Here is a 72,089-nt window from a genome sequence, read left to right on the forward strand (position 1 = left end):
ATTTTCTCAATTCAAACGGTTTTATGTAAGTTTTGAAACTTTATAAATGCTTAAGCCAAATTTTAAATTGACTTAATACTAATTAATTAAGGATATTTCAAACAATCCTTTAATTAGCCGCCTCCTAATTAAGAAAATCAGACTATCAATTATGGACGGAGGGTGTAATATTAACACTCTTAAATATACAGCTTATCAGTTCATTGTAGCTAAACTATAACCAAGCATTTAAATAAAATTATTTTGGCAACACGATAAATAAAGGCTAAAATAAAATTAATTTATTTATCCGGTATAAATTGTACTTATTGGTGATTATTATCAATAGAAAATTTCAATATTCATAAAAAGAAAAACCAAATATTTGATGAGAATGATGGTGGTTGTTCACTTGTTCTCATTTATTAGACATGGTCACTTCATAAGGTATTGAGGTCATTGGATTCAATGAGTCCTTGCATTGCATTAAATATCTAAATCCAAGTATTTAAATTTAATTTAAAATTAAAGATAAAATAATATATCCTTCTGATATTTATGTAATAAATAAAATAAAGTATCTCAATATGCTTTTATATGTAGGCATGCAAGCCATAAGCATATGATTCCCTACTAAATATTGTTTGCATTCAAAAATTTAAAAAGAACAATTAGATAAATTGGAATCAAATGCGAGTATTCTAATAAAAAATGCAGAGTTCAAAGAAAACAACACAATCAAATATTTATTTGCATACACACACACACACACACATATATATATATATATATATATATATATATATATGAAATATAAGAATTTATGTTTCCACAAAAATATACTCAGCCTTGACTTGCAAGCACAATCACACATTTCTAGCAATAATTGCAAAATGTGAATGCAACTTGCTCTGAATAATTTTTCTTTATTTTAGAGAGCTCAATTTGGAACAAAGAATAACATCTCTTTGGTATATATTTAGGGATAAAATGGCCTCATATTAATGTCTAAACAAATTGCCATGGCATAAAGTTTATTATATTCTTTTATCTTCTTTAAAAATATTCACATATGCCTTTGCATTGAAGAGTCATATTAAAGTCTATACAATGCTACAAAATAATTGTTAGAAACTAATTTCAAAAATCAGAAATTTTAAGAAAAATAAAAAGAAAGCATCGACAACAACAAGACATCAACAATGATTGAATCAAATGTAGATTTAGTGTGTTTGAGATGTTTGTAACGATATGGAAAGAAAAAAAATAGAAAAGAAATGATTGTGACTATTTATTTAAATTGAAGTGGAAAAAAGTTTAAATATATCTCGCTTCATGTTTAAAATTCTTGATGGTAAAAAGATAAATCGGAATAATATAAAATAATAAAGTATATGAAGGGCATATTAAATCCTTGTCCACTTTAATATAAGCGCTGAACGTAAACTGCTACATCGTGTGTTTGATTTCTCCCACAAGCATTTTTCCCTTTTGAAATTATAAAAAAAAAGACTATATTTGAAACTAACAATCGAAACATAGACTAAAACCGACGATTTTAAAATTTGGCCATAACACTATTAGAAGTAGCTAATTGTGTAGGGGCTAATTTCCGGAAGACTTGGCCTTTTATTTTCCACTAATTTTATCACTAGTCTAGTCTAGTCCTGTCTTAAATAAAACAATAAAACAAAAAACAAAGACTCATAATTCATATTTTATTTATTTCATATTTATGAAAAACAAAAATGTTGGTCGAGTATTCAAAACACGTGGTGATAGTGGGCCCCGTTGATGATTATGATGACATGTCATCGCTTTAACACTTGTTATCTTAGCCTCACCACAAAACAATCAATTGGAAATGTGCCATTTGGCAAGGATACGATTGCCATGAATTTACACACACAATATTTTTAACTTTTTATAAGATTATTATCAAAATTCTTATATATATATATATATATTTATTTGGTATGTTATTAATTAACTCATGTTATAAATTTAATCTTATAATATTATACCCCTTCGTCCTAATAAAGTGGTCACCTTTAAGAAATTTTTTCGTCTCAAAACTCTTGTTCACTTTCAAAAAGTAATTAACATTTACACTCAATTTTTCTATACCCCCATTTAAAATCTACTAATGAGTAAATTGAAAGTAAATTGCAAATGGATCCTATATTAAATAGGGGTATAACAAGAAAAGTAAAGAAAATTTTATAAAATCCATAAACAATAACTGTGTGAAAAATGCAAAGTAGACAACTCTATTGGGACGGAGGGAGTATAACTTTTTCTAACAGTTTTTTTAATTTTGATATTAGTATGATTTTAATTTCATTAATTATCAATTAAATTAAGTTTAGAAATAATTATTAATTTATATTATTAGTATAGTATTTAAATCTCATTAAAATCTTTCAATAATTAACATTAGCGATAGTTATAGTCATAGTTTTATTATTAAATGTAAAATTAAATTTTTAAAATAATAGTAATTTAACTGAAAATACATTTATAATTTTCTTCAGCCTCAATCTTTAAAAGATTTAATTATTTTAGTTAATTTAGTCAAAATATAGTTATAAGTTAATACTAAATTTATTCTTTTTTGAACAAAATGAAAAACTTCATAGGTTGAGAAGTCAAATCTTTTGATAGATATAAAAAGCATAAATAAATGGTTAACAATAAATATAAAAAGTACCCGAGTCCAAAGTGGACATACAATGACTTATACTATTAGATATAGGATTAACTATAATCAAACAAAAAATTATTTTGGAGTTATTTTAAATTAATTGATTTACTTTTTTTTATAAAGCCCGTTTTTTAAAAAAGAAATCAATTATTTATTATCTATTTCTTTCAACTATATTTTCAAAAGAAAAATCATCCATTTATATGTCTTAATTGAACCCACTTTTCAAAAGAAGCTCTTTACCTCTCTTTTTCTTCAAATAACAGCTATCAAAATACAAAAAATTAAATAAATATGATATGCATGTCACTACATTTATTACTTACATAAATTTGCCCCTAAATGAATACAAAATCTGATTCTGAATTTATTTATCCTGTTTGCTTTGCTATCATACAACAATTATAAGAATGCATAAGCCTCAAGTCACCAAGAATGATGCTCTTCAATACTATACTATGTAGCACGGAAACGCAGAAGTGGAAAACAGCAAAACAATAATTTTTATAAGAAAACATTATAAATATAGAGTTTTAAAGTTTCAGAAACGCTTACGAAAATAAAAATGAAAAGCCGAAACGTAGATGTCAAGTTTCCGTGCTAACATAGCTTCAATGTACTAGTTTGATGCAAGTCTTTTTTTTTTTTTTGGGGGATGTTTGATGCAAGTCTTTATGCAATACAATTTGAAACAATCTAAATAATCTACTCGATCAGTAAACTTACTCTTGCCATTTCTCGTCATCATCGTCACCGAACCAGCCTTCATACAGACAGTTAGCCATGTCAATTGCAATAGGAACTTGATACAGTTCCGTAGTTTAATTACTCCAAATCCAAACTCTTTTTCATGGCCTCATAAACCATGTAAGTAATGCTGGCAGATGGAACTACTTTGAGCATATTAGGAAATATCCCTTTGTAGAATCCCCTAATCCCTTCATGTGCAAATGTTCTCCTAAACGCATCAGACATTCCCTTGTAGGCTGTGCCCGTGTCCGGTCGCTGAGCTTGCATTCTGTGTACCACAAACAGAATTAGCCCATCTAACATGGGCCCACAAATAGTTAAACTTAGAAAATTCTATCATGTATTACCTTGTTCTGACAACTTGCAACGGGTATACACAAGTTGCTCCGAGAGTTCCGGAGAGAGTCCCACATCCTAATTGCACAAGTGGACCGGGTTCTGCAAAGACAATTAGCAGTTTCAACATACAACTGAGATTAACGCGCATTGAAAAGGAAAGCTGCCGATGAATAAGAAATTAGAAAGGGCAATACCGCTATCAAGAAGAATGTACTTTTTGGACATATCTTTAAAAGTTTCATATGCAGCAAGATCGATGCCTGCATAAGGAACGATTCCGAGAAGTGATGGAATAAGGCCCCGGTAAAATGCCCGGGGTCCTTCCCGAACCCATATGTCCCTTGACATAGCACCAACATTAGGAATTTTTCCACTTTCACAGGAATAGGTTTGTAGTCGAGTTTTAACAAGATCCATTGGGTAAATGGTAGTTTGTGCAATAGCACCAGCGACACCTCCAGCAAAAAGACGCCCCGCAGTACCAATATTAGCCTTATCTCCTCCTCCTCCTTTAGCTTTAACTATGACATCTTTCAGCATTTCATAAGTATAAAATCTGATAGCACTTTCTGGTGCCACTTTCAAGACATTTAATCCATTGCCTCTGAAGAATCCTAACGCACCTCCTTCTTTCCATATAGCCTTTACTGCTGGCACTACACGAGCACGTGTTGTTTGAACTTGCAAAACGACTTTTAACCGATCAAGTGGTGCAGTTGCAGTACGAGACGTTGCTCCTGCAACTCCTCCTGCAATTAGATATCTGTATGCATGGATGTGCCTACTGATGCCAGCAGGGACAACAGCCTGCTCTCCGATATCAACCAGGCATACCCTTTCATAAAAATGATAAATATTCTCCATAGTAGCCTCATGTGGGTATAGCAAAAGAAAGTCTCTCCATTCCTCAAATGTAATTACACCATTGTTATCCTTATCAACTTCCTCAACGAAGCGTGCAAGCTCCACATCATCAATTTCAATCCCTACAAAACAAAGACTGGAGTGGCTTATAGGATGTACTTGCATAACAATATCCCTAATTTTTCAAATTCTTCGAACCAAAACAAATATAGAGGAAAAAAAGATACCAACATAATTCAGTAAGAGGCTTATTCCATAACATAAAACTACAGAAAATGTAAGCACTAAGAAGATTGAGAAAGTGAAAATCCACCCAGAGAAGTGATGAAAGAGCTAAAGTAATGCAGCATGTGGTTTGTGCATCCAGCCAGACAACAAAAATGATTAGGTATTACAAATTAATCGAAGTCCTTTACAAATGTCAGTTTGATTTATGTGCTGACTAGAGAACAAACAAATTTCCCACAACTTTTTTCATATTTTTCTCAGAGGAGCATGACATACCGTGTCCAAAACCACGTAAAGATAACCAGGGTTTAATTGCTAAGTGGTAAGTGCAGTTAAGAAGTTGAAACTACTATATTCATGTCTAATCTCCGGTACATCTGGTTTTCCAGGTTCACAACATTCATATGCCTCTGCCAGTGACTGAGTGGGCGTAAAACGTTGAACTTTTGAAACTAAATGGCAACGGTGAGCAATTAATCTCAAAAATCCATTTCTCTAATTCACCTCAAAAATGCATTTGACAATATTATGAGAAAACATAAGTCACTAACAATGATAGACAGCTGCTTGATCCTATAAACTACAGAAAAGATAGCACAGCAAATCATAGTGCAATTACACGTAAAATGAACAGAATAAAGCAATTTTACCTGCCCTAAGAAGTGCGTCATATAGCTCCTCAGGCAAAATGCAGCCATTATGTTCAACATCAATAGCTTGAAAAATGCGGTACAATTCAAGCTCCTTATCATCCATATAACGCTTAAACTCGGCGTAATCAACCCGCCCATCTTGATTGGCGTCGCAAACATTCAACAAATCCTTGGCATACTTATAATCCGAAGGTATTTGAAGCGAAGAAAGACCTTTCTGAATCTGGTTATAATTAATAAACCCGGAATTTACATTATCAAAATAAATGAAAAGACTTCTAATCCTCTGCTCTCTCTCCTCTTTAGTCTCTCCAAGAGCCAATAAAACATGGTCCATTGTCACTTGCTTTGCTTGCTCAACTGGGTTAGGGTTACAAGGACTCAATCTTGGCTCCTTCCCATTACTAGATTTTTTATCATCACTCATTTTCATCAAGAGCTAAACAAACCTCCCAATTAAAGAAAACTTGCCAAATTTAACTATCTAATTTTTGGCTATGATCCAATTTTTTTTTTTTACCTACTTAAGAAATCTGATTAGAACCCACATTCCAAATTCTGAATTAAAAAGTACCCAAGTCTGCAAAATCAAATCTTTTGACTGATTTGATTTAGAATTCAACAAGGAAAAAGACTGAAGAAAATGTCAAAAAATACAAAGGATGATTTACCAAACGTTAAACTGAAAAAAAGTCAATCGCCCACCGTGCACGGCGTTAAGGAAAAGGGAAATAATCGCCGGAGCAGAGAAGCAGCAGGATGATCGCCGGTTACATCGGGGTGCGAGAAGGTGCCCATCCCACAAAATTAAAAAGAAAAGGAAAAATACTTTTTTCTTTTATTTATTTTCGTTTCTTTTATTTTATGATTATTAATGAAAATAATTGTGATTCTAATCGAATGGACACTGTGAAGCACACAAAAAGGAGACAATTTTTTTTTTTTTTTTACATTTTTAAAAAATAAATTTATCGAATTAAAATGAAAATGAAATTAAATGTTTTTGGTAAGCATCTGTTCTTACATTCATTCATGTTCTCTTTTAAAAAGGCCTTGTGCAGAATCTTTTAAATGGAGTTACTAAGTTTTGAGCAAAAAGTCGGTTTATATAGTTAATAAATTTATTTAATTTCTGTAATCAAACCGCTCAAATTAATAAATTAATCAAATTATCGAATTTATCAATTAATTTGATGACACGATAAAATATAAAAAAATAGTACTCCGATTAACAATATTCAGCTTATTCGATTAACAATAATCAAATCAGAATTATTTATTGCTCACCCTTATTCATGACCGGTTCAAATGTTATAGGTCTTCACCTGGCATAGGGCTATAAATAAACCGAGTCGATGAGTTTTGAGACATTTATGTTTAGCTTGTTATAAGAATGAGATGTTCATGTTAGGTTCATATTCTTACGAGTTTTGGGCGGAGTATTCAAGTTTGTGTTTGTTCGTTTAGATGTTTAGTGAACCAAGTTCATTAACCGACTTCGAGTTACGTAAACAAGCTTGGTTCAAACTCGCTTATTTTCATGTTAAGAGCTCGGCTCATAAACTGTTCAGTTTGCCTATGAAAATTCTCGCCCGTTCATAATTTAAAATTAAAACTCTTACCAGAGGAATTCATAAGAAATTAGCTTAAAGAAAGTACTAACTTAGTTTCCTAAGTAGCTTAGCTTGACAAGTTAATTTTGAATTATACCATACTCAGACTTAAAGTTGGAACATAATTTACTGAACATACATCATAATTTACATAATTATTATACAATCATTTTAAGCTTATTTAATATTATAGTAGTTCCAGCCAGAGTCGCGCCTTCTCCAATGCAGCCATCGCGTCGCGCCACACCCACTCACGCTGCTGTTCGAGTTTTGCAGCTTGTGCTATTTCATAAGACATAATCTGCATATGCACCTTTGACTCGAACACATCCTCAAACGCTTCATTAACACGAGCTTCTAGCAATTTTGTTTCCGTCTCACAAACAGCAAACTCTTCCTCAACTTCAATATCTACGCCTTTTAATCCTGAAACTTCATCACCGAGTAATTTGAGGTACTTATCTGAAACTCCGTGCGCCTCTTTTGCGTCAGAATACCGGCAAAAGATTTCCTCAAACTCTACTTTTTCACTCTCATATCGATTATTTAGTTCTTGAGAGGATGGGCCTCTGCGCATAGACTCCTCGACTGAAATGAGTATCGATACGTTGCGAATGTATTCATTTACATTCTTGACAAATGGACCACATTCAATAGAGAACTTCTGAATGTCGATTAAAATTGGTTCCGCCACCTTTACCATATGTGCAGGATCAAGTGGATTCATAGAATCGAAGATACTGAATAGCGCACGTCCGACTGTCTTCAATTTCGACTTCCACGAAACGCTTTGGGTTTGCATTAGACCTGAACAATCTTCAATCTTTGCACAGACAATACCTGAATCTTGAGAACTGGCAAGGGGGTTGAAGGAACAGAATTTACCTGATAAACACATGAGTTAGCAGCAATAATATAAGGAAGAAAATAAACAAACAACGAAACATAAATTACTTAACTAATTACAGAGCTGTAATGCTAGAATAAGTAATTTAACAGCTGAATTGATATTACAAAACATCAACAGATTTCACCTTCATTAGTGTGCTTCTCCCCAACAGAAACTCGCCTCCATAATCCTTCTGGTGAAGGACTGATTGATTGATTCATTACTTGGAATTTATTAACATCCGAGGATTCCTCCTTTTGCATCACTAGGTCCACTTTGGGGATTTCGAATCGATCCGAAGGTTTACGAAATGATATATTTGCAAATTTTTCAGCTACATTTATCTCAAAACTCATTTCTATCTTGTTCATGTCACTATTTGCAATATATGTTCTTGATTGAAGAGAAGAATGCTCTTTGCTTTCAGACCCATTTCTTCTCATCATAGTATTTACTTCAGGATCTGCCCACCCGAAAAACTCACATTTTCCAAAATCCTGCTTCAAAGTCGAGTTTTTTTTAGAATCGTGACAAACACAAAAACCTAAAGATTAATTTTTTGAATCAAGGCAAGTAAAAAAAATACAGAAAGACTTGTTATTCCAATATATCAAAACACCATAGGAAGCTAAAATCTGATCTCAGAAACTAAAAGAATTCATCCATTTCAGGCCAATTGCAAATAATCATAGCAGAAGTTTGTATTTAGCCTTGCTTATGCAATTCCTCAATAGAAGTATCACATGTTCTCAATCTTGTAGAGACAAACAAACAGCCTAGCTCAATGCGAGTGCAAGCCAACGACAAAAGAACTCAAGATCACGAATCTATACGAAACTTAAAGTTCCAGAAGATCTAAATCTGCAGCAAATTACTTATATCTATAGTCATCAAACTTATACAACCAATAATAGCAGCTACAGAAAGAAACAACATGACTTACTAGTCATTGAGTTCATTTTCTAACCCTTTTTTACGGGATGCCCGAAAACATCCCCTCAAGTTCTTCGAACTACTCGAACTAACAACTCACCGCTAGAGCCTCCCACTTAATTACAGACTGTAACCACTAACCCCAGAGTTATGCCATGCGAATATAGCATAAAGAAATAATCGCATGCAAAATCAATTCCATTCATCACAATTACCCTTTATCATCTAAGACACAAAATGATCACAAAAAAACATAACTATAATAACAGAAAGTAGAAAGAAGAAACCTTTTTAAGCCGGCAAGCATAATACCACCTCTCAGCGTATACGCCAGTAAATATTTTACTCACACTACAAATCCCAGCACCACACCTACACTTGGGAGCTTTAGCAACAATGCTACTGAACTCATCAAACCACTGAAAAAAATGATTCTTACCCTAAAACCACACACACAAAAACAACATTCTAAGACAGCAATCATGAAAATAACACTTAGCATAAATTTAACAAGCATAGTTAGCAAAACCAACCGGAACAGGACAAGCATAATAGTCTCGATCAGGATTCTTCTCTGTCTGAGATGTTTTCAGGCGACACAAACGAAAGCACCAAGGGCATCGAACTGGTGTTGCAGGGATAGAATTCGTTGAGTTTTTAGGACTTGATGCGGCTGATTTCTTGGGGGATTTGTTGGGGCATTCGTTGGCCCAGTGGCCTTTTCTTTTGCACTTGAAACATTCATCGTTGAGCATTTTTTGTGGGGTTGAGTTTGAAAATTCCTTGAGATTTTCTGTCATATTTTGTGGTGAGTGAAGCAAAGATTTGAACTTTATTTCTTCTTCTGATTGGAAATTTATTTCAGTTCATTCATGATAATTTTCCATCTGCTCTACTGTTGAAAAATTGAAGACTCGCTGTTGTTTGAAAAGAAATGTCTGCAAAAGGGTATGCAAGTGAACAGAAATCTGAAAAAGGAATTTGTCCTTGATAATTTAATTTGAATGTAATTGACTAATTTCAACAAAATCTTTCTCTTAGATATCGTCAAAGATTACTTCTTTATTCAGTTCAGTCTAAATTCTAATACTATATTTTTTCAATATTTTAACTTTTTGCTTCCACAGGTTACTAACACTTTGTTATTTAAGTAATAAAAAATGAATAAATAATTATTAGTATTTTAATATAGTAAATTTTCATTGGCTTATTATTATTATTATTTTCGTGAACTGGTGTATTCATAAACCTAGGGGTTTGGGTCAGTCTGTTAACCGGCCCGGTTAAATCCGGTCCAGAGCCGGTATTGTTTCCTATTTGTACATGTTAAATTGTTGTTACTTAGCATCTCCATTGCATATTGTATTTTTTATGGAGTGAAGGTTCAAAAAAACCCCTGAACTTGACACGAAGTATCAAATAAGCCCAACCTCGCAAAAGTGGATCAAATCAACCCAGAACTATGCAAAAACGTATCAAATACCCCCTTCCCCACTCTCACCCTAGAGAGTGAATACACTCTCCGGTTTTTGATGGTTTTTGGTGGTTTTAAATGGTTAAAAGACTAAAATAGTCCTTAATATTTATTTTATTTACAAAATTCACATTTAATTATTTTTTAAAACCTATTATTTTCTTTATGATTTCAAAAGTTTAAAAATTACACTAATTTTTAATAAAAATATAGGAACCGTTTGTAATTTTAACCCTCTATTTTTTCCGGCAACCTCCTCGTCTCCGGAGGCGGCAGACCATCGCCTCCGGAGACGGCAGTAAACAAGCAGACCCATCTGGGTCTGCCTTCTCCTTCACTGGAGAAAGCAGACTCAGATGGGTCTGCTGTTTACGAAGCAGACCCAGATGGGTCTGCTTTGAAACTGCAGACCCAGATGGGTCTGCCTTCTCCTTCACCGGAGAAGGCAGACCTGGGTCTGCCTTCTCCGGTGAAAGGCAGACCCATCTGGGTCTGCCTCGTAAACAGCAGACCCAGATGGGTCTGCCTTTTCCGGTGAAAGGCAGACCCATCTGGGTCTGCGTCGTAAACAGCAGACCCAGGTGGGTCTGCCTTTTCCGGTGAAAGGCAGACCCATCTGGGTCTGCCTTTCCTTGGAAAAGGAGAAGGCTTCCGCCTCGATGTAACAGACATCGGGTCTGTTTTGGAAACGTGGTGGGGGAATAGCCGGAATTTTTGGTCGGCGGTGGTGGAGTTGCCGGAGGTTGATTGTGAAAGAAGAAGATTAGGATTAAATAATTAGGATTAGTTGCTAATTAGAAAAATTAAATTAATAATGAGAATAATTAACTCTAATTAGAGAAAAGGATAGAAATAGCCCTCAATTTTGTGTTGATTAGATTTTAAATTAAAAAAGATTAACTAATGTCTTAATTAGGGTTAATTTTTAAAATTAGGCTATTCCACTCTCTTTTTTGGTCAAAATGGTGAAACCGATCCGGTTTTGCATAGTTGTGGGGTGAATTGATCCGGTTTTGCGAGGTTGGACTTATTTGATACTTCGTGCCAAATTCAGGGGGTAAATTGAACCTTCACTCATTTTTTATGTTATTTTTAGCACAAAATAAAATAAACTGCTATATATAGCACATATTATTAAAATTCTCTCCATTGCAAAATGCTAAACTAAATGATAAACTTATAATTTTATAAGTGATTATCATTATTGATGGCAAATCTGTAAATAATTTAGATATAATAAAATTTGACATATGCTAAACTTTCTAACAAATTTGGCACAAAGTTTAGCATGTGCTAAATTTAGCACATGAAATAGAAGTGCAATGGAGATGTGTTTTTTATACTAAATACTAAATTATAGCATTATGAGGATTTTTGGCACTAGAGTGGAGATGCTCTTAGTTATAAGTGTTATTTTTATGATTACTGTCTTAAAATGTTGTTGTTTTTGTGTGTGATTTTAGGGTAAGAATCATTTTTTCCAGCGGTTTGATGAGTTCAGTAGCATTTTTGTTAAAGCTCCGAAGTGTAGCTGTGGTGCTGGGATTTGTAGTGTACTTTCTGTTCAATCTGGATGATTATAATTCTCTTTTCTTGTGATCATTTTGTGTGTTAGATGATACAGGGTAATTTGTGTTAATTAAATTGATTTTGCATGTAACTATTTCATAATGCATTGTGGTTTCCATCAGAGAAATACGGGTTGATTACTGGTCGAATTCCGTAATTTTGCACGGATTAACTCTCTGGGGTTAGTGGTTACAATCTGTAATTAAGTGGGAGGCTCTAGAAGTCTGTTGTTGGGCTAGACTTTTGGAATTTTGTTCGAGAACTTGGAAGAACTCGAGGGAATGTTTTCGGGCATCCCATAAAAAAGGGTTAGAAAGTGAACTCAATGACTGCAGTAAGTCATGTTGTTTCTTTCTGTGGCTGCTATGCTTGGTTGTACAAGTTTGATGAGCATAGATATAAGTAATTTCCTGCAGAGTTAGATCTTCTGGAACTTTAAGTTTCGTATTGATTCGTGATCTTGAGTTTCTGTTGTTGTTGGCTTGCACACGCATTCAGCTGGGTTGTTTGTTTGTCTCTGCAAGATTGAAAACATGTGAAACTTCTATCGAGGAATTGCATATGCATGGCAAAATGCAAACTTATGCTATGATCTTTTGCAGTTGGCCTAAAATAGAGGATTTCTTTTAGTTTCTGAGATTATCCCATGGTGTTCTGATAAATTAGAATAAACAACTCTTTTTGTATTTCTTTTACTTGCCTCGATTCTAATAAAGAAATTGACTTTGAAGCAGGATTTTGGAAAATGTGAGTTTTTCGGGTGGGCAAGTAAATACTATGAAGAGAAGAAATGGGTGTGAAAGAACAGAGTACTCTTCTGATGTTGCATATAGTGACATGAACAAGATAGAAATGGGTTTTGAGATTAAGGTATCAATTCGTAAACCTTTGGATCGAGTGGAAATCCCCAAAATGGACCTAGTCATGCAAGAGGAGGAACCATCGGATGTTAATAAATTCCAAGTAATGAATCAATCATGTTGAACAAAGTACTTAATAATTAAACAAATAACAAGAAGAGAAAGAGATGCCTGTGAAAGATAACTTTATTTGATACTGAATATTGCCTTAAATAGACACATATTTCACCAGACTTGCAGAATACAAAGGAGAAAAAATAGCTAACAAACCACTACATCTATGACTTATTCATAGCTAACTAATAGGAAATAAAATAGGCCAAGAAGTTACAGACCCCTTATCTAAAAACAATAAGAAAATTTAACACGTGCTGGTGTTGATTTATTCAATACTCCCCCTCAACATCAGCTTCTGGTCTTTTCACCATGCCAAGTTGATAGCAGAAACCTTCAAGCTTATTGCTGCCCAAGCCTTTTGTAAACAAATCTGCAACTTGCCTTTCTGTTCCAACATGCTCCAACTTAATTTCTTCTTGCAAGACCTTCTCCCTAATAAAAATGATAATGTACCTCCACATGTTTAGTTCTTGCGTGAAAAACTGGATTTTCTGCTAATCGTATGGCTGACAGGTTGTCGCAATACAAATGAATGTCATACTCTATTGATTGATGCAAGTCCTTCAATAATAACACAAGCCAAGTGCTTTCTTGAGCTGCCATCGCTGCTGCTCGGTATTCTGCTTCGATTGTAGACAAAGACACTGTCGGTTGTCGTTTGCTACACCAAGAAATTGCTCCAGACCCAAGCATGAAAACATATCCAGTAGTTGAACGCCGAGTATCATGGTCACCTGCATAATCGGCATCACAGTAGCCAACTAACTTGCAATCTCCACCTTTCTTGTACATAATACCATAGCCAAGTGTACTCTTTACATATCTCAAGATTCGTCGAGCTGCTTCCAAATGGGTTTTCTTTGGATTTTGCATGTAGCGACTTATCAAACCAACGACAACAGAAATATCCGGCCTCGTCAAAGTTAAATAGATAAGACTACCTACCAACTGCCGGTACATTGTAGCATCTTCCAAATCTTTCCCTTCATGAGCACATAATTTTACATTTGGCTCCATTGGTGTCGTGATTGGATCGCATTTCAGCATTCCAAACTTCTTCAATAAATCTTTGGAATATTTCTGTTGCTTGAGATATATTCCTTCATGTGTATGATCAATCTCCAGACCAAGGAAATGCTTGAGCTGTCCAAGTTCTTTCATTTGAAACCGAATTGAAAAATTCTCTTTGGTTTGCAGAATTTCTTCTTCATAATCTCCTGTGACAACTAAATCATCTACATATAGTAGAACAATCGCTAGCTTCACTCCTTCAGCTTTGACAAACAAGCTCGAATCTGCAGATGTCACCAAATAACCAATATAAGTTAAAAATTCAGCAATTTTACCATACCATGCTCGTGGTGCTTGTTTCAGCCCACAGAGTGCCTTCCGAAGTTTACACACATGCTCAGGATAATCTTTACTCTGAAACCCCATTGGCTGATTCATATAGATATCTCGGTCTAACTCCCCATGCAAAAATGCATTCTTCACATCGAGCTGCCACAAGTTCCAACTTTTACTAGCTGCGAGTGCTAGTAGGACTCGTACAGTAGTAAGTTTTGCAACTGGACTAAATGTTTCATCATAGTCTAGTCCATATTGTTGAGAGAACCCTCGAGCCACCAAACGAGCTTTGTGTCTCTCTATTGACCCATCAGTGCGATGCTTTATCTTGTACACCCATTTGCAGGAGATAGGCTTCACATCTCTTGGCTTTGGTACAAGCTCCCAGGTTTGATTTTTCTCTAACGCTGAAATTTCCTCCTCCATAGCTTTATTCCATTCATGATTTTGACACGCTTCCTCAAATGTCTCCGGTTCCGTTGCATCTGCTTCTACTATAGCAGCATTTGCATATCTAGCATTTGGCTTTCTGATCCTCGTCGATCTTCTAGGCGCAATCTGCGTTTCTGCTTCAGCAATGTCTTCTTCTTCGCTTAGTTGTTGACGGACACCGGTTTGCCAAGGACTTTGGTCTGCTCTTTCATTGATTTCACCATCTTGATCTACATCTTTAGTTCATTTGATCTCAATTGAATTTGAGAATTTTGCAGCAAATCAGTAAAGACATCTGAATCTGAAGATGTCTCTTTATTTGAAGGCCACCATGAAGAAGCTTCATCAAACACTACATTCCGAGATGTGTAGCATTTTCCAGTTGCTGGATCGCAACAACGCCATCCCTTCCTTTGACTGTCATATCCTACAAAAACACATCTGACAGCCTTTTTTCCCCATCTTGCTACGTAAGTGATCAGGTATAAATACATAGCATATACATCCAAAGACTCGAAAATGACCAACGGCAGGCTTTATGTTCCATATTTTTTCAAAAGGTGACAGAAAACATAACCTTTGTTGAGGAAGTCGGTTGATCACAAATGTTGCGGTTGTCATTGCTTCTGCCCAAAATCTGCCTGGAACATTCTTTGCATGAAGCATGCTTCGGCAAATTTCAGCCAGGTGCCTGTTCTTCCTTTCGGCTATGCCATTTTGCTGCGGAGTGTTGGCACATGTAAATTGATGGTGTATTCTGCACTTCAAAAGAAACTCTGAGAACTCACCTGAGGTGTACTCCCCCCCATTGTCTGTACGTAAACAGCAAATACTTCTACCAACTTTTGCTTCAGCCACTTTCTTGAACTCTTTAAATTTTGAAAGAGTTTCAGATTTTTCTTTCATAAAGTAAACCCACACATACCTCGAGAAAGTGTCGATGAAAGTTACCATGTACCTCATCCCACCAATGGAAACTTGTTTAACTGGTCCAAACACATCAGAGTGAATTAGCTGTAGTGGTTCATCGGCTTTAAACTTTGACTCTTCATACGGCAACTGGTGTGCTTTTCCGTATTGACATCCTGCACATACAATGTCTGACCTCACTTCAAGTTGTGGGAGTCCCTTTAGCATTGACTTTCGCATCATCACATCTAGCTTGGAATAGCTAACGTGACTTAGTCGCATATGCCATAGATCTGCCGTCTCGTTCCTCCTCGCCTTTTTCAACGTATGCTGTTTCCGCAGACATCACATAGACTAATTTCGACCTTTGCCCCTTCATGATTGGCTGTTCTATGATCTCAACATGATCCTGGTATACTTTTACATCTTGTGGACCAAACAAAACATAATAACCAGAAGATGTTAATTGTGATACGGAGAGAATATTTTTCTTCATACCTAGGACATGATAAACATTTTGGAGCAGCAGCTTTGTATCATTACAATGAGGAGGGACTACTGTATTACCAATTTGAGCGATTGGCAATTTTGAGTTGTTCGCCGTCACCACTACCCGGCTTCCCTTGTATTCTGACATGTTCTGTAGCTTCTCTTTATCACCGGTCATGTGGTTTGAGCAACCTGAGTCAACAATCCAATCATTCTCATAATCAATTTGTTTAATTGTTGTTGTACATGCTGTCTCTTCTTCGTCTGCAGCAAACAACGCTTCATCAGCCCACTCGTCTTCACCTTTCGAAGTTGCAACATTGCTTTCCACACTCTTCTTCTTAGACCAGCAGTCTTTCGCCATATGACCCTTCTTTTGGCAGTTGTAGCACTTCCCTTCAAATTTTCTTCCATAGCCAAATTTCTTAGGGCCTCCTTCATGGACACTCGATTTACCTTCATGACTCTTTGCCTTGTCATCATACCTTTTGGAACCACCACCTGTGACATGTTGCTTAGAATTCCACCTGCCTTTGTTGGCATAGAGTGCCTCTTCTTCACTCTTCAATGAGACTCCTCCCATTTGCATAGCTAAAGCTTCCTGTCCAGCTAGCAAATTTTGGAATTCTACAAGCGACGGCTGATTTTGCCATCCTTGAATGGCAGCAACAAAACTCCTAAATTCAGGCTTCAAACCATGAATGATAATCCTCTTTATCCTGGTAACGACAATAGGGGCTTCTGGATCCAACTCAGAAATCTCTCGACATAACGACTTCACTTTATGGAAGTACTGTGCAATCGTCATGTCTCGTTGTGCCATCGACATAAGCTCACTCTCTAAGAGTTGGAGTTTCGTATCGTTCTTCTTAGAGAACAGCTTGGCAAACACATCCCAAGCTTCTTTAGGAGTTTTTGTATCTCGAATATGCTCGAGTACATCCTCTTCAACTGTCGTCTTTAAAACAAACATTGCTTTGCCCGTTTTGATCTTCCACTTTCGTAATATCCCATTCGCATCTTCAACCTCTGGTTTTTTTACTTCATTTCCAGTTACAACCTCCCATAGATCTTGGCCTTGCATGTAGGACATCATACAAGTAGACCATGTATTGTAATTCTGGTTATTAAGCTTCTTGATTCCACCAACTACTTGAAGGTCACCCATCGTAAGCTCACAACCTTGCTCTGATACCAGATTGTTGAACAAAGTACTTAATAATTAAACAAATAACAAGAAGAGAAAGAGATGCCTGTGAAAGATAACTTTATTTGATACTGAATATTGCCTTAAATAGACACATATTTCACCAGACTTGCAAAATACAAAGGAGAAAAAATAGCTAACAAACCACTACATCTATGACTTATTCATAGCTAACTAATAGGAAATAAAATAGGCTAAGAAGTTACAGACCCCTTATCTAAAAACAATAAGAAAATTTAACACGTGCTGGTGTTGATTTATTCAATAAATCACACACGGAGGCAAATATCTTTTGGGGAGAAGTACACAAGGTGAAATCTGTTGATGTTTTGTATTTCAGTTCAGCTCTTAAATTACTGATTCTAACATTACAACTCTGTATTTAGTTAAGTAATTTCCGTTTCATTGTTTGTTTACTTTCTTCGTTATGTAATTGCTGCCAACTCATGTCGTTTATCAGGTAAATTCTGTTCCTTCAACCCCATTACCAGTTCTTAAGATGAGCTTTCAGATATTATCTGTGAAAAGCTTGAAGATTGTTCAGGTATAATGCAAACCCAAAGCGTTTTGTGGAAGTCGAAATTGAAGTCTGTCGGACAAGTGCTATTCAATATCTCTGATTCTATGGATTCACTTGATCCTGCACAAATGGTAAAGGTGGCGAAACCAATTTTAATCGACATTCAGAAGTTCTCTACTGAATGTGGTCTATTTCTTGAGAATGTAAATGAATACATTCACGACATATCAATACTCATTTCAGTTGAGGACACAGAGGCCCATCCTCTCAAGAACTAAATAATCGATACGAGAGTTAAAAGGTCGATTTGAGATAATCCATAGTCGGTATTCTGACACAAAAGATGCATACGAAGCTTCAAATAAGTACCTTAAATTACTTGGTGAAGAAGTTTTCATTAGTTTCGCACCTTGGTGTAGGTATCACATATGGAAGAATCATTTACCAACAATCATTGTTATCAATTAAGTTAAGCATAGTGGTTGAAGGAGCAGTCATGCATACTCGAAAAATACATTTTTATCACAAAAAATATGTTTCTAAGCTTATTTAATTTTTGATATTAGTATTTAAAAAAGCATAACTAAAATAAAAACAAATTTTATTTAAATTCGCAAACTTTTAAGTTTTGTTAGTTTTCAATTTGTAATTTTTTTATTTTAAATTAGAATTATAAAAAAATTGAAGTGATTCCGAGCACTAGTTACTATAATTATACTGATTTAGTAATTGTACCACTCTTACTGGTTGTGTCATTGTTATGAATACAAATATAGAGTTTAACTATGAATATTAGTTTGTATGGGATTCATATAGAGATAAGGATTACTCTTAATTAGTTACTCATAACAATGTTGTTATCATATTGTTAGCAGAGTTATTGAGTCATTGTACAACTCTTCAGACTCACGCAGTGGCGGAATCAGAAATTGTTTTCAGCCTGGACTAAACAACATGTAAAAAATAAACATAAAAACACAATCTGAATTAAAAAAATAGCTAATATTACGATAGCTTTTTATATTAATTTCTATCACTTAGAACCATCTGTATTTAATTAATATTACAATCGCTCAATATTTCGTCTTCTGTTTTATTATGTAAATCGGGGTTAATAAATTTTATTGATAAAAATGGCATTCAACTAATGCAGTAAATGTTCTTTTAAGACTAAATCAATTTAAATAATTTAAAAATACAAATTTAATCAATATCAAAAGTGTTTTAATTTAAAAAAAATGTTAAAAAATTATTAGAATTAATTCATTTATGAAAGATTTTAATTTTATTTTTTAAAATAAAACCCTACAAGATATTAAAGTTGAGAACTGGAAAACTTGGGTCAAATAATTGCAGAAAAAAATTATACTTTCATATTGAATTTTACTGGTAAATGATACTCATTAAAAAGATTAACAAAAATGAAAATTAGTATGAAAGTGGACATAGAAGACTTTTGACTTCGTTTTTCATTTGTTTGACCTGCTAGGCCTTATTGTTTGGACTTAAAAAGGTCACAAGCTTTTTTTTCAAAAGTAGCTATCTTTTTAAGTTCACTTGAGGCCCGTTTGGCCCTTAAAATTTAACCTAAAAATTAGCTTTCTTCTTCGTTGGAATTTACAGAACAGCGCAGCCAGGGCTATAACAACTGGAATAAGCTAATACCGCTCCAGTTCGCCGTCCACCTCCACCGGTCCACCTTTGATTTTCCGGCGGCAGCCCTGGCTCTAGCCTACCCGAGTCTCAGCGTGGTTCCGCCGCTAGACTCACGTATATATATATAATGATCAGTTTATAATATATGAGAATACCATTGCAATATCAGACCATACTTTTCAATGAATGAGCTCCCAAGTGAAGTTGTGCTTGAAATCCTTTACAAGCTTCCCCCAAAATCTGATCCATAGCTGCAGATGCGTTTGCAAGTTGTGGTCGTCTCTCATCTCCCAGCCACGTTTTCCGGCTCAATATCTGCTTCGAACGAAGCCCACTCCTCCACCAAACCCTACCTTTTACTTTTTCATGTATGACGATGGCGCACCAATTTTCAAAACTTATCCTCTCAGACACTCCATTTACGATGATCGCCGGAAGTCGTGGTCCCAAGACACTCCGGCCTTGTCCTTGAGTTTTCTTCCGCAGCCCGAAGCCACCATTCGGCTTCGCACCAGCAGCAATGGCCTAGCATTGTGCACCATAATTCACGACTGCGAGCGTATTTACTATGTTTGCAACCCCATTACCAAGCAATGCCTCACTCTTCCTCCTCCACCCACCTGCACTCATTTTGCATTAGTAGGACTTGTTTGTTCTAATCATCACTTCAAGGTGGTGAGGCTGGTCAGCCCAGCTAGTTCCGATACTAGTGCACCTACCTTCAGAATATACACAAGCTCCTTCAGCGCCGAGACCTTTGATTCTCGCACTAACCTATGGAAGGTGTCACCATTAATAACCATCCCCCGCTCTGTTTTGTTACGCAAACCCACTAATGCCATTGAACACAAAGGCCTTATGTGCCGGGAAAGCTACGAAAAAAACAGTATCAGCGCTAGTATTATGGCATTTGATCTGAATCTGGAGAGCTGCAGTTTGATACAAGTGCTGGGAAACATGTCTGGCATTTGCGTTACTGGAGTGAGCGGTTCACACCTGTATCATGTGCATCTAGAGAATAACTGGCCTGCGAATACTACTCGGAGAACTTGGATATTTGTATGGTGGGGTCCATATATATTAAAAGTTTAAATGACAGAATGTATAAATTTAGCTAAATAATATTAATATATAAAAAAAATTATAATTATCATTCGTTCTGTCAGACAATGGTTAATTTTATAAATCACTAAATCTAATTGTCGATGAATTTAATTTAATGATATTTTAACATTATTGACTGAATAAATTCATTAAAAAAAATATAATTTACTGAATATACCTAGATTAGATTATAAATTATTAAATATATAATTTAATAAATATAAATTGTTAAAATTTAATAAATATCTCTTAATAAAACATATATATAATTTACTATTTTTTTAATTAAATTGATTAGTTATAACTGTAATTTACTTTTTAATATAAAATATAAAGATGATATTGTTGGCTATTTTTTTACTATTTCAATTTGTAAATTTTAATTGTTATACTTGGGTGCTGCCATTTTAGATTAATCAGTGTTGCTTTAGTTGCAATTCTCTTATTTCCCATGTTGCATATATGGAGAATATTTTGTTTGAAAAAGGGATGGGGTCCATGGACCCCAGCCTTCAAAGAGTGGATCTGCCACCGGTAAAAACCAAGAAAGTCAAGAATATTAAATAGTATAAAAACTAAGAAAATTAAGAACATTTAAATGGTAAAAACCAAGAAAATCTATATAATAGAGTAGTATAACTTCTTCAAGAATTTTCTTCTGCGAGAAGCTTTGCATGTACATGTTCAATTATTGTACCGCTAGTAGAGGCAATGACACTCGTGGACTTTTAAATGATCACAAATTACAAAAAGACCTAATTTATTAAGACAAAGTAAAGAAAAGGGAAACACTTCTAAAAGAGAAGCAAAGCACTGTTCATTGAACAGTGCTTTGCTTCTCTTTTAGAATTGTAATATAGATTACTTATGCAAAACAGTAGCTTATATTTGACATTAACAAATATTTGTACTTTGCTGAAACAAGTAATTGTCGAATTTTGCCTTGCTGAAGTTTTTTTTATCTCAAATTTATAAGGCATGAACAATGTTTCGAAAGAACTTTAGTAGTTTAGGCTTTTAAGTGGACGTTTGTTGTTAGTTACATACCAATCTTAGAGATGTTTGATTAAAGAAGTCACTCAATTCAGATTCAATCTCGATCTCAACTTCTCGATGATTTGTCCTGCAATTTGCTCATTATCCCATGAACCTAGCGCCAATTTTTCCATTACCCATGAATTGCTTTCAAAGAAAAGCACTGCTCTCAAATCCCTCAAATTTGAAGGTACCGCCTCATAGAAATTTCTGTCGCTGTAATAGTATAAAATGTAATAAGCACCGGGCCAGTGCTTCACTACATAACCGAGAGTAGGAGCTACTGCAATTAGAGATTTCTTGGGGGATAGATGATGTGTAAAATTAGAAAGATATAAAATGACATGTAAATAAGATAATGAAGTGACTCAGCTTTCGGTGGCCACATTGTATTATTAATGCCGAAAATCATTTAAAGACCATCGGAGGTTCACTTAATAGAAGTTTGGTGACCATTTTGTAATTTTTTGAAATTGAGTGACCATTTTGAAATTTAGGGAAAGTTTAATAACTCCCAGAATCTTTAACCCTGTAAATAACCATTTTGGATATTTATTCATTTATATCTATGTATAGGGGGCGACCTGCGGACCGATTCCCCCCTCCATAGCCGCCCCACGACCCTCATCTCTCTCGTCGGCGAGATGTAACTCAACTATTTCATAGCTAGACAAAGTAGTAGTCAAAATTAGAGAACTAACATCACATTAGCATGAAATTTAACTATATAGAAATCATGAACTTCAATTAAAACATCAAATAATTGACAAATTTGTTATATTAACAAATTTTATCTCAGATTGGAGACGTAAAAAGAATTGTCATTGCAAAAATATAATATACTCAAAGCACCGGTCTAGTGTTGCACCTCATAAGCGAGAGTGCAAACCACTTAATCTATATACGCCATAACTCGTGCAATTTGGGAAAGTGGAACATAGTGTCGCTCGCACCATGTTCTAAGCATAAAACCCTCCAGTTTCACGCTGCTGCGGATTTTCACAAATAATCTTTTTTGGAATATAATAATTTTTCTGACGGAATCCATTACTCGCAAAAGCAAATTTTCGCGAGACTCTATATCAAGAAAGGCCACTATGAGTTATTCTCTCAAGCGGATTAGGATGTTTGTTTCTGCCTCAACAACTTCAATACGGTTAACAAAACTGGCCGAGACAAATATTATAAGCGCAACTCCAACTATAATGAGCAGGACCAACCTTAGATAAAACGAAGCCCTATGCGAAATTTTTTGTATTTTTTTTATAAAAATATCTATTTTTGTCAAACTATTTGTAAAAATAAGCTCATTTTATTTTGTTCACAAAAATATGATCTTTTCACTTTATTTTTGCAAAAGTACACTCTTGGTAGATTATTGGTAATTTTTTAGTAGATCGTTGCTAGATTTTTAGTAAATACTCAATAGAGTTTTAGCAGATTTTCATAACATTTTTTGTAAAAATCGTATTTTTATAAAAAATAAAACAAAAAATGTATATAGTGTAATGTACTATTTTAGATCGATAAATATATAGATTGAACCCTAAACAGTTATATATATATAACTTATCGCTAAAAATAAGGCCCTTAAAATCTATTTCTCTAATTATTAAAAAATCTAATTAAATAATTCTATTATTATTATAACAATTGATCAACTTTTTCTAATTTATAATATTATGTTATTTATTTATATTTATGTACAAGGGGCGACCTGCGGACCAATTCCCCCCTCCATAGCCGCCCCACAGCCCTCATCTCTCTTGTCGGCGAGATGTAGCTCAACTATTTCATAGATAGAAAAGTACTGATCAAAATTAGAGAACTAACATCACAGTAGCATGTAATTTAACTGTACATAAATCATGAACTTCAATTAAAACATCAAATAATTGACAAATTTGTTATATTAACAAATTTTATCTCAGATTGGAGACGTAGAAAGAATTGTCACTGCAAAAATATAAAATACTCAAAGCATTGGTCCAGTGTTGCACCTCATAAGCGAGAGTGAAAACCACTTGATATACATACGCCATAACTCGTGCAATTTGGGAAAGCGGAACACAGTGTCGCTCGCACCATGTTCTAAGCATAAAACCCTCTAGTTTCAAGCTGCTGCGGATTTTCACAAATAATCCTTTTTGGAATATAAAACCCTCCAATTCTAAGGATAACATTTCTTTGTAAAAATTGTATTTTTATAAAAAAATAAAACAAAAAATGTATATAGTGTAATTTACTATTTTATATCGATAAATATATAGATTGGGACCTAAACGGTTAAAAATATATAAATTAATTAATTAATTATATATATATATATATATATATATATATATATATATATATATTATTACTAGTTATTACTAAAGAGTCTAATTAATTTTTTAAATATAACTTATCACTAAAAATGAGGCCCTTAAAATCCATTTCTCTAATTATTAAAAAGTCTAATTAAATAATTTTATTATTAGTATAACAATTGATCAACTTTTTCTAATTTATAAAATAATGTTATCTCCAGTTAAGAAATAATTTAATTTTCAATTTTTTTGACATACACAATTTAAAATTTAAAATTTAATGTGAAATTGTAGATATGTAAAGAAGAAATAGTGATCGTTATTAAAATTCAAAATCCAAATCCCATACACATACGCTCACTAATTCCTTCTCGAATTTCTTAAATCAAATTTGACCATCAAATGGCCAAATTATAATTTATTATTCTTGCTTTATCTATAATTTGATGTTATTAAATTAAATTTAAAACAAAAATAAAGAATTATAAAAAATAGTAGAACTTTATAAAATTATAAACATATAAAATTAAGTAAAAGTAAATACATAATAAATAAATAGGCTTAAGGTCTGAGAAACTACCGACTTTTCAATTTTTTTTCAATTGCACCCTCACCTTGTAATTTCTTCAACAGCATCCTATTTCGTATTTTTGGCTTTCAATAGCACCCCGACCTTGTAAAACAGTCAATTTTACCATATTTTGTATTTTTGACTTTTAATAGCACCATCAATCAACAAATTAAACTCATTTATCGAGGACTTATTTGAATTTTTTTTAAGTTAAAAGTCTTGTTTAAAAGTGTTCAAGTAGAAAAAAGTATGATTTCACCTTAAAATTTAGTTTTTTTGAAAATTTTCATTCTTATGGTAATCAAATCATATAATTTTTTTAATTTAGAGTGCTATTGGAAGCCAAAAACAAAATAGGGTGCTATTGAAAAAATTACAAGCTGAGGGTGCTATTGAATTTTTTTTGAAAGGTCGGTAGTTTTTCAGACCTTAAGCCAAATAAATATGACTAATACATTATTGACTAAAATCTCAAATTTGAAAATAAGTTATGTAGTCTTAGTTTAAAACTTTAAATCATGACTACCACTAATTTAGGTCACCAACTCACCACAATATACTTACATAACAATGTTATTATACTAATGAACACTCACCATAAGTGACATAATAATGTTATTATATAATTCTACATACAACATAGTTACATAAGGAACCCTCATACTTAGGATAATATCATCTTACTACACATAAGATTTACAGTTCAAACTTAATTTACTTACAAGATAACTAATTGATTCTATACATCATACTGATTTTTTGAGTAAATCAATGTTCTTCCAGCCAGATCCGTGCAGTCTCCAATGCTACCCCTGCTGCATCACGCACGTACTCTCTCTGCCGTTTAAGTTCTGAAGCTGTTTCCATTTCACTATAGGCAGCGTCCATGCTTCTCTTCGACACAGCTACATCCTCGGAAACTTCATTAGCACGAGCCTTGAGCAATGCTGTCTCTGCTTCACATGCAACCAACTGTTTTTCAAGTTGAACGAGTATGCCTTTGACACGTGAGACTTCTTCTTGAAGTGATTGGAGGTGATTCTCTGAAGTGCTGTATGCAGCTTCTGCCTCGGTGTGGAGATGAGAAACATCGTCAAACCTAACTTTCTCACTCTCATGACGCTTGATCAGCGCTTCATATGATGGACCTTCATTTATAGACCCTTCAATTGCAGTCAAAACTGAAATATTGTGAATGTAATCCTTCACGGCCTCAGCAAACGGACCGCAATCAATGGAAAGCCTCTGAAAGGCAATTAGAGTGGATTCTGCCACCTTTAGCATTTGTATAGAATCAGGAGGATTTATGGATTCCAAAATATCAAAAAGCGATTGCCCAAATGTCTTTAAAATTGACTTCGGCGAAACATTGCTGTCCGGAATTATCCCAGAATGATTTTCCTGCCTTGAAGGCTCAGGAAATACAGCATCCGAAAGTCGAGCATCCTGCAAAGAAGCTCTCAATGTTGGCATGTCACTTTCGGCACTCAAAACTCTATGTGGTAAGAGAAAACGGCCTTCATTGTTGTAGATATTTACATTTTCTGAACACCTAACAGGGTCAAAGTTGGGGAAAATACCTGCAAAAATATGCACAGATTGTACTGAGGATATGAGGACGAAGTCAAATAAACATATGGATGGAGCCATGCTTAAATAAAATGGGTGCAGTAGTAGGACGATGGTTTGGATACTGAGATGGAGAGAAAGCAAGCCGACCCAGCCAACTATATATATGAGCACCTAAATTCTGTTCGATAACAGCTACAAACGCACATAAGAAACAATCAATACTTAGTATATCAACCTGGTGATCTAGTAACAGATTTAATGCTAAATGAACACTGGAAGACCTACATCGACAACTCCTTGCTTCTACGGTACATGCAAAACCCAAAAATAAAATAAGAGAAAGAAGCAGAGAGACTAAACCTTCAGTTACAGTATTCCCCAAAACAGATGTTTGCTTCCATGACACTTTCTGGAAAAGATTCTGTGAATGGTCCATTGGCTGGAAAACCTGATCCTCATTCCGTGTCATGGAATCATTGGACTCTGCTTCTTGCATGACGAGGTCTGCATTGCAGATTATAACTTGGTCTGAATGTAAAGTTGTATTTGGGAGATTTAGAGAATTTTCAGAGTTCGGCACTAGCGGTGACTCTTCATTCTCAGAACTCATATCATTCTTGTCCAAGTCATTCATTGCAGCACTGAATCTGGACTGAAGAGAAGAGTACTCCTTGCTTTCACCCTCAGGTGTCTTAATCATAGTGTTGACTTCCGAATCTGCCCACTGGAAAAACTCACAAGCCCCATGGTTCTGCATCAAATTCTCAATTTCAATGAGGAACAAACCCTACGAATCACCAACTGAAATAACTCCAAAATGTTGTTGTTACATAAATCTAATTCAAATGCTAATATGCAGAGACAAACAAATTTACACAAGATAGTGCAACTAAAGCTTAGAACATAAAATATCATCACTCAATTATCATTTGAACAGTACACACCTTTTTAATCCGGCAAGCAAAGTACCATCTGTGTTTATTAGGGCCGGTAGAAACTCCATTGACACTACAAATCCCAACACCACAGGGACACATAGGAGCTCTGCTAGTAATTTTACTTAACTCATCACACCATTTGAAAAACCTACAGTCCTGGAAAAAATAAAAAGATCACATCACCTCACATGCATTAATATTAAAAAAAAATGAAAAGCTGTGTAATGGTAAGTGAACTAACAGAAGAATAACAAGAATAGAAATCCCTGTCAGGATTTTTCTGAGTCATTGAAGTTTTAACACGACAGTTGCCACGGCCACACGGGCATCTGACCGGAGTAGAAGACGACGGAGAAGAAGGAGTTGATTTCTTGGGGTTTTTGCTGGGGCAATCTTTAGCCCAGTGGCCTTGTCTTTTGCAGCTAAAGCACTCATCTTTCGAGCTTCTCTGCGGCGACGGTGATGCGCCGTTACTGGGTGCATAAACTGGTGGCGGCGGTGGTGAAGTCGTCGGAAGAAATGGGTTGTTGTTTGCGATTGCTATATCGCATTCCATGATGGTTAAGATATTGTGGGTAAATAATTGATGAAGTAAAGGTTTCAAATTTTTAGAGAGATAAAATGAAGTGATCAAAAGCAGAGTGAGAAAATTGCGGAAGATGAGACTGAAGAGTGAGAAAGAGCTCTGAAATTATTCAGTACGTTTGTTCTATGTAATTATCATGCACCCTTTGCTAATCAGGCTGTTAATCTGTGAGAGAGAATAGGTGCATCGGTGGTGGCGATTCTAATCCTAGATCATATACTACTTTTATCAATTAGCCGTTGGTTTTTTTTTTGGGATCCAGTTATAGAAAATTGCTATTTGTATGGAATAAAGACATATTTTGCTAATTTTATAATCTCTCGTGTTTTTAAAATTAAACAATTAAAATTTTTATTATTTTAAAATTAAATAAATAAATTTTTTTAGTTTACTTTATCTCCTCAAATTTTTTGTAAATTATTTCAAACATTAAAATTATCTTTGAATTTTTTTCCTATATGATTATAAGAGACATGTCAGCTATTAACGAGTGTTTCTAATAATACTGAACGAAAGGGGTTATTTGTCTATTTGAAAATAAAGAGGGTTTAATTATATCTGAAAAAAACAAAAGAGTACTTTCATAAAAACTATGAAGATTTTTTTATACCGTTTACCGTTTAAATACACTTAACTTAAATAAAAAAAACATTACAGAGAAAAGTTGCTCGTTTAACTATTAGATAATTTATGACATAACAATAAATTATAGCTCAAATAATATAATAATAATTCAATATGCATAATTTTATCAACTATAACAAATAAACATTAATATTTTTTCAGCAAATAATTAAATTCAATAAATACAAAATATTTAACAATCACGGCTAGAGGTGTAAACGAGTTGGACTACTCATGAGTTACTCAAGATCCACTCGAAAAATACTCGAGATCAGCTCAAAAAATTCGTGTCGGGCTTCATCTTGAGCCGAACTCGAGTATCAATTACTAAGGTTCATGAGGCTCGCGAGCCTAAACGAGTTTGTTATAAAAATATATTACTATATTAGACTTTTATAACTTTAATTTAGTTATTTATCATAGAAATTGATTAAATTGCATATTATATAATGAAAAAAATTATAATACATTAAATTTGATTATTTTTCGAATATTGTTTTTTATTAAAATCAAGTCGAGCTCAAGCTCGATCTTGGCTTAGTGCGGGCTCCGCCCGTTTAAATTTTATGTCTTTAAATTTAAGTGTAGATTAATTAAATACTATTATATTTTATAATAGGCCAAATCTATGTAGAGGCCCCTGTATTTTATACTTTTTTGTCGTTGGTCCTTATACTTCATTTTTGTATTTTCTGATCTCTCTACTTACCTATTTTTTATTTTCATGTCCTTTTTGAGTTTTTTTCTGTCCTTTTGTGTGACTGGAGGAAAAAAAGATTGTAAGTAGAGGGACTAGAGGAAAAAATATTATAAGTATAGGGACTGAAAAAAACTCAAAAAGGACCTCAAAATTGAAATAGATAAGTAGAAGGATCAGATAATACAAAAATGAAGTATAAGGACCTACGGAAAAAAGTATAAAGTACAGGGGACTTTAGATAGGTTAAGCCTTTATAATGAAAAAATAACATGCATCAAATATTATAGATTTTAATTATTTTTAATATTTTTATTGAATTTGAGTCGAGCTCGGACTCAAGTAGCTCAGTTATTGTTCGAGCTCAAGCTCGAATTTTAAATTTGGGCCCATTCGAGCTCGAGCTCGTGTTTGCATAATATAGTTGAGCCCCAGCTGAAATTTGGCCTAACTCAGGCTCGACGGGGGCCCGTTTACACAATGGCATCAGCTCATCCACCTGTTGGGTTTCTGAAAGAGCGTTAACACCAACCCTAAACCTGCCCTTACTCCAATTTGTTTAGTATTATCCCCTCCCTTTAAAAACCCTACCCAACCACACTATAGACTACAGAGGCAGCAACAGCAAGCAGTGAAGCTGAACATGGCGGCTGCCTCTCTCTTAAATATCTCATTGCCCAGATGAAGAAAACAATCTGTAACCAGTAAAAATGGCAATCTCATCGTTTCAATCCCTTGTTTTTCCTTCAAAAACCCGTGTTTTCATCCCAATCGGCGGTTCCAATGCCAGAAAAATAATTAAACTTCCTCTAATTCTCGCTTCTGCCAAAAAACCTAACGCCGATCTCTCCCTCCAATCCAAGGTAAGCTAAATCAGAACATTTTTAGCGCACAATTATTTTATTCTTTATGTGGGCATTTCATATGGTTAATTAAATTGCATTATATACCAGACATTAGTCAAATCCCTACTGTTGTAGTAGGAATTGTTACATGTCTGGTAAATCAAAGAAGGAGAAGGGAATATAACAGATGGGTTTTCCATCTTTGTATTTTCCATCTCTTTCAAGGTGTTCATCGTTGCCCAATAATATATTTTCATTATTATTTGAGCTACATCTGGACTCTACATTTAAATATTTTTATCATATGCTTTATTATTTGAATGTTTCTGATATAATATAACCAGACATAGTCAGATGTCTACTTGTGCTTTATTTCGGTAGAGATCGTTACATGTCTGGAAGATTATTATGGTGTTCATCGTTGCCCGATAATACTAACTTCATTATTATTTGAGCTACATCTGGACTCTACATTACTTTAATAGATACAAATTATTTGTGTTTTCTTTAATTAAAATTCCTTTGATTTAATTTTTAATTCATGTGCTTGTACGTTTGCGATTCTTTATAGAGTTTTGGAATAGAGTGTCTAACTTTGTTTTTACAGGTTGAGACATTATTGGACAGCGTAAAATGGGATGATAAAGGTTTGGCTGTGGCTATAGCTCAAAATATAGACACAGGAGCCATTTTAATGCAAGGCTTTGTGAACAGAGATGCACTGTCCACAACCATTTCCTCTCGAAAGGCAACATTTTACAGTCGTTCGCGATCAAGTTTGTGGACAAAGGGAGAAACCTCGAACAATTTCATCAACATTCATGACATCTTCCTTGATTGTGACAGGGATTCGGTATGTTCTCAACAGTCTGTTGTCAAAGTCATGAACAATGCAGTAGTTCTTCTTTGAATTTAATTTGTTAACGTCTTCTCCAGATAATTTACCTAGGGAAGCCTGATGGACCTACTTGTCATACAGGGTCCGAAACATGCTATTATACATCAGTTGATGATTTTCTAGAACAGAAACAGGTTTGTGATTCTAGTTTTCCTTGAATTTAATCGTTGTTGCTAATCATCAAATGCTGATCTAGAGACTTATGAGCTAAGTTGATTATTACCAGGATGAGGGAAATAGGTTGGCATTAACCAGTTTGTATTCATTAGAGTCCACAATTTCTCAGCGCAAAGCAGAATTAACTGTGCCGCAAGAAGGAAAGCCCTCTTGGACCAAGCGACTACTAACTGATCCCAACTTACTGTGCTCGAAAATAAGGTAATTGTTGGAGATTTTCTAAAAGCAAGTTTGGAGATTCTTTTTCTTCTAAATGTAGTTTTTACCATTCCTAAACTTGATAGGGAGGAGGCTGATGAGTTATGCCGAACACTAGAGGAAAATGAGCATAGTACACGTACTGCCTCAGAGATGGGAGATGTGCTTTACCATTCCATGGTCCTGATGGCACTTAAAGATGTAAAGATAGAGGATGTATTAGATGTTCTTCGTTGTAGATTTTCACAGTCGGGTATTGAGGAAAAGAAAAGTCGGTGACACCAAAACTAAAGTTAAATGATGTACAGCTTCATACTGTAATCCAATTTTAATTTAACGGGAATATATCGCCGATAAATTGATCAGTGCCGGTGTGTATTGTAACTTCCTTTTGTTCACATGAATTTGTTGATTACCATTTTCTGTTATTGATCAATAATACAATATAAAGGTTTACATAATTTGGCAAGATATCAACAGTTTACACTTTTGTTTAGGACATGAGTATCCATAATTGAGAAGTATGTTCTTTTTTATTTAGGGCTAGCAGCATAATATTTTGATTGTCGACTTTTGATGGTTGGTTAACACTACCGAGTCATGGGATTGTTAATGACTAGGTGCTGCGGCTGGTGGAGAAGGTGGAAACACAGATGGCGGAGATGGCGGAACGACGACCGGAATTCCAGCACATTTGCTCATGCAGGTTAAGTTCTCAGTATTGCATGCCATAAGGCACATTGCCATTTCTTGCAGTGGTTGTGATACGCATGTGGCTGAACATGCGATTATCGTTTGCCCGCAATCAGTAAGGCAGTGTCCGAGCGGGGGATTACCCTGAGCCCGTGCTGCAGTTGCACACACCACCACCACCACCGCTAGCAGCATTACAACGGTGGAAAATTTCGAGTTGGCCTGTGGATTCATTATGGCACTTCAACTTGAAGAATAAAACTTCACTCTGTAGAGGTATCTCCTGGTCCTGATGCTAGGCCTTTAAATAAAAACTAATAAGGCGTTTGATTACTCTATGTTCAAGGAATTTGCTCATGCAAGAAGGATGTTGGTTACTTAACTTGAGCAATACGGAAAATAAAAATTAAGCATTGAATACATGTTCGACAATAGTGTCTCAACTGTATTATATTCCCTTGCATGTTATGCTACTTATTTTTCTGGGAGAAGGTAAATTAAGCCGCTGAATTTACCTTCATCGTAGACATCCATCAATCCACTGTGCATTCAGTAGCGGTGGGAAAAAAATACCTGATAAAATGAATCCGAAAATATATTTAACCGGTTCAAGAGTTCGAGTTCAGGTTTGATTGGTTATGCATAGCCCTAGTGCATTAGATTGTGCAAATTGATTTTTGGTTTCATTGGGAAGTTAATTTGCTAAATCAATCTATTTTAAGAAAATACTAAAGCAAACCAAATGAGGCACTTGATCAAGCGACAACAACTCAATTATTTAGTTTTCGAGCTCCTTCTACCCCTAAAATGTATGGTTAACCCTCCCCCGTAATGAGAGCGATACCGAAAAGCTGGGTGGATGGTGAAAGAGAGATGGTTTGTGTACGTTGAGAGCAAAAAGTATTAGAAATTGACTGGTAGATCAAAGAGCAAAGGTAAGGTAGTTGAATCATGAATGAATTAATTTGAGTAGTCATTGTTTGCTTATGCAGCTCGAAATTGCGTGGTAGATAAAGGTAGCCGACATGTATGTTATATAACCACCCATAGTTTCATTAAACTTGGTAGGTTGAAATTTAATTTATTTATATATGAGAATTTTTTTTAAGGACTGATATTACTTTCAATTTATACAACTTTTGGTACATCGTACATGGATTTATATCTTGAAATTAATATATTCTTTTCCGTACAAGTGAATTTTAAGAATGATATTTATTCTATGTTAAACTTTAATTCATTTGAAAATAACTATACATATATATTTAATTTTTCAATTGTTTATGAAATATTGTAGAGGTAGCCACGGTTCATAACTCGAAGGTTCCGGTTCGTAACCGCTGGGTCACGGTTCAAGAAACAATGGATTCGGTCCGGAACCGTCTCAGCGACGGTTCCATGCCGGTTCGGAACCGAATTCTAGGCGGTTAAAAAAAAATTGAAAGTAAAATTAAAAATTTAATTTTAAAAAAATTTAATTTAAAAATAAAATAATAAGTGAAGATAATATTGCAAAAAAGTAGTGAAATAAACAAATTTTTAATATTATGTTAACAAAAAAAAATATCAGCTAACACAAATATATATGTGATAAAATTAATTAATTTTTTGTCGATGGGTTCGACCCTTAACTGCCAGTTTCGATCCGGGACCGGCGGTTCACGGTTTAAAGAATTTGAAACCGGTCTTTCCACGGTTCCGGGCCTATTTTGATCCGGTTTTGGGTTTGGCCGGTTCTGGGCCGAGTTAGATCGGGTCGGTTTCAGGCCGGTTCACGGGCTGAACCGGCCATGGCCAGCTCTAAAATATAGTGTTGTAACATTGATACCAATTGTTGAAATTATGGTATCAACTGTTGTGACCGGTTTATGGCCGGACTGGTGATACCGAACCTTCGACCAAACATTCTACCCTTCTCGAATCAAAACCAACCACACTACATTGCGCTCGAACAGTTGAGCAGCCATTAATAGATATTAAATTATGAACTTTATCAATAAATAATAATATAGGAAAAGTAATAAATAACATAAAAGATTTATAGAATAATTGTAAAACAAATCCTGACGTTTCACTCTTTTAACGATTTAAGCTTAACGTTTAAAACGTTGCAAAATAAATCCTAACCTTTCCAATTTTTGCATTTTGTAGTCGCATCTCGAATTTCGTCCATTTTGTCATCTTTGGCTACAAATTGCAAAAATATGATAAATTTGAATTTTTTTTGCAAAATTTTAAAACGTTGAAATTTAATATGCCAATAGTATGGGTGCCACACATGCAAATAATGGTCGGAAAATGGTTTGGGGTATAAAATGCAAAAATCAGATAGGTTAGAATTTGTTTCGAAACATTTTAAATGTTAGGCTTAAATCGCAAAAAAAGTGAAACGTGGGGTTTATTTTGCCAATACCCCAAGTTTTATTTGGTTTATATTAAAGTGTATATCCATGGGTGAAACAATCGAATCATCCACTAATCATCACATGGAGAATTATCAAATAGAGAACATATCTAAGTAAATATACCCCTAAAAGAAAAAAAAAACTCATAAAGTGTTTAACTCTTTATAAGAAGTAACCCAAAATGATTAGGATTAACTTATATTTTTTAAATTATATATACCTATTTTTCTTCTTATTCACATCAATGTCTACATTGTGTGTTCAGTTCTTCTGGTTCAATATTAAAAAATGAACAAGTCAGATATTTATATTAAATAAATAATTCATATGCATTATGAGTATTAATCGTAATTGGATTATACTTTTTAATTGGCCAATGAGAACAAAGTTAACTTTTCCTCAAATATTCAATAGAGTCTTAATACAAATAGAATTTTATATATTAGTTCAAAGCTTGAATTATCCAATAAACTGTAATAACTGTTGTGTTTCACTTTTTCCATTTTAAATTCAAACTGAACTTATTTCAAAAAAGGTATTTAAGGAGGAAAATACAAATTTCAAGAATGTCTCGAATTTGCTGAAACCAAAATGACTTGAAAATTTACTATTATCGGATGTATCAATTAAAATTTCACGAAATTTTAAATTTTATTTGTCTATAAAACTGATACATGAAAGAGAAGTCATTAGTAGTTTATAATGATTATATCAAATAACAAATGTTAAAGTCGTAGCATATCTATTAATTTTCATAAGTCAATCAACCCAATGAGCATACGTCACAAGTGCAACGTCCAATCTCACTTGATCATGTGTATTGTAACTTCTTTTTGTTCACATGAATTTGTTGATTACCATTGTTTTTGTTATTAATGAATAATACAATATAAAGATTTACATATTATTTTCCAAGATATCAACAGTTTACACTTAGTATCCATAATTGAGAAGTATGTTCTTTTTTATTTAGGACTAGCAGGATAATATTTTGATTGCCAACTTTTGACGGTAGGTTAACACTACGGAGTCATAGGATTGTTAATGACTAGGAGATGCAGCTGGCGGGGAAGGTGGAAACACGGATGGCGGAGATGGCGGAACGGCGATCGGAATTCCAGCACATTTGCTCATGCAGGTTAAGTTCTCAGTATTGCATGCTATAAGGCACATTACCATTTCTTGCAGTGGCTGTGATATACATGAGCCTGTACACATGATTATCGCCATCCCGCAATCAGTTAGGCAGTGCCCGAGCGGGTTGTCACCCTGAGCCGGTGCTGCTGTTGCACACGTCAACACCCCCAGCAACAGCAGCATCACAACAGTGGACAATTTCGAGTCGGCCTGTGGATTCATTATGGCACTTCAACTTGAAGAATAGAAACTTCACTCTATATAGGTATGTCCTGGTCCTGATGCCAGGCCTTTAAATAAAAACTAGTAAGGCGTTTGATTACTCTATATTCAAGGAATTTGCTCATGCAAGAAGGATGTTGGTTACTTAACTTGAGCAATACGGAAAATAAAAATTAAGCATTGAATACATGTTCGACAATAGTGTCTCAACTGTATTATATTCCCTTGCATGTTATGCTACTTATTTTTCTGGGAGAAGGTAGATTAAGCCACTACCTTCAACGGAGACATCCATCAATCCGTTGCGTTGTGCATTCAGTAGCGTTAGTGGAAAAATAACCAATTAATCGAATTACAAAATATAGTTAACCGGTTCGAGAGTTTGAGTTAATTAGGTTTGACTTTATAAATGTTATGGTTAATGGTTTCAATTTAGAAGTTAAAGTTTTAAAAACTGTGATTTATTGATTAACTTGCTTATAAGTATTTTAAAAAAAAATTATAAACCTAGCTATATATTTTTAAAATGTTTTTAAAAAAAAACTTTTCTATTCCTAATCTATATAAGTAAAATAAAAAAAATTACAAAAGAGATTTTATTTAGGAAGATTGTACTATTAAAAATCGTATTGTAGACAAGTCTATGAATAATATTTATGATTGCATAGGCTTACTGCATTGGATTGTGCAAATTGATTTTTGGTTTGATTGGGAAGTTAATTTGTTAAAATCAATCTATTTTAATGAAATAGAAAGCAAACCAAATGTATTTAGTGAATATGATTAGGCACTTGATCTAGCGACAACGACTCGATAATTTAGTTTTCGAGCTCCTTCTACCCCTAGAATGTAGGGTTACCCCTCCCCCCGTAACGAGAGCGACATGAAAAGTCGGGTGGATGGTGAATGATAGAGAGATATTTTGTGTACATTGAGAGCCAAAAGTTGTAGAAATTGACTGGTAGAAGATCAAAGAACAAAAGTTAGGTATCATCGATCATTGTTTGTGTAGGCAGCTCAAAATTTGCGAGGTAGGTAAAGGTAGCGGACATATGTATGTTACATAACCACACATAGTCTCATTAAACTTTGTAGGTTGATATTTAATTGATTTATTTATTTCAAAGATATTATTTTATCAACTGGTATTTCTTTCTTGGTGTACAACTTTTAGTACATCGCACATGGATTTATGTCTTGAAATTAATAGATCTTTTTGGGCAAATAATCATAAAAAGCCAAACTTTCGAAGAAAAAAAATCACAAAAATCTAAATCTTTCGATTTAATTTATTTTATCCTGAAATGTATGATTTCGTTTTAATAATGTCCAACTCTCAATTAATACACGCTTTTAGTGATGTGGCAATGTGCACTATGACAATTATTAGATTAAAGTGCAAATAAATTTTTAATGTTATAAGATTTATCAATTTATAATTTATAATTTTTTTAACACATTTCACCCTTTTCTCCATTTGAATATTAATAATTAAATAATATTTAAATTAAAATATTTATTAAAATAAATCAAAACTCAATTTAACTAATTGAAACTTAATTAAACACTTCGGATCCCTATTAAATCAGCAAAACTAATTTAAAATAAAATTTTATGCGATAATATTTTTAAATTTTTTTTAATAAAAAAATAGAGGAGCAACTGCTTCTCCTCGTCTGAGAAGGAACAAATGCTCCTCCTCTTCCGAAGAGCAACGGCTCAAACCGAGGTGCTGCTCCTCCTTAGACGAGGAGTAGATCTGCTCCTCGGAAGAGGAGCAGCTTTATGAGAAAAAAATTAAAAACAATGTCGGAAAAAAAGTTTCATTGGATGGCAAGGACATGATGATTTAATTGGTTTTAATTGTCGGAGAAAAAAATTGTCGGAAAAAATTGATTATTTAATTTATAATTTTATTTATTTATAGATATTTAAACGAAAAAAAGGGTGAAAATATTAAAAAAATATAAAATTGATACGCATTTTAAAAGTTAAGTTATAATGATTTAAAATCTGAGAGTGTAAATATTTTTTTAGAAAAGTCTAAAAATTTATTTGCACTTTTCATTTTATATTTGTCATGGTGGAATATGTGTGGCATGTCTCGTCAGCGCTAGTAGGCACCACATATGCAAAATCAATTAGAAATTGAGGGTTGAACATTATTAAAACTGAAATCATGCGTTTCAGGATAAATTGGATCAAATTAAAAGATTTGAACTTTTATAAAAAAAAATAAAAAAAATTGGCCTTTTCTGATCATTTGACTTTTTTTTTGTATATATAAATTTTTTTTTTTAAACATAGTCATTTCATTTCAAATAGATAGACTATTTGGACAAATTTAGAATTAAAATAACCATGGTCGAATTTATTATCTGTTTATAATCTTTTAGATATGAAAATAGTATATATTAGTGACTAGCCTTTTTTATTGTTATATTTCATTTTGCATTGATTTAAATATGATATTTATTTTAGGAAAAATTGGGTATGGTGTCCAAACATTATCAAATCTTCTATTTTGATGTATGTATTTATTTTCTGTACATTTTATTGTCCGAACTTGTTTATTTATATCGTACGAGTGTTTGTGACATATTACAGCTATTTTTCTATTTTTTAATAATAAAATGTAAATTAAAGAGAATTATAATATTTATTTATATTAAATTAAAAAAGAATACATATATTAAACAGTGGTATAAAAGTAGGCTAAGCCACCATGTTAAACCGGGAACTAGAACTATTAGTTTTTTTATGTTTAAAATTTATTTAGATCAAACCGGTGAAACAACATGGAGAAATAAAAAAACACCGGTTGGAACTAGTCAAAACTGATGGACAATTAGTCTAATCGAATTTATAAATTTGACATATGATCAGACTGAATCAAATTTTGGTTCGGTTCCAGATTTAACAAGCTACTCATGTCTGTTTTTATATCACTGATTTAATATATGTATTATTTTCATTAACTTATATAATTACTATAATTATATTTATTTTAATTTAATATAACAAAATTTTTAATTATCTGTAATTTAGATTAAAATTTTATTATTAACAGTACAAAAAGTTAATATGAAAATAAAAATAATGAATTGATGAATATTAAAAATTAATTGAAATAATCTGAAATTATTTTAAAGGATATTTGAAGTAGTTTTTATCTTTAGCTTGAAAAATTCCATAACAAGTCACAAACACTATATAAAACAAATAAGTTTAGACACTCAAGTACATACATCAAAATAAAAAAATAAAAAATTCCGGACACCATTAGTGCAATGCTTTCTTTATTCTATATTAGAATATAAAACAATTAATTTATTCGGGAATGATCATACATATATATTAAGAGTATATAAGATTTTAAATTTTTAAATTGTTTATAAAATATAAAAATTGACTTATATTTGAGACGTCAAATATAGTAATAAAGTTGGAGTAATAATTATTTTAAGGTAATAATTTTTTTTATAATGCACGATACAGTGACCCAATGAGTGTGGTGGGAAGGTGAAGACTAAAAAAATAATCAAAAATTAATATGTGCAGTATTAAGTTGGGTGATATTTAGAAAATTAGTAGAACTAAAACGATCTCATTTTGACTTTGTTAATGATATTGATAGATGGAGTTATCCTTTCATTTTCCAACACTAACATCAAAAAGAAAAATTGCTTTAAACAAATCCCACTTAAAGCTTCTTTCAAACAATAAACTTCTAAAAATAATATTGAAAATTTTGGTTTAATTTAGTTAAAATTTTACTATAAATTTACACCATAAATAGTATAAAGATAATTCTTATCGAGTTTAAATTTCATATGTATAGAGTGATCTCTTAATAATAAAAATTATCAGTTATTAAGAATAATTCAATTTAATTTATTTATTTTTTTAAAACAAACATTCAAAGTATTATTGGAGATTCCTAAGCACGAAGGGGGCAAGGGAGGTGTCAGCAACCCAATCTCGAAAATATTATTTTTTTTACAGGTGAGGCGACTTCTTTTTTTATTTTTACATTTTCTAGTCCTAAAAAAATATTTGACAACAAAGTGGAAATTGCTAAGTGGCATAAAAAAAATCAGCCATAATTAAACTAATACATTCTTTTAGCTGAAATGACCAATTTTTTTAAACTAAATTTAATTAAAAAAGATCACTTAATTCAGTTAATCTGATTTATATAAGCTGTGACATCTTATGATCATTCAACAATATGATTTATTGCCATTAGATAAATTTTTTTGACATAATTGGTGCTTTATTGATATACATCTAGAACAATTTATAAACTAAGCGAACAACAGATTTTTAATCTTTTAATGGGCCACCCAATTACAAATTCGCATAACATGTGAAAAAATATATGACTCAAAGGACGATGTTAAGCGAACAATATCTAAAATAAGAAATTTGATTGCCATGGATGCTCCAAAATTTGCCTTGTGCTGGTGATATCATGTTTAAATAATATCCTTGGACTGATATTTTATTTAATCCTAATTGTGAAGCATTTACAAGAGCCTGACACAAATAAGGAGCTTCCGCAATTTCAGATGAAGTTATATCTGGAAAACAAGGAGAACAACAATAAATTACAGTACCATGTAAATTTGATCACTAAAGTTGAGAGCTGCATCAAATCATACAGTGGAAGCCGACATCGCTGTAATGTAATTGCCTATCTAATACTAATAGTGGGTTGGGTGGAGAGGCCTGGCTTGATTTGAAATTAACCGATAATCGTGAAGTTGAGTTAAAGCCTTAGTAATTATTCGAAATTGTCCAAATAATATTATTGAAACACTTATCATTTTTTGCTATCCATAGTCCCCAACTGATTAGTGCCACAAATTTCGTTGTCACGGGCAAGTAAGGCCATCAAAAACTTTTAACCACTAATCTTAAATCGAAATTAGGCCAAACCTGTCCAACCGAAGCATTAATTCAAAATAAAATCATGTATCTACTATCTACTATATATATATAAAGCAGGATATTTTTTCCCATGGTTTGAGAAGTTGACATTTGGCACAATTTTATTGGTTCTCACATTTCTTTTCTTTCTAATTTTACTAATATTATATTAATTGATGATTGATGATTTGTCAATCTTATTTATGCAACAATTAATTTAACTATGGACATTTGAAAAAAAACTAATATGGAAATAATTAATTGATAACATAATTTTATTATGGAAACAATTCCATATTAATAATTTTTGGCAAAAAAACGTGAAACTAAATTTTAACCTACTAAATTTTATTGATTTTTCTTTCAAGATTGATGAGTCTAATGAATTAATTGGATTGTAATTTCAATTTGGTAACATCTATTCTTTTCTAAATTGCTAAACTTGCTATCATTAGACTTTCCAATTCTACCGTTTTTTTTTTTGAGTCAAAACGTAACATTTATTTTTGAAATTAAGACAAAATAGAGCATTTATTTTGAGAATTAACCATTTATTTTCTTTTTGGACTATTTGTAAGATTAACTCTTGCTCTATCTTTTATTTATTATAAACAACACAATTTCATTCCACAACTTCACTTCCATAATTTTTCTCTCTTTCTTTCTTTCTAATAGTCCTATTCATGTTTCCATTTTATGTTATATTTATGCAATTTTTTGTATTTTTAGATACCTTATTATGTATCTTATTATATTTTATTATTATTGATTTATTTATATTTCCTCTCAGTGAATTTTAAAAAGCAACTATTGATTATTTATTTGGATTGTGTAGGTGCATATGAAGGCGAATATGATGCTATAGTTTTTTTTTCAAGGATGAAGATTTCAAATGCAGTACAAAAATTTGTTCCTGATATTTTTTCAAAGTTGGACAATCTCTCAAAAGCTCCAATTTTAATGGATGGATGATCAAATTTATAATGAATATGAGGTATCATAGAAACAGTTTTATTGTTTATTAATATCTATTGATAATAGGTGTATAAACTTATTCATGTAATATAAAACTAGAATTTATATATAATTTTATTTTTTATCAATCATAAATTATGAGTTTGTATAATTATCTTTATTATGAAAAAAAAGTACTGCATTTTTGATTTTAATATATTACAATTTACAAAGCACATGCTAATGTTTTATATATAATTTACGAGTTTTCCCTTTTTGGTGATATAGACGCTCATATTTTATATAAATTTTAGTTTGATTGATTTGATATAACAAGATTTTTTTTTCATATTCCCCAAATTAGAATTATGTGTCGTGGTGAAAACTTTTCTTTGTCTTTCTCATCACTTTGTTTTCACCCTTAACTTTTAACTTTTAAATTTTAATTAATTCAATTTGGGTTTACTTCATTTTAATAATTTTTTAAACCCCTTTATAAAAAGGTAGGTTTTTATAATTATTCTACATGTACTTCTTATATGCTTAAAAATTAATAATATATTGAAGATAATTTACAGTAAAACTTAAAAATAGTGCTATTCCTTTATTATTCATTGATTTTCAACTATTTTCAATTTCACATAATGTATTCTTTTTATTTTAATAATATTACATTAATTGTTTTGGCAACCTTATTTTAAAAAGAAATTGTTGCATCATAATTAACATATTAATTGAGTGCTATGATTGAAAAGAAAAAATTTAATAATAAATGTATTTAAAAAATAAATAAATTATGATATTGAGTAATTGGCACTTCTTAATTTTATTTGGTAATATGTTTTTAATTGTTACACTATTAAGTATGTAAAGATTGGTCAAATTTAACATATAAATTGGTTCCTAATCTAATATGGTAATATTTGTAATACTATTTTATTTTGTTTTGCTAACATAAATATTTCGAGTGGTAAAATTTTAAAGGCAGTATTAATAATAAAATAAATATTTTAAATTTTGGTGACAATTAAATATTTACATCTTTCTAATATTTTTTCTAATTAATATCAACTTTTGTAGCTAACATAAATTTTAATTTTTATAAAAGTGCAATAAATTTAGTAGACTGCAAATTCCTCAATTTATGAACGAGATGAGATGGTTGGAAAAACTTTATCTACCTAATGGAATTTAAGAATTGCGAGATCTGAAGCAAAAGAAATTTTGGAAGTTGCCCAAAAACTAATATATTTCACATTCATATAAATATTAGTTTCTCATTATCGCCAAGAATAATTTTTATATTTTGGTCGAACATAAGAATTGCAATGAAAAAAATCATTTTTTTAAGTTAGAATACCTATTTTGATATGTTGAATGATACTTACGCACATTAATTTTATTAAAATTTGATGAAGATATATATGAGAGTTTCAATCATTTTTCTTATATATGTATAAATAAATTGATAATATAACAGTCATAAACTTATATTTTACTAAATGATATTTGTATTAGCTCATGCACAAGAAGTGGAAGGCAAAAGAACTAATACAATTAAAATTGGATACATAAATAATCCAAACTTCTAATAATATTCAAAGCTCGAAAAAGGAAAACACGGATGAAAGGATTTATGAAATAGAACCACCTTTGAAATGCTATCAAAAACAATAATGTCAATCTAATTGTTAAATTTTCAATCATATCTACGGATTTAACACACACATACATATATATACTAGCGTTAGGCCCGTGCGTTGCACGTTTTCGTTTAAATTTTTTAATTATTGCACGCGAATTTTGTTCATTTTTTGGGTCATTTTGTCTGTACTTTTTGACCAAATATCCATAGCAAAATTTAAATTGGTTTTTTTAAATTTTTAATATTTGTTTGTTTATTAATTTTTATAATTACATGTTATTAACTTTTTTATTTAATCACTGAGCCATGGTGTAATTTTAATTTATTTTATTAACAAATTTGAAATGATATTTCAGAAAATGAAGACATTATTAAAAAATCAAATATCATATAAATGCAGTATAATGCATTTCATTTAAATAAATTTATAATACAAATCTTATTATAAAAATACAAATTATACAATTGGAAGATTATTAAAAACTTCTTTGTAAACAATATTTTTTGTGAGACATTTAAAATTTGTATTATTTTCTTCTATTAAAATTTTGAGCCCGTCGGGAGAAGTAACTCTTGATATGGCTACATATAGTTGTCCATGGCTGAAGATTGGTTTTGGAAGATAAAGTCCAACATATTTTAGTGATTGCCCTTGACTTTTATTTACTGTCATTGCATAGCAAGTCTTTAATGGATATTGTCTTCTTTTTATAATGAAAGGCCATTTTGATTCATTTGTAGTCATGGTAATTCTCGGTATCAAGACTTTATTTCCAGCTTTATTTCCATTCAATATTTTTCCTTCTATTATATATTTTCCTAATTGCGTGATTATTAGTCTTGTACCGTTGCATAAGCCTTGTGTAGGATTAATGTTTCTTAGTAGCATAACTGGCATTCCCATCTTTAACTCTAACAAATGATTTGGTAATCCTGAAAATCTCATAGTGTTTAGAAATTCCGTGGGATACATATTTAATTGGTCTTCATTGTCAATTGATCCTTGACATATTTCATCTGAACTTCTATATCTCATAGTTTTACCATGTAGCAAGTCTGTCATATAATCATTTACCTGGTCCACTGTCTCATTTAACGGTGATAATATTGCTCTTTTTGAAAGATACGACTCGTATATATATAAAGTAGGATGTTTTTTCCCATGGATTGAGAAATTGACATTTGGCAACATGTGATTGGTTCTCACCTTTTTCTTCTTTAAAATTCTTTCATTTGTCAAAATTAATTGACCAATAATCTACTTAAAAGAAATCTTACTTTAATTGCTTTGATTACAATTTATAGACTTTCCTTTTTCATTCTTTATTGGTAAAAAATTAAATTTGACAATAAATATAACAAGAAGATCTTTCCTTTTTTTGATCTATATTTATAAAATACCACAATAAAAGATGCTAAAATACTAATTATATTTTTATTTGTGATTTTTTATCTCCTACTAAAAATAATTTGCTGAGACAAATTGAATTATAAAAAGTTTTTTAATAAATTTACTAATTTTTAGTAGTAATATATTAAAATACTTAATAATTTATAGTTATAATTTTATTTATTTATATTTGATAAAGAAAATTATTTTTATGTTTTTCCTTTTATTAACATAACACTAGCTAATTGTTAAGTAATTGTGATTTTTTTACCTTACACCAATTATTTTACCGATCTACTTTTAATAATTTTATTGGTATGACATTTCACTTTTCATTACATTAGATAAAAAAAATTATCATATTTTATTTTCTATAAACTTTAGTTACATGACTTCTCATTTTTGGTAACTTTTAATGAGAAAAATTATTCTCATATCATTTTTGGTAATATTACACTATTTTAGTTAATGATGATTAATAATTCATTTGATTTGATTCGATTTGATTATCATTTACTCCTTTAAATGCTAATTGCTAATGAGTAACGGTTTTTGTATATAAATGCTAATTGCTAATTGCTAATGAATATACATTAATGTTAAAAATCTTTTGATTTGCTCATAAATCCCTATTATATATACTCATATTTTTATTCTTCTTCAATCTCAAAAGCTACTAACTTCTCAGGTAAATATGTTATTTTTTCTCTTATTTACTATAAAGTTTGTTCTTTAGTTGTTGGTGTTTTCTATTGTTCAAATGTTTTGTGTTAATTAACAATTTTATGTAGGTGTTGAGAAGACTTTTCTCATGATAGAGAATAAAAATCATAAGGTTTTATCATCATCTTTCTTTTGTATTCTAATTTGTTTTCTTTGATTCACATCTCACACTATAACAATCATTCTCATATTTAATTTAATATTTTTAAAATTAATATTATAAGATTTGAATGGTTGTTAATCTCTTTTTCTTTGGTTGATACTTAATACTCTCACAATCATTTTTATATTTTTTTAATTTTTTTTAATCAATATGATAAGATTTAATTGATTTTTTAATGTACTTTTGAAACACTTTTTTTTTAGAAATAGCTATAAGCCTATACCATTTTTTTTAATTTAAATAGCAAGGTTAATGAATTCAATGTATTAGTTGCTTTGCTAATCAAATTTGGTTATAATTTTTCCTTCAAAATTGCTACAATAATTTTAATTAGTATGGTAAATTAATGAATTTCAGTTTTAATTAGTTTTTTGAGTTAATTTGGTAATATTTTATCTTAAAATTGTTGCATTGGTCAATTTATAATGAATTCCTTGGTTTGTTAATCTAATTGGTAAAATTACTAACATTATTTTATTTATTTTTTTGGTTTTATTAATATTATTAATATTATTATATTAATTAGTAGATAAGATTGGAAACATAGAATTAATAACAAAATAAATATTTAAAATTTGGTAATAAATAATAATTTAAAACTCTTTAATAGTTTCTCTAATTAATACTAAATGGTTTACTTACAGAATTAATAATAAATATTATATTAAATTAACCAATTATATTACATAATAATTTTTTTTGTATATATATTAAAGGAAATATGATTAAAATTTAAAAATAGAAAAATAATTACAAAAGGCATCCAATTAACAAAATTAAAGAAAATTGCAATCATTAACTTTCACAGTTATAATCACAACCACACTCATATTCATTTATTTTAAATTTTTATAATGTTTTTTGATTTACATGCTAATATTTAATTTGTTTTCTAAATTTGTTATTTGGTTATCTTTGCAGATTTAAATCCGAAAAATATTTATTTTAGCTTATATGTAGAGATATGCAAATTTTATTAATTAATTCATTGCTATCAAATTTGGTAATAATATTTTTTATTTATAATAATATTTATTTTTAATTGGTATGGTAAAAAAAGTAATTTGATTACCTTTTTAGTTTTAAATTTGAATAACTTTTGTTTAGCTTATATTAATTGACTGTTAATCAAATTTGGTAACAACGTTTTTTTAATTACAGTAAGTCAATAGTATTTATTTTTAATTGGTATGGTAAAAATAGTACTAATTTGATTACCTTTTTATGTTTTTGAATAATATTTTTTTAGCTTACATGTTGTGATTTGTAAATTTAATCCATTAATTGATTGTTAATCAAATTCGTTAACAACATTTTTTTCTTAATTACAATAAATCAATTACTAAAATTATTTATCTAATTTTGCTATTACAATTAAACAATATTGATTGAGTGATAGGATTGGAAAGAAAATTTTTCTACAAAATGAATGTTTTTATTTTGATAACAAATAACAATCTAACTAATACAAATGATATGTTAAATAGAATAAATCAGTTTTGCAATTAATTGGCACTTTCTAATTTAATAGTATATATTTTGAATTATTATACTACCTTATTTGATTTTGCTAATATGATCAATTATATTATATTAATTAAATGTCAAGATGGGAATTAAGTTAAAATGGATTGTAGTTTTCTTGATAAAAAACAATTCGGCTTGATCGGTTAATGAATATGAATAAAATTTGACTTCTATATTGATTATGAGTTACAAAAATTTAATTTTTATAAATGCGGCATTAAAATTATTAACATAAAACTTGAAACTTTTAATTTAAATAATTTTTCATATATCTTTCAAAATAATTAAAATGAACATTAATTTGTCAAAATAAAACATAACGACCTATTAAAATTAAACAAATGTATACAATATATGTTAGCTTATAAATAATCAAAAAATTATCCAAATTTTGATAAAAATAAAGGGAGTATCCAAATAAAAAATATAAACAAACCTTTACTAATTGTAATATTTTAATACATTAATAATTAAAAAAATCGTGCAACGCACGGGACTAAAGCTAGTATATATATAAAGCAGGACGTTTTCTCCCTTCGATTGACATGTGGCATTTCCACATGTATATTTCAATATTTTTTCTTTCTTTTAAATGCCAAGTGGCACTAATATTTGCTTTTTAATATTTTTTCTTTTTCTTTTAAATGCCAAGTGGCACTTACATATAAAGCAGGACGTTTTCTCCCTTCGATTGACATGTGGCATTTCCACATGTATATTTCAATATTTTTTCTTTCTTTTAAATGCCAAGTGGCACTAATATTTGCTTTTTAATATTTTTTTCTTTTTCTTTTAAATGCCAAGTGGCACTTATATTTTCTTATTGCATTTAATATCTTTAACTTTTCTAAATAAAACGTTTTACCATTTAATACTCTTGGCTATACTTACCCTTAAACATAGCTAATTGTTTTGATTACTTAATTGTCATATATACTCTTTAAATTCTTGACTATAATTTTCTTTTCTTTATTTGTTTTAAATTCTTTCATTTTTGTTATGGAAATGCAATTAATCACATTAGTTATTTTCGTTATTTTTTTATTAAATTCTTTCAGTTTTGTTATGGATATGAAAATTAATCACACTAATTGCTATCTTTTTGAAAATATAATCATTACTTTTTATACTATGATTTATTACTATTTTTTTAACCATTTAATTGCCACCTTTTTGAAAATAGATTTATTACCTTTTTGATACTATGATTTTTTATTTTTTAACCATTTAACTTTAATTAAAAAGTTAACAATACAACTCCTTCCTATTTAAAACCATTTTTCACAAACATGCAATAAATTACAATGTTACAAAAAAAATTATCTATCTCTTCAACTTCAAGCCATATTTTAAAAATATCTATACAAAAAAATTATGTCTAAATGGATTAAATTTTTTCAAAACTATTATCAATGGTGGAAGTAATTGTAATTTTGAAATTTGGTCTAATAAATTAAATGGTTGAAAATTTATTTATTCAACATTCATTCCAAAACGTATTAGCTACTTGTGGAGGACAAGTTTTGCCTTTAGAAGAAAACTTTAGGAGCTGGGTTGAAAAAACATTTGAGGTGTTACAATTTTCCATTCAATTCACATATTAATTGTTATAAATGACAACAAAATGTAACATCTCAATTAACATACTATATAATAGGTTTTCTATCTACAATCTTTTTTAGATTTTCATATCTTATATCCTTTTAACATATTTACAGAATTGCATAAATTTTCTTTCAAATTATAGTGATAAGTTAATTTGTATTGTTTATTTAATTGTTTGTGTTTATATCATTTCTATGTTTAATTTATTTTTAATATTATTTAATTTATATTTATTTTTTTATTAGGACAACCAATTCTACATCATATGATTTAACTAGAAAATTAAACTTGAAGAAGCAAAAATATAAAATTAAAGCTCGCATTTCTAGATTATGGAATGTAAAATATGATAATGCTAGAGGATCACCAAATATGGAGATGGTTCTTATAAATGAAAAGGTAATCTCATATATTTAAATTTAATAAGTTCTTTTTTTAAATATATTTGTTTTAATAAATGTTCAACGGGAAAATTACATCCGTGCAATAATACATAAAAATATTGCATTTCAATTTCGATTTAAAAGTAAAAAAGGAGACATTTATTTTTTTTCTCAAATTTTAAAGTCACGAACACGAAGGAGAATTATCGTGTTGTAAGCGATAATAAATTCATGATGAGATTTTGAAAAATGAACTATTGTCCACGAATCTGAGAACAATGAACTTCATATTCTTAGACATCGATTTGATTTTTTTTTTAGTTTGACAAGTTGAACTCACGCCACAAAAAAATATTTGTCCTAACAGGTAATCTTCGCATTTATATAATTATAATTTTTAATTTTTCTAGATACCTATTTATCTTGTATTATTTAAAAAAAATACATATGAATTTTAAATTATAGATATCATTAAAAAAGTCATTGGCAAGATTGGAGTGGTGGAAAAAGGAACTAAGAAGGTTCAACTTCAAGATTTGAGGTAGTGTTTTACATTTTATTTAGTATGAGCATTTTACTTTGAAACACGAAATATTAATTGACTGTAAACATTTGTATTAAATAATAATAACAATAATAAATTAAATTACATTAGAAAAATAACAATAGTTCAGTTATTTATATTGATTCCTAAATTGTTTACTGTTTTCTTATAATTTCTCCATTTACATTCTTGATTTCTGATCTTCTGTTTTCTTTCCTTTTTAAAAAAGTCTATAATCATTAATTTTGTTGAAACTGTGCATTTTCAAATTTCACAACTTTCCTACTACATCTTATATATCGACAATAATCAATATTAATTGATGAACGGTTTAATGTAATGTTAGCTTATAAATATAAAATATATTTGTTTAATTTCAATTTTCATAAATATTATATTTATAAGCTAACATACTGATTATATATAGAGCAATAAATGCTTATATTTTCTTATTATTATACAAATAATATCTTCAGATTTAAATAAAATCCCTCCTAACAATCTTTTTTTTAATTACCCAAAAAAAGAAGTAATGAATGGATATTATTAAGGTAATAACAAACACATATTTGGATCTATAAATGCCAATATTTTCTCATGAGAATATGCATCTTGGACTAATGTACATTGTTTGTGTATAATTTTTTTTAATATTATATAATTCAGCTATATATATTTAATCATTAAATAAATTAAAACATTAAATAAATTAAAACATTAAAAATATATAATTAAATAGAAATTAAGAATATTTTAATCATCTCCTTTTGAATTTAATAATATTATATTAATTGATTTATAAAGTTTATTTGTAATGCTAACCTAACATGGAAACAATTAATTACTAATGTTTATTTTTTTTATGGAAACAGTTAACTCTTCACATTTTTTCTTTTAAATTTTCATTGTATTTCATTTTAATTAGTATGATAAAATTAATAACTTTAATGCATCAACTGGTTGTTACTCTAATTTGGTACCATTCCTTTTTAAATCGTTACTATAACATTTTTTTCCCTAAAACTTCTATAACGTTTTCTTCAACTCTTTTATTGAAAATTTATTGAAAATAACGTTTCTTTAATTAAAACTATCTGATATGGTATGATTATTGAATTTAATACTCTCCTTTTTTAAGTTGTTATTCTCTGCTCTTATATATAATAATCAACCCTTCACCCTTTTTTTTACTAGCTAGGATTAGTTATTTGTTGTTATTTCTTTTCATATTCTTGTTGTATCATTTGTTTTTAGGTTGTTTGTAATAAATTTTGCATCTTTGTTCATAAGTTTGTTATTCTTTGTCCTCTTATTGTGAATTTAACTTTACTCTATTATATTATTCACTTATAGAAAATATGTGAGAAACAAATACGAAGTGTCAACTGCATTTCACTCTTTCAAGTGGATCTAAATCTTCTAATGGAAAAGCAATGTCTTAAAGTTAAATCAAATGAATGCAAGGAAAGAAGAAGAAATTTTTATTTGCATGTATCTAAATCTGTAATTTATGCATCGAGCAAAATGCCGATGATAATAATTATTTTTTAATTTTTATTTTATTTTATTTTCTTTGAATTTATGTATATGTGATCGAGCAATGTAATTTTGACGATTTTTTTATTTGTTTATTCAATTTTCTTTTCTAAAAGTCTCGACTTTGCACTCTCTCATTTACTATCACAGAAATGATAACTCTCTTTTTGTTGTCTAACTTTATTTATTTGCTAACTTAATATGAAAATTATAAGTTATTAATTTAATTTATTTGCTAACTTAATCTGAAAATATTTAATTAATTATTAATATATTCCCATAGTTGGTCGGATACTTAGTTTGATTTAATAGATATATTAGCATAATTACAATTGTAATTTAAAATTCATTGTCCCGCCTTTTAAAATTGTATAGATGTTTTTTTTATAAATTATTTTTGAGTTGTCTTTTAGATAATTTTATTATAAAAAGTAAAGAATCATATTTACTTCATGGTTCTTTTACTTAGATTTCTTAGTATTGAAACTTCTTAAACATTAATTATTTTGATAATTTTGTTTGGTTCTCACCTTTTTCTTCTTAAAAATTCTTTCATTTGTCAAAATTAATTTACCAATAATCTACTTAAAAGAAATATTACTTTAATTGCTTTGATTACAATTTATAGACTTTCCTTTTCCATTTCTTTATTGGTAAAAATTTAAATTTGACAATAAATATAACAAGAAGGGCTTTCCTTTCTTTGATCTATATTTTTTTTTGGAAACGAGGACTCACTCTATTGAGCCGAAACTCAATATCTATATTTATAAAATACTACAATAAAAAAAAATACTAAAATACTAATTATATTTTTATTTATGATTTTTTATCTCCTACTAAAAATAATTTGCTGAGACAAATTGAATTACAAAAAGTTTTTTTAATAAATTTACTAATTTGTAGTAGTAATATATTAATACTTAAAAATTTATAGTTATAATTTTATTTATTTATATTTGGTAAAGAAAATTATTTTTATGTTTTTCCTTTTATTAACATAACACTAGCTAATAGTTAAGTAATTGTGATTTTTTTATCTTACACTAATTATTTTACCGATCTATTTTTAATAATTTTATTGATATGAAATTTCAATTTTCATTACATTAGATAAAAAAAATTATCATATTTTCTATAAACCTTACTTACATGACTTCTTATTTTTGGTAACTTTAATGAGAAAAATTATTCTCATATCATTTTTTGGTAATATTACACTATTTTAGTTAATGATTAATAATTCATTTGATTTGATTTGATTATCATTTACTCCTATAAATGCTAATTGCTAATGAGTAACGGTTTTTGACTTTTTGTATATAAATGCTAATTGCTAATGAATATATATTAATGTTAAAAATCTTTTGATTTGCTCATAAATCCCTATTATATATACTCATATTTTTATTATTCTTCAATCTCAAAAACTACTAACTTCTCAGGTAAATATGTTATTTTTCTCTTATTTACTATAAAGTTTGTTCTTTAGTTGTTGGTGTTTTCTATTGTTCAAATGATTTGTGTATAATGTTTTATAGTCATCTTTTTTTTGTATTCTAATTTATTTTCTTTAATTTACATCTCACACTATAACAATTATTCTCATATTTGATTTAATATTTTTAAAATTAATATTATAAAATTTGAATGGTTGTTAATCTCTTTTTCTTTGGTTGATACTTGATACTCTCACAATCATTTTTATATTTTTTATATTTTTTATATTTTTTTAATCAATATGATAAAATTTAATTGATTTTTTAATCAACTTTTGAAACATTTTTTTTTTGAAATAGCTATAAGCCTGCACCATTTTTTTTTAATTTAAATGGAAAAGTTAATGAATTCAATGTATTTGTTGCTTTGTTAATCAAATTTGGTTATAATTTTTCCTTCAAGATTGCTACAATAATTTTAATTAGTATGGTAAATTAATGAATTGTAGTTTTAATTAGTTTTTTGATTTAATTTGGTAACATTTTTATCTTAAAATTGTTGCATTGGTCAATTCATAATAAAGTCCTTGGTTTGTTAATCTAATTGGTAAAATTACTAACATTATTTTATTTATTTTTTTGTTTTATTAATATTATTATTATTATTATATTAATTAATAGGTAAGATTGGAAATGTAGAATTAATAACAAAATAAATATTTTAAATTTGGTAATAAATAATAATTTAAAGCTCTTTAATAGTTTCTCTAATTAATACTAAATGGTTTAGTTACAAAATTAATAATAAATATTATTATATTATTATATTAAATTAACCAATTATATTACACAATAATGTTTTTTGTATATATGTTAAAGGAAATATGATTAAAATTTAAAAGTAGAAAAAAATTACAAAAGGCATCAACCAATTAACAAAATTAAAGAAAATTACAGTCATTAACTTTCACAGTTATAATCATAACCACACTCATATTCATTTATTTTAAATTTTTATATTGTTTTTTAATTGACATGATAATATGTAATTTATTTTTTAAATTTTTTATTTGGTTATCTTTGCAGCTTTAAATCCGAATAATATTTCTATTAGCTTATATGTAAAGATATGCAAATTTAATTCATTAATTCATTACTATCAAATTTGGTAACAATTTTTTTAATTTATAATAATATTTATTTTTAATTGGTATGGTAAAAAAAGTAATTTGGTTACCTTTTTAGTTTTAAATTTGAATAACTTTTGTTTAGCTTATATTAACTGATTGTTAATTAAATTTGATAACAACGTTTTTTTAATTACAGTAAGTCAATAGTATTTATTTTTAATTGGTATGGTAAAAATAGTACTAATTTGATTACCTTTTTATGTTTAAATTTTAATAAATTTTTTTAGCTTACATGTTGTGATTTGCAAATTTAATCCATTAATTGATTGTTAATCAAATTCGTTAACAATATTTTTTTCTTAATTACAATAAATCAATTACTAATATTATTTTATCTAATTTTGCTAATATAATTAAACAATATTGATTGAGTGATAGAATTGGAAAGAAAAATTTGCTACAAAATGAATGTTTTTATTTTGATAAAAAATAACAATCTAACTAATACAAATGATATGTTAAATAGAATAAATCAGTTTTGCAATTAATTGGCACTTTCTAATTTAATAGTATATATTTTGAATTGTCATACTACCTTATTTGATTTTACTAATATGATCAATTATATTATATTAATTAAATGTCAAGATGGGAATTAAGTTAAAATGGATTGTAGTTTTTTTGATAAAAACAATTCGGCTTGATTGGTTAATAAATATGAATAAGATTTGACTTCTGTATTGGTTATGAGTTACAAAAATTTAGTCTTTATAAATGCGGCATTAAAATTATTAATATAAAACTTGAAACTTTTAATTTAAATAATATTTCATATATCTTTCAAAATTATTAAAATGAACATTAATTTGTCAAAATAAAACATAACGACCTATTAAAATTAAACAAATGTATACAATATATGTTAGCTTATAAATAATCAAAAAATTATCCAAATTTTGATAAAAAAAAAGGGAGTATCCAAATAAAAAATATAAACAAAGCTCTACTAATTATAATATTTTAATACATTAATAATTAAAAAAAATCGTGCAACGCACGGGACTAAAGCTAGTTTCTTCATATAACTCGACAAGATGTATAAAGGAATATACATTATAGATTGCACATATGAAATTTGAAGCAAGTAAGAGAGAAAGGGTCTGTTCCAATGGGCGGATTTTAAAGAATAAGTTGATATTTTAAAAATGGCCTAATGCTATAAAAAAACATCCAAATTTTAACTCCTTTTCAATTTGACCCCTATGTTATAAGATCGTCAATTGTACTTAAATCTAAACCAGATTTCAATTGCACCCCCAATTTTTAATTTTGGAGGATTTCCTTATTTAAGGGATGAAATCATTCAAACACACTAAATCTCACCCTTTTCCATAAATAAGTCTCTCCCTTTAAAATCTAATTTAAAAATTTTACTCAATTCAAAATTAATTTAAAATCTTAATTAATTCTAGATATGTTGTTAATATTTTAAATTTTATTTAAAAATAAATTAAAAACCGTTATATTTCTCCAACCCAGCTACCTCCCTCTGACCGTCCGACCCGCCGTGTCCCTCCGGCGAACATGCCCTAGGTTGTTCGCCTCGAGAAAAACGAAAGCAGAGTCGAAAAAAGACGGCAGATCTATGGAGGGCGGTGATGAATATTTATTATACTTATAATAATTGAATATGTATTAAATAAAAATATATTATTAATTTTGAACTTATATGGAGAAGAGCTTTTTTTAATTATAATATTATGAACTATTTAAAATATATGTTAAAATATTAAATATTTTTTTCGAATGAAAAAAAGATGAATACTTGAGGTTCAACTGAAAACCAAATGTGTAGATTTGGACATAATTGACGATTTTATAATGTTGGGAGAAATTAAAAACAGGTTAAAAGGTGGGTGTTTTTTTCGAGCATTACGCCTTAAAAATGAACAAAGGTTCAACGCGGCCCGCAAACTTGTATCTTGGGATCAAATTAGGCCATTTAGCTTTTTGGATCAATTAGATCCAAAACTTGTATTTTCAGAATCAAATAAGTCCATTTTAACTTTTTGGATCAACTGGATCTCTAAATTCGCATTTTAAAGTCAAATAAGTCCACATTTTGAAGTATATAATTTTGAAATTATTTGCCCTAAATTGAGAGAGATTAGAGGTTGATTGGCCCAAAAATTAAAATGGATTTATTTGACCTCGAAAATACAGATTTTGCGGTCTAATTTATCTAAAAAATTAAAATAAATTTATTTAATCCCGAGACATAAATTTGAGAGTCACATTTACCTTTTATTCCTTAGAAAATCAAACCTGATTAACTCCTCTAATCCAAAAGGGTAGAAAAATCGAAGTAAAAACTCAATTTAATCCCTTAATGAAGGGGATAAAGTGACAATCGACAACACATTTATTGCATGATGTAGAATTAAAGAAATTAGATATTTACATGTAAAGTAAGTTATTAAATAATTGTCACAATGATAAATTTTTCATCTATATATTACTAATTAATACAAACAATTATTCATAATTAACTTACACATAAAGGAAGACCTCATGTCTTTCACATGTTAACATGTACTTTATACTTTGAGAAAAAAAACATGTCCTTTATATGACCATTTTCATACATTTCATATTTAACTCAATTTAATTATGGGATACTGATTTTGTATAATACACTAACTTATATATAAATAAATTAAATATAGAGTGGTATGATTGATATATTTATTTTATAGAAGTTTGTTACTTTTGAATAATTTCACTCACTCACGACGAGCCACCGTCTACTATCAAAAAACTAGAAAATGAACGATAAAAATAAATATATAAAAATAATTTATAAATCATCATCAGACGTATATAAGAAGAGTAGAAGATGGTTGACTGGCTCTCCTCAACCGGAGGAAGAAGCTTTACCCCTCAATTAATAAAAGAGGAGAAACAAATGTTTATGATTTAAAATCTGTGTTTTTTATTAATTCTTTAAATATAATAAAGTATTATTTTAATTTTTAAAATTATTCTTCAATCAATTAAATTATTAAATAACTAAATAATCATATAAAATCCTGGTTTTACGAAATTAGTCGTAAAAGTAATGATACATTTAGTTTTTAAAATGTTAAATAATTTATTTATTTAAAATTAGAGCAAATAATTTGTCATTTAGCTAAAAAAAGTAAAAAAATTAGCCGAACAACATGCCGTTTGAAAAACGAACACCAAATAGTTTTGTCAATTAAAATTTTGACCCCCCGCGATAATTTATTTATTCTTTATTTATGATCAACTTTTAATTTCGTAAAATTGTATCTATTGTGATAAATTTATCTCGATTGAAAAAAGTTAGATTTGGTCATAAATAAAATAACATTATTTTGTTATATATAAATATATCTAATCGACTACAATTAAAATATACTTTTTATAATTATACCAAATTTAATGTTTAAAAAAGTTTCATAAAATAAAAATTATTGATTTTTTCGAATGGTTAAGCATTAAATAAATGTAATATTTTAAAAACAGTTCAATAATTTAAAATACTTGGAATATTTTCGAAAAAAGAAACTACTTGAAAAAAAAAACCACTCCTAATTTTAGAACCGACAGAGTAAATAAATGCGTGTGCATGGGCAGTGAATGGATTTAGGAGGATCACATGGCTCTATATTAAGCAAAATGGTTAGCTGGGTTCGTTGGTCATATTATGTGCCACATTGAGCGCTGTAAATATCAGATTCTACCTTCTAATTTTAGAGTATGCACCTTTTCTAGAAAAAATAAAGTTATAAATATTTAAATTTCAAAATCAAATAAAACCATTTCACCAAAAATCGCAAACTTCACCTTTAAAGAAGAATGTTAATATTATAATATACAATCACGCTAAACTAATAAATTAATTAGTCAAAAAAGTTATCCATATATTTATAATATTTTTTATGATTTTCTATTTTGTATAACAACATTTTTTTAGTGTATGGGTCACTTTCCTCACTATCAATAATAGTACTAAAAGAAAAAAAATACATAAATAGACTTTCAATTATATACAAAATATAATCATAATAAAAAAAAAACTCTAATTTTTTAAGACTAATTAAAAACAAAACAGAACTCTATAATTCAATGATTCACATTCTAGCCTTCTAGGTGTAAAGAAATACGACAAAATTGTACTAAGATATGGGGGGGGCCTTGTGTCATAAAGAATGAACAAGGGGTGAACTTGTTTTTTAAATTTATATCTTTATTCAAATAAGTTTATTTTAATTTTTTTAGATTAATTAAATGTTCAAACTTATATGGATCAATTAGATTTTTAATTTTTTTAAATTTAGGTCAAGTAACCATTGCGTGACTTAATTGACCTTCAAGATATAAGTTTAGGAATCTAGTTGATTGTAAGATGAAAAATGACTTACTTGATCCGAAAACACTAATTAAAAAATTTAATTAATCCTAAAAAGGTTAAAATAGATTTATTTAATTTCAAAATACAAATTTAAAGACCATGTTAACCTTTTCCTCAAAAATTAATTGGAATAATTTATTGAAGCCCAAACGGTTGCGGCTTTAAGGGAATTTCATACCAAAAATGGTAGAAACTATAGCTGTAGAGAGGCTCTCAGCTGGTTAAGTGAAAGTCCTATTATTTTATAAGAGAACTGCTTAATTGTGTATTGATCCATTTAACAAAGATTGTATTACTATGTCTAGTTTATTATTTTTATATGATAATCTGCGACTAATTATGCACATAATTTTGCATAAACATATCATATCATCAAAATGGTTGGACACTTTCATAAATTTTTTATTTCTATTATTGCTTTTGATTAAAATTAATAAAATTCTATTTATAGTTATAAAAAACGCGCTACTGTATAGATATTGTTATTCAACATTTTTTATTATTATACCGTTTGTCGTGGCATTAAAAAAATAAAGGAATTCAATTCTTTATTTAGATTATGTGTTTTTAGAAAAGATTGAATAGCATTTTACGAGCATAGAGTGCATGAGCAAATTAGTAATGTTTGAGAGAGAGAAATTATACACTTATGACATAAAAGCATAAATGGACATATTTGTCACTAGATGAGAGAAGAATCAAGAAGCAGTTTTTTGTGGTCTTTTGAAAGGAAAGTGTATCCCTTTAATATTTTCACATTAAATGAAACTTTATAACGGATTTGAATCTCTTTGAGATCAATGATACTTTTAAAATAAGGAAAATAATCTTACTAAAAAACTAGCACAAAAGTTGTGGTTAAAGAAAATTTTAAGTTTAATAGTAGGAGTTATTAAGAGCATCTTAAAAAACTCATTAAAATAGTAAAATCTTCTAATAAAAATATATGATAATATATTATACACGGATTGGGATTCCCTCAAGTTCAAATGAACTTGAGGGGGTCATATTCACGATCTACACCGTCCATTATAAAATGAACGGTGTAGATTAATTTAATTGGAATTATACTTTTGTGATCTATACCGTTCATTTTGTAATTGACGGTGTAGATCGTGAACATGACCTCCTCAAGTTCATTTTGAACTTGAGGGAATCCTAATCCATTATACATACATTGAGCACTCTATTTTATAAATTTAAAGTAAGAGTAGAAGTGTAGTTAGAAAATTTCGTTAAAAGTGAACGAAAATTATAATCGACTATTTTTTTCATAACAATCATAATAAAAGCTTATAATCAAAAAAATATTATTTAAAAAAACTTGTGTTTCCGAACAATTTTGACCATGGTGAACGCAACGCACGGCTTCGCCACCGAGTGAGTGTGAGTTTGACTATAAACTTGACTGAATTTCACCTTTTATTTCATGTCTCATTATTTAGAAATTCAAAATCGATTAACTATTTTTTATCTATTGAATTAAATTAAAAATTATGAATAAAAATATTTACTTTTTATTTTTAAGACACTATGAATTTTAATTTAAAAATTCTTTATTATATAAAATACCATTGTAGATGTTCTTAGGTTGCATATATATATATATATATATATATATATATATATATATATATATATATATTCATTATTACACACTTGTCTACAGCTCAAATCATCACTATATTAGATAAAATTGCATCATTAGTAAAGTTTTTATTTTAAATTAAATAATTTATTTTTGATATTTTTAGTTATGAATTAAATAAGATATAGCTATATAATTGCATAGGGCTATAATATAAAATATTATTAGAATTGATATTTAGATGTATTAAAATAGAAAATTCTTATTAATTTTTCATTTAATAATAACTTAAAATGGGGTGAACATAGTTATCTTACAATTCAAACTATATGTTTGCAATTAATTTTCTTTAAGTTGAATGATATCCAACAATTAAAACTATACGTTACAATTAATTTCATGAGAAAACTAAATTAGTACTATTACGATGAAGAAGAAAAAAACCTAAAATTCAAACGAATGAAGAAGCTGATGGCCACATCTACCGTAAAAGAATTCATCTAACCCTAATCCACGTGGCCATCAGTCATCCGTCCATCAAACCTACCCATTTCTCTCTATATATATATACTAGTACGCAACCCTCGCGATGCTTCGGGATTGACTATTTTTCAATTAAAATAATCGCAGTAAAGGAGCACTTTTAATAATAAAAATATTAATTAGGAAAAAAAATTTATTTAATTATACCAATACGTATAATTATATTGATAAAAATAAAAATGTTCGATTTTGAGCCCAGTAAAACTTTTCCATGCATCAGATATACTTTATGGTGATGAATTACCATTCCAAGACTTCAAAAATATATTTGATAAATGGCAAAGAACGTGAGAAACAACTATTTGTAAAATACATATATGCTTAGTTAGTGTCTATACTCGGTGAGTCATATTAAGCAAAGCAGTTTTTGACATATAAAAGCCATAGACAATCAATACTATCAATGGACATCATCCGAGTTTGTGACTTGTTAAGTATATTAAAAGAATTATAATTTTAATGTATTCTCAAGATTTACGTAAAACTTCTGCAGATGAGGGCTCTTGCAACCGTTATAGAATATGACTTATCTGACGATAAAAGCTCATCAAGAGCCCTAGGAATTATTTGAGGCACGAAGTATAACAACAAAGCCGGAAGCAAAAAAGTTAAGTTTTAATTATCTCGCTTACCACTGTATGCATCTAGCAGGTCTCAGTTTTACCATAAGCAAATAAGCACACAGTATACCAATCAAGTGCAGGACATCACCAGTGATATATAGAAACAATACAATAATGAAATAGAAATTTTAATATTATAATGATGTCTCAGTTAATAAAAGCATAAATATAAATAATAATGATAATAATAAAAGTAGACTTATAATAACCCTTAGAGATAAATACCAGAAATATAATTATACTTTTTCTATTATCTAATAGAAAAGGAATTTTTATGTTTTTAATTGGTTAAAACCTTAACCATAAAACTATTTTACATTTCTATATCTAATACACTACAAAGGCAGCGTAGTTTTCATCTTATTTTATAACATGAACAATCTTATGTCTAATTGGATCAGCCTTCGCCATTTAAAAAGACACATAACATGTCCAAAATATTGATGTAGAACCGTGACAGATGAGCTTCAAGGCGGTCATGCCCTAATTCCTGCAGAATGAATAATTAGATGTATTAGTGAAGTTGTAAATCCGATGATAGCTTCAATTTGGACATTCTTTTATTAAAATGGTTCAAAATAGAAGACAAATAAACAAAAATCTAGAAGACCTGAAAAATGTTGTCATGGTAATAACACAAGAGAGGAAAGAACATGCAGACGATTGATCTATGGTACAATTCAACTTCCAAAATCTGAAACAAAAATATTATCAGAACAGTGAATCAATGATCAGGTTTGAGCATCTTCAAAATTTTAAATTTTTTAACTGATACTTTTCTCGAATTGGGAATGATCCATAAAACGGCGAAAGAACCTAAGAGCTCCAAAAGTTAGGAAATCCATATCCACAAAAGCGACAACATAAACTTAAAAATACACAAATCTGAAGCATCACAAGAAAGCAAGCATCCGAGTTTATAATGCTTAAACAAAAAAAAAATTACAATTATTTATATCACTTAATCAATATTAATGACATAGAAATGGATATAAAGCAATTATTCTACTGCTTATTCACCTATTTGAAGTTTTCTCAATCTTAGTTATAATCCATGTATTATTATATTCAGAAAAAGTGAATATGTTCATATTCCAATGGGGTAAGCATTCATAAACTATTATATAAACTATAGAAATGCATCAAATGTAAGTGAACAGTTATAAATTCATACATATAATGTTATGGATTTCTGAGGAATCAGCGAGTTACCTTGCATTCTCTTTTCACAGGAAACTTTAGCTTCTCTCCCTTTTGCTGGAATGAAATTGGCAATAATGTTTAACGACCTAAAAATGGTGAAGCAAATAGTAAAAATAAAAGATCTCTTCTTGCTGCCAATGATCTTCCTTCAGCAGAAGATTGCAATTGGCTGAAACAGTGGATCGTTCTCAAATCAACCAAATGACACTGATACTTCAAGGCTCCGATCTGAAGCAGCTGTCTCTCCATCTGATCATGTAATAATAAAATAATAATCCAACCAAGAAACAGAATGACAACTCAATAGTACCAAAATTACTTTTGAATTTTACAGTCAAAATATGAAAATCAATCACCAGTCTAAAACAAAATAAAGCCAAGATCAAATGGATAACTTAATTTGAAAAAGAAGGGAAATTACCTTGGTAGCAATTAGCTGCAGGGAAATGTAATTAGGTGCTTGGCAGGTAAAATTATGTTGATGAACTAAGCGAGCAGGTTGTTTGTCTCTTAGCCTCGTTGAGAGAGTCGGAGGTTGAACAAAAACAAACCTCTAAAAGAATTAAGCATCACCATCTTCATAGAAATTGAGCAAATTAGGGTTTGGATCTATTGCAATTTGCAAACAATTCGTATCAGGAAAAAAAAGCCATTAAAGCAGAAGTGAGAACGAAGAAAATAAGCAAGAGATCGAAAATAAGGGGGGGACTGAAGCAAAAAGAAGCTAAGGCAACCTTAGCAAGTGGAAGAAAGACGGTTAAAAAAATGGAGGAAAATCGAAAGAAACACGAATAAAGATAAATGGCAAAAACGAATTTTCTTAATCAATAATGGGTAAAAAGGTAAAGTTGAACCCAAAACACTGTTCAATGTACAGTGTTTTTGGGTTCTACTTTATACTATAATATATAGATATGAAATGCCAATCAATCACTCATAACTACACTTTTCCTCTACCACAGTTACTAAACTATCTCTTTCCCTTTTCTTTTGTACTGGTTTTAAGTATATATAGATCCTCCTTTTTTGGAAGTGAACACATCACTTGCAAGCAATAATGGCTACTACACCATCAATCGAGGACATCAGAAAAGCTCAGAGGGCCCATGGTCCGGCCACCATCTTAGCCATTGGCACCGCCACCCCTGCCAACTGGGTTGATCAGGCTGATTATCCTGATTACTATTTCAGGATCACCAACAGTGAACACATGACTGATTTGAAAGAAAAATTCAAGCGCATGTGTACGTTCATTTCTCACTCTTTATATAATACAAAACGTGAAAATTCCTCGGTTCATAATGACCTATATATTCTCACGTGTCGAGTTATTATGAGAATGGTTCCCATCTAGTCAAGAAATTTTCTTGATTAGGTTATATATGTTGATATGTTTTTTTGCTTTTATTATGAATTACTTCTTGCATTCTCTTGATTGTTATGATATTCAAGAAGATGCAAGAAAAGTATTTTTTTTTCATTAGTATCATCAAGAAAAATGATAAAACTTGCATGAGTTTCTTGATGACGGTTATTCTTGATCACGAAACAAAAATATATATCGTTTTTCATTGAAATGTAATTAACTTAATTATCAAACGGGATTGATATATATAAACAACATGATTTGTTTCTAATCTTTTATAGTATTATAATCATTATGTCATTCCAAAACTATTTTGTACCACGAACATTTTTCAAGTTTTAAATCTTATAGTCAAGAAATTCTCTTGATCTAAGTTGTAAATGTGTTAATACTTTTTTTATGATTTTATAATCACTTCTTGCATTTTTCTTGATTGTTATGATCAAGAAAATGCAAGAAAAGTGTATCTTTTATTCCTATGATAAAGAAAAGGAAATATAAAGTAAAACTTGGCGAGAGTTTTCTTGAAGGTGAATTCTTGATCAAGAAATCAAAAAATACAATCACGTAAGCGTTTTCATAAAAATGTAATTAACTTAGCAAATGGGATAATGACCTAATTATGATCATTATGTCATGTCTATGCCAATTATGGATGAAAACAACATGGTATGTTTTTAATACTTTTATATTTCTATATTATATAGTCATTATATGTTATTTATCTAAAAAATTACTTATGTTACTTTCAAACTATTTTGTGCGTACGGATACTTTTTTTGGAGTTTTAAGTTTTGGATTTCAAGTTCCGCATTTGACAATAACTTTAAAACTTTAAAACTCGATTTTTCTTCTTTCCAACATTTTTGTAAACGACAAGAACATTACTGTCGTATCTGTCACTAACTCTACTTGTCGTTGTTTGTGGTAATTACAGGCGAGAAGTCGATGATCAGAAAAAGACATATGCACGTAACTGAGGAGATTCTGACGGAGAATCCAAATTTGAGTGCATATTGGGAGCCGTCGCTTGACGTCCGGCAAGACATTGTGGTGGTGGAGGTGCCTAAATTAGGCAAAGAAGCGGCCGCAAAAGCCATTAAAGAATGGGGCCAACCCAAATCCAAGATCACCCACCTTATCTTCTGCACCACTTCCGGCGTCGACATGCCCGGTTGCGACTACCAGCTCACCAAACTCCTCGGCCTCCGTCCCTCCGTCAAACGTTTCATGATGTATCAGCAGGGTTGCTTCGCCGGAGGTACGGTCATTCGTCTTGCAAAAGACTTAGCTGAGAATAACAAAGGTGCTAGGGTTCTCGTTGTTTGCTCGGAGATAACTGCGGTTACTTTCCGTGGTCCGTCGGATAAGCATTTGGATTCTTTAGTCGGCCAAGCTTTATTCGGCGACGGAGCTGGGGCTTTAATTATTGGGGCGGATCCTGACACGACAATTGAGCGTCCGCTTTTTCAAGTTGTCTCGGCGGCTCAGACGATTCTCCCGGACTCACACGGTGCTATTGACGGTCACTTACGTGAAGTAGGGTTAACGTTTCACTTGCTTAAAGATGTACCCGGGCTGATCTCGAAGAACATAGAGAAAAGCTTAGTGGAAGCATTTTCTCCGATTGGTATTAATGACTGGAACTCTATCTTCTGGGTAGCTCACCCGGGCGGTCCGGCGATTCTTGACCAGGTCGAGTTGAAACTCAATTTAAAACCAGAGAAAATGAAAGCTACACGACAAGTTCTAAGTGAATATGGGAATATGTCTAGTGCATGTGTGTTGTTTATTTTGGATGAAATGAGGAAAAAATCAGTTGAGGAAGGAAAATCCACCACCGGAGAAGGGCTGGACTGGGGTGTACTATTCGGGTTTGGGCCGGGTCTAACGGTGGAGACGGTGGTTCTGCACAGTGTCCCAACAGAGTCGGTAATTCACTGAGGTGCAGCTGGAAGAGGACTTGAAGTGATGGAGGGCAAAGTTGGAACTGAAAATTGTTATTATAAAATAATGAGAAGACAAGCTTGTTGAATTAGTAGTGGGATTAGTACTGAAGTATAAGCAATTAAGTTTGTTAAAATTGAACTTTTTTTTACTGTGTATTTTCATTTCTGCTGTATGCAACTGCTGTTTCTATCAAAAAATATATGTAACAATATTATTCAAAAATTAATGAAATGTGATTATTATAATATGCTGGTTAATTGATCCCATATAAGTTAATATTTGATAAATGATAAACTGACAATTTTATACTCAAAAGTTATTAATTTATCTTACTCTCTATAAATTACTATTGAACATGCTAATTAAAAAAAGAAAATTACTATTTAATCCACCATTTTATATCAATTTAATTGTCCTTCGTTACGTGATAGCATTTAATTCGTTTAATTATCCTCCAAAAATGTATATCTCAAATACCAATTTTTAATCCATCTACTCTTTTAATGTCATGTCAGGTGGATTAAAAAACAGAGTTGTATATATATATATATATCACTACTCTTAAAAATTATAGACACCATTAATTTTAAGGTTAATTCATAAAATATCACGTTTCATTTTAATCATAATTTTCAAAAGTTGTCATATAAAACTATGATTTTTCATTTTTATCTAAATCTATCACGTCTATATTTTTCGGTGTATTATTACCTTTCATTTTTTTTCAAATTATCCGTCAGATTCCGGTGGTCAAGTAAGTAAAAATACACCGGAAAATAATTTGGTGATAGATTTGGAAAAACATAAAAGAAAGGGTCAACGGGCCCCCTAAACTTGTGTCACGGGGTCATCTAACCCAATTTATACTTTTTTGAGCAAATAACCCCAAAAATCTTCATTTTCGGGTCAAGTAACCCCATAATTGTATTTTTAAAACGCGTAAAATACAAATCGGAGGTGAGGGATACAAAAAAGTAATTAGATACTTCCCTAATTGTTGCGATATAATTATCCTAAATCTGTTTTTTAAAATAAAAATATAAATTATAGGGTTATTTGACCCAAAAATGAAGAGTTTTAGGGTTAGTTGCTCAAAAAAGTATAAATTGGGCTAGATGACCCCGTGTCACAAGTTCAGGGGGCGCGTTGACCCTTTGTTCAAACATAAAACATGCTTTTATGTGGAAATTTTTAAAGATCGTGATTAAAATAAAATTTTTTTATAAAGATTGTGATTTTTTATAAAATTAACTCTTAATTTTATGATTTTTTCATCACCAATACAGCTAATTTTAGACAGGGCAAATCTCCTATCGAATTGGAAAATATCTTACTTTATAAAAGCATAGAAATGAGGAGAAATAAGAGGTTACTTACCATGACTTAAATTCTTGTTTTTATAGACCCCGGTACATAATAAACTAAGGACTAAATTACTAAAAAAACCTATGAAATATATAAGATCACTCTAACTAAGTCTCACGTTTGAAACATTAAATTTTTCACTCACCGTTAACATATCTATTAATTAATTCTTCATCATTTAACTCTTTTCGTTTACTTAATTAAAATTTGATCATCAAAAGTACAAATTCAATTTGATATATAAACTTGTTTTTCTTTCATAAAGTTCATAAAATCATAAAAATCAATTACTATTAAAAAATTGCAGTTATTTATAAAACTGTAATTTATTTATGATCTATGAAAAATAGAGTTAATTCTCACCCTCAAAAAGCGTGAAGCCACTAATCTAAATTTGACTTCTGTCATATAATTATGTGCATTAATTGAAAATTAATGAGCCAAAAAAAATCGGAGCATTTGTCAAGAACAAAAAGGGTGTGAATAAGAAATTAAATATTATGGGGGTTGTGAGGGTGAACATTTTGTATTAAAAGAACAAGAGTGTGAATAAATAATTTTGTCAATGCAAATACTATTGATATCATTTCCTTTTCTTGATCAAAAATTGATTTCATTTTCTTTTCATGATCAAAATTATATAGTTTGGGTATTATCATTTTTTTTCCTTTTCTGATATCTAATGCTCTTAATCCACATTAAAACCATGAAGCCAAGGATTTCTCAAAAAAAAAAAAAAAAAAAACTGAAGCCAAGAAGATATGATTATAATATAGATAATGCTATTAAGCCATTTTTTTATTATAATATAAATGATCCTATTAACACAATTTTTAACTCAGTTGGCGTTGCATTAAAAATGAATTAAAAGGTGATTTTTAAGCTATACACTTTTAAAAGAAAATTGAACGAATAAAACATTACTATATAAGGAGGGTTGTTAAAAATGGATTAAAAATGTGCATTATAAAGCATTTTTTCATAGTATATAAGCTATAAAATTTACACACTAAAAAACATTCAGTAATAATTAAAAATAAAAATTTTATAAACAAACTAATTTTTTTGACATTTATATACTACGGTATGGCTCTTAAGTTTAAAAAAGTGATGAATTTTTTTTAATGGAAAGTGATAAATAATATTATATATTTTTAAACAAAAAAATCATTATTGCTAAAATTACGTCTATGTCTTTCTCATAAAATATATATTAAGACTAAATTATTTTTTTAATTCACAATATCTAAAACGAATGTGTCAATTTTTTTTAATTCACAACACCAACAATTGAAAAAATATTTACTATATTTTAAATATGTACTTATTTTTACACTGTAGGAGCTCTTTGACATTGATAAACTATCGTGCATTTTGTAAAATTAAAATATGAACAAGTTTTTTTTAATGGACTTATAAGTTAGTATAACCAATGGATAAACTCTTTCTATAGGTGCATTTTTTATGAAGAATATATGAGTGTTTATCTCATACAACCGTTGCGTCATATTGTTTTTAAAACAAATCAATGAATATTTGTGATTAAAAAAATTAATTAATTATTTTTATTATTTAATTTTCTATATATCTAACGTACTATTAATTTATTATACGAATAATATGACAGAACAGTTGTATTGTATAATTTTTGTGGAATATATAGTCCCAATTTTGAGAACTAAAGGTGTGAAAATTGGGCCAATTATTGAACAGAATTTTGAGGCAGCAGTATGTCTCTATTTGCAACTTCAACCCATGGAAAAATAAGCCATTTTTCCTAGGCTATTTTGAGTGTATAATTGGGCCATAAATATATAACATTTATAGTCTGCATGTAATATATGTCTTGCATGGTAGGCAGTGACGGATATATTAGAAATATTGGTGGGAGTAATTAATTATAAATTGGTGAGAATGTGATAATTCGCCCACATGCTTATGAGAGTGTTTAGGTTCAACCATGATCTAATAACTAGAACTAGTTAATAGGTGGTTGAACCTTTATACTTATAAACTCATTTATATTTGTTCTCCTAAGTAATGTGGGATTATCTTTAACACTCCCCCTCAAGTGCAACCGGGACTGGACATCTGGTTGTCACTTGAAATTGACTCCCTCTGAAACTGAAACTTTTTGATTTAACAAGCAGCGGCAACACCGGACCGGGCCGCTGGGAATGAACATCCAGACGGACAACCGGCAATTTAAGAATCCGGGCCATACCCACTGAAATTTTTGATTTAATACGCAGCGGCAATACCGGACCGGGCCGCTGGGACTGGACATCCAGACGGACAACCGGCAAATTAAAAACCCGAGGCAGACCCGCTCCGATACCATATTAGAAATATTGGTGGGAGTAATTAATTATAAATTGGTGAGAATGTAATAATCCACCCACATGCTTATGAGAGTGTTTAGGTTCAACCATGACCTAAAAACTAGAACTAGTTAATAGGTGGTTGAACCTTTATACTTATAAACTCATTTATATTTGTTCTCCTAAGCAATGTGGGATTATCTTTAACACTCCCCCTCAAGTGCAACCGGGACTGGACATCTGGTTGTCATTTGAAATTGACTCCCCCTAAAACTGAAACTTTTTGATTTAACAAGCAGCGGCAACACCGGACCGGGCCGTTGGGAATGAACATCCAGACGGACAACCGGCAATTTAAGAATCCGGGCCAGACCCACTGAAATTTTTGATTTAATACGCAGCGGCAATACCGGACCGGGCCGCTGGGACTGGACATCCAGACGGACAACCGGCAAATTAAGAACCTGAGGCAGACCCGCTCCGATACCATATTAGAAATATTGGTGGGAGTAATTAATTATAAATTGGTGAGAATGTGATACTCCACCCACATGCTTATGAGAGTGTTTAGGTTCAACCATGACCTAATAACTAGAACTAGTTAATAGGTGGTTGAACCTTTACACTTATAAACTCATTTATATTTATTCTGCTAAGCAATGTGGGATTATTTTTAACAGGATACACTCAAGATACAAGGGGTTCACTGGACCCCCTCAGATCCAACTTTTTCTTAAGTACTATATGTAGACAATGGCTCTTGCATATGTTGTAATTTACCGCCAACCCATGTATATACTAACATAGTTCACCAATTATAACCGGTTCTTAAAGATTATTTTGACTATTTTTTTTTCTAATTTTAAAACATGTGTCTTTTTTTGAATTTTGATGAGTAGTTCATTGAATATCACATTTCTTACACTAATAGTTTTTGAAAAATCATTGCAACTATTTATTTTGGACATCCTATTAAAATAATTGTAACACAATGAATTTAACAAACAAAAAGTTAGTATAAATTATTACATCAACTTTCAAATTAATTTATATGCACGATTACTTATCGTATTTAATTAAAATATTACCTAAAAAATCTATCAAATTATCTTGTATATTTTTTATTAAGTAGGGTTTTGTTGGGTTGATTAGCAAAAATTTCAAATTAGTCTTTCAATCTCTCAGCTGAACTGATTGCTCCGGTCTAATTTTTAAAACACTAATTAGAACTAAATTAATTAGTCCAATTTCTAATACATTGTATTTATCTGATATTTTAAGAACAAAATCAGACCGACAATTCAACTAGTTCGACCAAAACTGACATTCATTCCAGTTCAATTTGTCTAAAAACTAAAAGTATAGCATATTTAAACAGAATAAAATTACAAAAATAACATTAATATAGTTAAATAAAAAAATGATTGCCATATACTACTACATTTTTAAATACGTGTTTATAAACATTAGCAATCAATAATTTTTTTTATTTAAAAGTGTATTATAAATTTTAGTTTATATAATTTTAAATTGGACCCCCCTAAAAGAAAACTCTGTATCTGTCACTGATGGTAGGTCTATAAAATCAGAACTTATACATAAAAAATTGATTTTGTTTATAGCTAATTATGCCATATTATCTTAAAGTTTTATAAGTTTTGGAGGTAATTATTTACAACCTCAAAGTTCGATATATTATATTAATTTGTCCTGATATTTAACAATTATACTAAAACATATTTCGATTTTATAACATTACATTAAAATATTATGTCGCTAGTCAATTGTTAGTGAAAAAAAATCATATACCCTCTAAAGACTATCATATTCACTGATTAATTTTTCTATTTTGATTTATTGCACACTTTACCATCATTTATATTTTTTTAATACATCTAAATCTCTATGTTTTCATTTATCTTTAATAATAATTGGTACAATATCTTGAAATTTATTTACAATATAAAATAGAAAGATAACTAAAGGGTTTTTTAGTGTGTGTAATACATGTAAATTTGAATATTGTCTCTATGTTTTCATTTATCTATTGCACAATTTATTTATAGTATAAGATAACTAAAGGGGTTTTTAGTGTAATAAATGTAAATTTGAGAGATATTTTAGTTTATTTTTCAGATAATAGCTAGGAATATGTATATATCAAATCTCAGAGTTAAAAGTAATTATTGGAAGATGCCAGTTTTCTCAGAAACAAAAAAGATTATATTTTGAACATCGTTATGGTTGCTATGAAAAAAATCATCAATTAATTTTATTTATTTTTTTGCAGTTCGTCTTTCCTGACCAATTAAATTTTATGATTAATGGTTAAGAGTAACCTTAATACATGGAATATTTTAAAGGTTTAGTTTTTTAAAAAACTCTTAACCTTTTTATTTCTTTTTCAATCTTATCCTGACGTTGAAAATCAGTCAATTTTACCGTATTTTATATTTTTTTTATTTTAATTGTATTCTGAAACATAAAATTGAGCTTTTTTATTTGGCAAAAGTTAAAAAACTTCTCGAAATTGACTTTTTTGTATTAGATTAATTTTTTAAATTAAATTGATCATTTTTAAAGAATTTTTTTGAAATGAAAAAATATAAAATTAAATAGAATTGACTGATTTTTAATATTATGATAAAATTGAAAAGATAATAAAAAAATCGGGTTTTTAAGGCATTAAATGACAAAAGTTGACGACAGTGCAATGAATATTCATGTAGCATGTGCAGTGTCGTTTGTGAATAAGGAGACAAATACTAGGAAATAGGGCCTGAAGATCGCTGAATTTTTGAATTTTTTCATTTCAGTCACTAAACTATTTTTTTTTATTTTTATCACTGAACTTTCATTTTTTTCATTTTGGTATTTTCCGGGCAAAAATTGCTTAGGTGGCAGCCAGAATTAATTTTTTTAACCTGAAAAGTTGCCATATATGCATTATTTGATCCAAAAAGTCATTTTTAAAGTGAAATTATGTATGTGTGATAAATTTTCAAAGTAAAACTTGTAAAATCTAGATGTCACATGTCAACTTCCGGCTGCCACCTAAGCATTTTTGGCCTGAAATATCAAAATGAAAAAAATGAAAGTTCAGTGATCGAAATAAAAAAAATAGTTTAATGATTGAAATGAAAAAATTTAAAAGTTCAGTGATTTTTAAGATCAATTA

At 30.0% G+C, this 72,089-nt stretch overlaps 5 protein-coding genes and 1 long non-coding RNA gene across 11 annotated transcripts; 2 read left to right on the forward strand and 4 right to left on the reverse strand.

Moving 5' to 3' along the window:
- Positions 1–2,950: 2,950 nt before the first annotated feature.
- On the reverse strand, positions 2,951–6,379 carry LOC126682256 (calcium-dependent mitochondrial ATP-magnesium/phosphate carrier protein 3-like). The gene is made up of 4 exons (XM_050377862.2): positions 5,515–6,379; positions 3,967–4,758; positions 3,781–3,871; positions 2,951–3,701 (listed from the first exon to the last, which is right to left on the reverse strand). Exons 1-4 carry the CDS (start codon positions 5,948–5,950, stop codon positions 3,509–3,511), a joined length of 1,512 nt encoding a protein of 503 aa, XP_050233819.1. The 5' UTR covers positions 5,951–6,379; the 3' UTR covers positions 2,951–3,508.
- An 818-nt stretch (positions 6,380–7,197) lies between these two features.
- On the reverse strand, positions 7,198–10,017 carry LOC126683435 (uncharacterized). 4 transcript variants are annotated; one of them, XM_050379325.2, is made up of 4 exons: positions 9,486–10,017; positions 9,240–9,392; positions 8,165–8,519; positions 7,198–8,015 (listed from the first exon to the last, which is right to left on the reverse strand). In XM_050379325.2, the coding sequence occupies exons 1-4, from the start codon at positions 9,750–9,752 to the stop codon at positions 7,318–7,320; spliced, it is 1,473 nt and encodes a 490-aa protein (XP_050235282.1). In that variant the 5' UTR covers positions 9,753–10,017; the 3' UTR covers positions 7,198–7,317. The 4 variants fall into 4 exon arrangements, with proteins under 4 accessions (XP_050235282.1, XP_050235283.1, XP_050235285.1 ...); XM_050379326.2 differs by having other exon boundaries at positions 8,165–8,516; positions 9,486–10,016; XM_050379328.2 differs by lacking the exon at positions 9,240–9,392 and having other exon boundaries at positions 8,165–8,516; positions 9,486–10,016.
- A 15,094-nt stretch (positions 10,018–25,111) lies between these two features.
- LOC126682366 (uncharacterized) lies at positions 25,112–27,834 on the reverse strand. Of its 2 annotated transcripts, none has more exons than XM_056105976.1 (4): positions 27,303–27,834; positions 27,068–27,217; positions 26,484–26,910; positions 25,112–26,131 (listed from the first exon to the last, which is right to left on the reverse strand). In XM_056105976.1, the coding sequence occupies exons 1-4, from the start codon at positions 27,615–27,617 to the stop codon at positions 25,320–25,322; spliced, it is 1,704 nt and encodes a 567-aa protein (XP_055961951.1). In that variant the 5' UTR covers positions 27,618–27,834; the 3' UTR covers positions 25,112–25,319. The 2 variants fall into 2 exon arrangements, with proteins under 2 accessions (XP_055961951.1, XP_050233976.1); XM_050378019.2 differs by having other exon boundaries at positions 26,484–26,874; positions 27,303–27,832.
- A 1,684-nt stretch (positions 27,835–29,518) lies between these two features.
- LOC126682369 (histidine biosynthesis bifunctional protein hisIE, chloroplastic) lies at positions 29,519–31,547 on the forward strand. The gene is made up of 5 exons (XM_050378021.2): positions 29,519–29,831; positions 30,421–30,666; positions 30,750–30,845; positions 30,938–31,089; positions 31,173–31,547. The coding sequence occupies exons 1-5, from the start codon at positions 29,679–29,681 to the stop codon at positions 31,363–31,365; spliced, it is 840 nt and encodes a 279-aa protein (XP_050233978.1). The 5' UTR covers positions 29,519–29,678; the 3' UTR covers positions 31,366–31,547.
- A 29,381-nt stretch (positions 31,548–60,928) lies between these two features.
- Positions 60,929–62,709, reverse strand: LOC126682370 (uncharacterized). Of its 2 annotated transcripts, XR_007641430.2 has the most exons (4): positions 62,331–62,709; positions 61,919–62,158; positions 61,317–61,400; positions 60,929–61,196 (listed from the first exon to the last, which is right to left on the reverse strand). It is a non-coding gene; the product is annotated as an uncharacterized LOC126682370 (long non-coding RNA). The 2 variants fall into 2 exon arrangements; XR_007641431.1 differs by lacking the exon at positions 61,317–61,400 and having other exon boundaries at positions 62,331–62,705.
- Positions 62,710–62,836: 127 nt separating this feature from the next.
- LOC126682368 (chalcone synthase 2) lies at positions 62,837–65,470 on the forward strand. Its single transcript, XM_050378020.2, has 2 exons — positions 62,837–63,153; positions 64,213–65,470. Exons 1-2 carry the CDS (start codon positions 62,967–62,969, stop codon positions 65,217–65,219), a joined length of 1,194 nt encoding a protein of 397 aa, XP_050233977.1. The 5' UTR covers positions 62,837–62,966; the 3' UTR covers positions 65,220–65,470.
- The last annotated feature ends 6,619 nt before the right edge of the window (positions 65,471–72,089 follow it).

This window comes from Mercurialis annua, linkage group LG5 (assembly GCF_937616625.2).
Source record: "Mercurialis annua linkage group LG5, ddMerAnnu1.2, whole genome shotgun sequence".
In the NCBI taxonomy this organism is placed as follows: domain Eukaryota; kingdom Viridiplantae; phylum Streptophyta; class Magnoliopsida; order Malpighiales; family Euphorbiaceae; genus Mercurialis; species Mercurialis annua.

Bases quoted from the DNA above. Each gene is read 5' to 3' on its own strand.
- LOC126682256 (XM_050377862.2), bottom strand. From the start codon at position 5,950: ATGAAAATGAGTGATGATAAAAAATCTAGTAATGGGAAGGAGCCAAGA. The intron at 4,759-5,514 runs GTAAAATTGCTT...TTTGTTTTGTAG, and splicing joins TGACGCACTTCTTAGGGCAG to GGATTGAAATTGATGATGTG. The intron at 3,872-3,966 runs GTATTGCCCTTT...TTGTCTTTGCAG, and splicing joins GTACATTCTTCTTGATAGCG to AACCCGGTCCACTTGTGCAA.
- LOC126683435 (XM_050379325.2), bottom strand. From the start codon at position 9,752: ATGACAGAAAATCTCAAGGAATTTTCAAACTCAACCCCACAAAAAATG. The intron at 8,520-9,239 runs GTTTCTTCTTTC...TCGACTTTGAAG, and splicing joins ATGCTTGCCGGCTTAAAAAG to CAGGATTTTGGAAAATGTGA. The intron at 8,016-8,164 runs GTGAAATCTGTT...TGTGTTTATCAG, and splicing joins GGAGAAGCACACTAATGAAG to GTAAATTCTGTTCCTTCAAC.
- LOC126682366 (XM_056105976.1), bottom strand. From the start codon at position 27,617: ATGGAATGCGATATAGCAATCGCAAACAACAACCCATTTCTTCCGACG. The intron at 27,218-27,302 runs GTTAGTTCACTT...TATTTTTTCCAG, and splicing joins TCTATTCTTGTTATTCTTCT to GACTGTAGGTTTTTCAAATG. The intron at 26,132-26,483 runs GTTTAGTCTCTC...ATATTTTTGCAG, and splicing joins GGGGAATACTGTAACTGAAG to GTATTTTCCCCAACTTTGAC.
- LOC126682369 (XM_050378021.2), top strand. From the start codon at position 29,679: ATGGCAATCTCATCGTTTCAATCCCTTGTTTTTCCTTCAAAAACCCGT. The intron at 30,846-30,937 runs GTTTGTGATTCT...GATTATTACCAG, and splicing joins ATTTTCTAGAACAGAAACAG to GATGAGGGAAATAGGTTGGC. The intron at 31,090-31,172 runs GTAATTGTTGGA...TAAACTTGATAG, and splicing joins TTACTGTGCTCGAAAATAAG to GGAGGAGGCTGATGAGTTAT.
- LOC126682368 (XM_050378020.2), top strand. From the start codon at position 62,967: ATGGCTACTACACCATCAATCGAGGACATCAGAAAAGCTCAGAGGGCC. The intron at 63,154-64,212 runs GTACGTTCATTT...TGGTAATTACAG, and splicing joins AGAAAAATTCAAGCGCATGT to GCGAGAAGTCGATGATCAGA.